This window comes from Magnolia sinica, chromosome 15 (genome assembly GCF_029962835.1).
Source record: "Magnolia sinica isolate HGM2019 chromosome 15, MsV1, whole genome shotgun sequence".
Classification (NCBI taxonomy): domain Eukaryota; kingdom Viridiplantae; phylum Streptophyta; class Magnoliopsida; order Magnoliales; family Magnoliaceae; genus Magnolia; species Magnolia sinica.
The window spans coordinates 32,832,777-32,904,865 of NC_080587.1; positions in this window are offsets into that span (position 1 = coordinate 32,832,777).

The window sequence follows — 72,089 nt, forward strand, 5'->3', positions numbered from 1 at the left end:
ACCAAAGCATAACGCGACTACGTAAATTTGAGTCGGTTTGCGAAAATTCTAAGGCGGTGCAAAAGATAGTGTTTCACAACTATAAATAGGAGTCCCTAGGACGTCCCAAACCATCTTCTAGGGTTTAAGGAGTGGAGCCAAAGGGTGAAGAAGCCTCCTAAGATTTTTTCTTCCTCTTCCTTAGTTTGTATTCATATTTTCTTTAAGATTTTTTTGTTTAATTATGTCTATGGTTAACTAAACCTCTTAGATAGGGCTAAGAGGTGAAGGTTGTAGCGTGTTGGGATGTTTATCTTACTTTGATTCTTGTTTATATTAAACTTCATTGAATTTTAATTTGATTTTAAGAAATATTTTCAGTTTTCTATGATTTATTATGACTCAAATTACAATAAATGCTGCGATAGCTTTGGATATCTTCTTTTCCTATTTTGAGATTGTAAGATTGGTAAATCCTATTGTTCACATCATCTCCTGGGCATGGTAGGGTGATTGAATCCCTTCTAATCATCACAATTTTCTTCCATTGAGAATTAGGTCAATGAAAAGTTCAGATTGTGCTTGAATTTCTTATCTTCCCACTGGATAGGATAAGGCTTCGATTCCAATCGTGTTCCTTGAATCAAGTAAGGTAGCATCTTCATAGCTACAAGTGGATCCTTGGTACATTAGTTCCCACCTTTAAATTCATGAGTTTTAATCAACATTACTCACTATCACTCTCAATTATTCATATTTCAATTTACATCTTAATCTAGTTCTACTTTTGGTTATTTTCAGAATACGTACGAGTTTAGTCCATGTGAATTCGACCTCGGTCTTACTGAGTTACTACTACATCACAACCCTACACTTGGGGTTGTGAACAAGTACCAACAAGTTCCTGATAACTAGGTACTTTGATTATAACATGGTAGATGATAAATCATTACCACCTCAAATCCAAGAATTGCAGTTAATAGTGAATAAAATCAAGACCATTAAAATTGATCTTCCTAAGTCATTTCAAGTCAGAGCTATTATCACAAAGTTGCCCCTGATGTAGAAAGACTATAAAAAGAATTTGCTGCATAAGATTGAGGACTGCACACTAGAACAAATCCAGAAACATCTACGAATTGAGGAAGAATCCCACAACCGTGATAAAAAGAATGAAAATGGGAATTCCTCGTCCAAAGTACACCCAATAGAGAATACTAATTACAAGAATCCCGAGAAGGACGATTCCTTGAAACCCAATAAGGGAAATTCAAGAAAACTCAGAAGAATAACGGAAAGTTCAACGGTTCTTGCCATGTCTGTGGAAAAACTGGGCACTATGCTTAAGTTTGCTTATATCGCAAATTAAAAAAAGAAGCTAGTGCAGTAGAATGCGATATAGTGGCAATGATCACTGAAGTGAACACATCCAAGGAAAAGTTTCCTGTTGGTGGTACGATACCACTACTACCGTATATGTCTACTACGATAGATCACCTTCAAAACATATGAGGAATTGACCATTGGTTAAGAAATCTAAATGGGTAATGAAGTCCGATCGAAGGTTGTCGGCAAAGGAGCCGTTGAATTGGTATTTACTTTTAAGAAGAAAGTGATTCTAACAAATGTACTGTATGTCCCAGACATGAGGTGAAACCTAATTTTAGGGGATCTTTTGGGTAAACCTGGAATAAAGGTTGTGTACGAGTTAGGAAAACTAATTTTGTCCAAGAATGGAAACTTTGTTGGAAAGGAATATGCTTGTAATGGTATGATTAAGTTCTCATTGAATGAAAATGACACTTCTGCGTATATGGTTGAATCTGTTGGATTATAGCATGATAGACTAACCCATATATGATATAGTGCCTTAAAATTCATGGCTAAGAATGGCTTAATCTCATATACAGATAATGAGAATGATAAATGTCAAGTATGCATACAATCCAAAATGACAAAGAAACCTTTTCCTAGTGTCAAGAGATCATCTCAAGTATTGGATCTTGTACACAGTGATATTTATGAGTTAAACGGCATTCTTACTCGTGAAGGAAGAAGGTATTTTATAACCTTTATTGATGATTTCTCTAAATATGTATATGTATACCTATTACAAAGCAAAGACAAAGCACTAAATATGTTTATAGTATATAAAGCAGAAGTAGAAAATCAATTAAATAAGAAAATAAAAATTCTCCATAGTGACAAAGGGGGAGAATACTTTTCAAATGAATTCACTAACTTCTATGAAGAACATGGATTAATACACTAATGTACTGCACAATATACACCGCAACAGAATGGTATAGCGGAAAGAATAGGACACTAGTAGAGATGGTCAACTCAATGCTTATACAAGCAAAGTTGCCACTCAGTCTATGGGGTGAGGCACTGCTTACAGTATGTCACACATTAAATAGAATTCCCTCTAAGAAATATAAAACATCACCATATGAAACATGGAAAGGTAAAAAACCTAACCTATGATATCTTAAAATGTGGGGGTGTCTTTCATATTGTAGAACTCCTGATCTAAAAATAACCAAGTTAGGACCTAAAGCTATTAAGTACGCCTTTATAGGGTATGCACAAAATAGTAAAGCTTATAGACTCATATATCTAGAGTCTTACATCCATTTGAGAACTCACTATCCTTAGAGTCCAGGGATAATGAAATTCATACTCCTAATAGAAAACCAGCGAGTATAACTCCATAAGTAGTGGAAGCTCCAAGCGAACCTCATAGGTGTCAAAGGGTAAGAGTAGAGAAGAGTCTAGACGATGATCATATAGACTCTAATCTTATCTTTTTCCATCTTATAGAAAGAGATAGAGAAAATGTTATACGAAAAATTCCTATAGTAATGACTATAGAAGATGACCCTAAAACATATAGTGAGGCTATGTCTTCTAGTGACTCAGCTTTATGAAAAGAAACCATTAATGATGAAATGGAATCTATAGTGTCAAATCAAATATAGGAACTAGTTAACTTACATCTAGGTTCTAGACCTATAGGTTGTAAGTGGGTATTTAGGAAGAAATATCACACTGATAGGACTATCCAAACCTTTAAAGCTAGGCTAGTAGCTAAGAGTTTTAGACAAAAAGAAGGAATAGATTATTTTGATACATATTCTCCTGTAGCTAAGATAACATTCATTAGGATTTTATTTGCACTAGCTTTCATACATCATCTTCACATCCACCAAATGGATGTAAAGACTACATTCTTGAATGGTGACCTTAATGAGGAGGTATACATAGGACAACCGGAAGGATTCATTCTACCAGAAAATGAAAATAAAGTTTGTAGATTAATTAAATCTTTATATGGATTAAAAAAAGTACCAAAACAGTGGCATGAGAAGTTTGATTCAAAATTATTATCTCATGGTTTCATGCATAATTTAGCTGATAAATGCATATATTCTAAAGTTAATGGTAGCTGTATAATTATTATTTGTCTATATGTTGATGACATGTTAATAATTAGTAATAAAATAGAAGTGTAACTGAAACAAAGAGGTTTCTATCTTCCATATTCAAAATGAAGGATCTTGGACATGTAGATACCATCCTAAGTATCAAAATTAAAAATCATAGTGGGGGTTATGCTTTGTGTCAATCTCATTACATTGAGAAGATACTAAATAAGTTTAACCATCTAAATATAAAAGAAGCAAAAATCCCATTTGATCTAAGTATCAAGTTGAAAAAGAATAATGGAAAGTCGTTGCATAACTAGAATATGCAAGTGTTATAGGTAGTCTTATGTATGTTATGCAATGCACTAGACTAGATATTGCATATGTTGTGAGTACACTTAGTAGGTTTACTAGTAATCCCAGTATAGAACAATGGAATGCTATCGATAAAGTTCTTCATTACGTAAAAGCAACCAAAGACTTAGGAATATTTTATTTAGAGCTTCCTGCCATATTGGAAGGATATATCGATGCGAGCTAGATATTGAGTCCATGAGACAAAAAGTCTACTACAGGGTAAGTATTCTGTCACGCCCCAGACTCGGTAACCGGACTCACAAGGAACCCGATGGCCAGTTCTGGCCGCAACAGCCTCCGTAGTACCCCATTCTCGGCTCCTGAGGTAAGTTTCGATCCTAGGATCCTGCAAGGAGGATTTTCATAATAGTATAATCACTTCCAATGCGAGCATACCCAAGATCACAGCAAGTATATCTGAGAATAACAAAGGCACACATCACAAAATCTACTAAAAATTTGAACTTTTACAATCATCCTTACAATCATCCAAAAGGTCCAAAAGGACATACATGAGAATAAAAGGAAAAGAGAGAGAAATCAGCAACACTGGAGTCCTCACTACTGAACTCTACTCCACGCTCTGCTGCTATGACGCCTACCTAGAGTCTCGTGCATGCATCAATCGTGCATAAGCTTATAGAAGCTTAGAGGGTGGTGTAAGTGTGTGACAATGGTGTACAGAAGAATAGCGGGAGGTATAAGGAGAGAAGCATGATCAATGAACATATCACTAATCTTACCAAGGCTTCACATTAATGCGATTTAATAAGTAATGGGTGCCATACCAAGGCAATGTATGAAGGGGGGGCTTGTACAACCAATGCTAATGGGATGCAAGTAATGTCAGTGCACATATCCAAACCATAAGTCAAGTACATTTTCAATCATAAGAAAATCACCGGGGTCCATTACACTGCTGAATGACTGCCGCTCTACAGACCCCGCACAGTCAAACGAGCATAAGAGACCTCACTACCCGCCTGTGAACAATCAATCACCAACAAGGCCTGAAGGTAGCGGACTCATTTACGAGCTAGTCAGACTCAGCCTAGCAATGCCTCCTCACACCAGGCAGGTAAGGCCACACCCCTATCCAACCGACTACACGACAGTGGGAGTCGCGACCTAACAGTATAAGGCCCTCGTGCGCTCATGTATTCCACCCGGTCACGGCGTTGGAGCAGATCCTTGGTACCATGGAAGTTTTGAAAATTTCACCCATGGGCATCCTATGCACCCGATATGCTCAACTAATATTTTCAGTGTCCACACATACGGCCATCCACGAATACCCCTGTGGAGGCAAGGCCCTGATGTAGTAAGGGCGGATATCCACAAGATATGCAATGCCAGATGCATGAATCACACAATCACACATGCATCAATTCCAAGTATCCATCTCTTGAGAAGATAGCGACATGTCCTACACAATGACACAGCCATGGCCAATCATACCTCAACCAATCATGCATATGATGTGTATGGGAGTGGGCCATAAAGATGAATAGGGGTGCCGATGAGGTGAAGATGAACTCTCTACTTAACAATGAAGGGTCTAAGTACTTAACCAATTTCTCATAAGGAATACAACCTCGAGTGGGGGCCCATATACCTGGGGTAGCCCACGAGACTAAGGACCTAAACTAAGGATCACGAGACTAATGGTATAGGCCTAAATAGATGAAACGGGCCTAGTAAGGGTATATGGTGGGCCTTTAACCACCTATAGAAGCCCATGGGCCTACCTTAGGGCCATCAATGTGGACATCCAACCACAATTGGTCCCCAAGAGTTAGCCCATCTCTAATTGATTATGGATCAAGACCCAAGGCCCACGCAACATCAGAAATAAGAAACGGGCAGCCATAATCATATCATAAATACTCATGTTGGGCTTCAGAAAGGCGGCCCAAGGCCTATCTACAACATGGGTCCAAGGAAAACACACATAGCCCAACCCATATATACTACTATGGGCCCATAGGGGAAAGGTTAGGGCCCAACATAAAGGCCACTAATCCCATATATTGTGGTGGCCTAGTGGGCAACCCATTGCTCAAACCACATGGGCAAATGTCATGCTCTTAGTCAAGTAAGTTGGGCCTACAACCCGGCCCAAGTATTAAACTTGATTTAGTGGGCAACCAAGGGCCCATCTACTTGTGTAATCCGGCCCACTAACCCAACACAATATTATGGTAAAAATGGCCCATGAGTTCAATGGGCCTATCTGAAAAGTCCCAGCCTAATTGGGCCTAAAGAGTTCAACAACTAGCTACATTCACAGACCCAAATTAAAATTCAACTGAGGTGGGCCTCAAAAGTACATTTATTAAGCCCAACATTTAAGGAACCAAAGGTATAAATTATTCCCTCTAAGATCTTCACAATGTGGTGGGCCTCACTCCTTAAAATTTCAGCCCAAAGGCCAAGCATAATTATAACATGTTGCTGTCTTAAATTTGGGCACTCCATTGGAGTGGGTCCAGGGCCTCTAAAACTCTGAAAATTGAGGGCCAAGGTCCCTCATCATGCATACAATGAGAGATAACCCAAAAAGGTGGCCCACCATCAGAGGAAATATTTTTGAATTATGGTTTTATTAAGCATATTGCTGGACTGTACAGCAGAAAATCTGGCAGTCCAACTATCTTTGCCCATTCTTTTGGACACCCAAATGAGGTCCGTTGGAGCTGAAATTTTACAGAGTGATACTAACATAGGTGGGACACACCCCCACAAAATTTCAAAATTTTTGGACATCTGTAAATATTTTAATTCATTTAAAGAAATCCATCTGTCCTGAAAATCGGACTGATCGGGACACCATGTTATAATGGGCCAATCCAGCCATCACTATGGTGTGTACAGGTGCCCATTGGCCTCAAAATTTTGTACGTGGGTCCTACCATGGGTGATCCACCTTTATGTAAATTTTTATAATTTTTTCACACCCAAAACTATTTTAATAAATTTTTGAATTCTAACCTGTCTAGGGTGGATTGCTGCTGGAACAGTGCAGAAAATCCAGACTATCCACCTCACTTGGACCACACATTTGGGACCTCTATGAATGTCAGATTGGGCTGAAATTTGGGAGACATCAAGATGAGATCCCCACCTTTTAAAAAAGTATATTTGGTGGTTATGAATAGTCCCCCAAACAGTCCCAAAATCTGGTCCAAAATCAACCAGAAACTATCCAGAAAATTCTGGACAGCAACATGTACTTGGATAAAATTAATTATATAAGCTAAATAAAAAGGGGAATACTCCAAGAACTAGGTGCTATGGCCCTCCCTAGTGGGCCCCACAAATATCCAAAACAAATCCCAAGGTTACCACACTTGCATGCATCAATAATGGTTAGCAAATGGGACACCCAACCATAGTGTAGGTGGGTATGGATGTCCCACCCTAGCTGGACTTTTCTAAACTGTCCAGGCCCACCAAGTGGACCACACACATCATCATCAATCATAGGAAAGGTAGAATAAGAGAAATAAAAATATTCTGGCCATTGGGAGAAGGCTCCGTCACTATTGAGCCTTCCCCAACACAATCACACCCATACATTGCATTTCCATCTATATTTCACCATGGATCTTCATCATGCATAATCTACACTTGAGATGAATGGATGAGATACCATCTCAACCATGATGCAAGGGTCTAGATGACCCATCAAGTTATGGAATGTGGAGAACCCTCCATGATGGGGTCAATCAAGAGGAAACCCCATGCATGGGACATGCATACATAAGATGGACCATTTGGCCACATCCAAGGAATTGTGTAGGATCTCCACCATTGATTGGTGGGTCCTATACTTTCCGAATGAAAGAAGAAGAAAATCTACACTATGGAAGGGATATTACATGGAATAAAGAAGCACCCACCTAAATATCTTCACCAAAACTTGGATCACCAAGCTCCAAATGCTCCAAGGAACTAAGATAGATGGATGAGATGGGTTTTTAATGGATGGATTAAGAGGAAAAAGGAGGAGAAGGGGCTAGAGAATTTGGAATTTTTGGGAGGAATATTACTAGGGAAGAAGAGAAGAGAGAGAGAAATGAGAGGGAAAGAGAGAAAAATCTCTTTTAAGCTAAGTAATCATGAGTTTCTTACCTAGGATAGAGAAGAAAAATCATGGTAATAGGGAGTTAGAAACAATGTTGTAGGGTTAGTAGACTTTTTAGGTTAATGGGTGGTGTTTTAGAGATGGGTGGTGTAGGGATAGGGCCTAAGTAGTGTATGTGTGTAGTATGTGTTGGAAATAGTGTAGTGTGTGTTGAAAATAGTTCCAAGAGATGGGACCTACCTAGAAATCCATGCACACCACCCCTAGGTGGGCCGCATGATCATGATCAAGGGCTTAGAAAATGAAATGGACCCAACTTACGATCTACACATCGGATGGATGCACAAGATGCGCCGTTGGAACCGCGGCGACAATGCGGTCACAATGGTATAGGTCTCAACTCGATCCGAGTCGGGTCTTCATGACTGGGCTCACGGATGACCGCAAACACTATCCAAGGGTCACGGGTCGCCGAGATTCGACCGGTAGGATCGCGGGATCAAGATGGACGGAATGCATACTCTCACACACACATGCACACATGCGAACTCAGGTCGGGTCTCACATATTCACCCTAGGAGGTGCAACTATATCTTGGGGATCCAAGAAATAGACCTGCATAACCTATGGAGTCTGAATTTATAACCCTAGCTGCAATGGGCAAAGAGGCTAAGTGGCTAATGGATTTTTTATTAGAAATCTCTTTGTGTAAAGCCTATACCGACTGTGTCACTACATGGTGATAGTGAAACCACATTAGCTAAAGCTTATAATGACACTTAGAATGATAAGTCTAAACATATTAGTCTACTACATGATTATGTGAGACAATTGATTCGAGATAGAATCATTGTCATTTCCTATGTGAAATCAAGTAATAACTTAGCTAACCCTTTTAATAAACCTCTAATAAGAGAGGTAGTAAAGGCAACATCTAGAGGGATGGGGTTGAAACTCTTTAACAAAAGTTCTACCAATGATAGTAATCCAACGTAAAATTAGAAAATCTCTAATTCCGGGTTCAATGGGTAAAAATAAATTACCGATATGAGGAAAGTTTTCAACACTAAAATTATATATGACCTCATCCATAATAGGTAAGTGATGAGCGTTACAAAAGAGGGTTAAGTCTTAAAACTCTTAATAAGATCAAGTCAAAAGGATAAGTGTCTTAATAGTTATGAAGACACTGGAAGAATTTCACCTATGTGGATGTACAGATGGTGTCGTCTCGCATGAGAGTTGGAGTTTCTCTTACGATCGTTCATGAAATAGGATGAGTACATGGCCATTAAATGTGCTGAGCAAGATTGTGGAAACTCTAACATACATAGAAGTGAATATGTGTGTAGTTTCTCCAGCTCTGTTATTTAGGAATTGAAATTGCCCTAGTTTGTCAAATTACGTGAGCGTTGAATCAGTCTTTAAGTGAGCCTCGAGATAAATATTACAAGATCAAGACCTCAACAAGAAAGAAACTCGAGTGCTCTAAACAGGTAAATGAAGCCTCACTTATCAAACCAAACCCTTGAGGTATATGACCCCATTTTACTTAGTCTTACTTCCGATTCATTGAAAATCATCTTTAGTAAGCTTAAGCGTTGAACACTTAGAATGTAGAGGAGTAAACATGAACTATACAGGAAAAAATCGATTGCATCGAGAAATAGGCCCGTTATGTCCAACAATAAAATGACCATATGCTGAGAAATATCGATTATATCGAATAGTGTTCGATGATATCTAAATTCAAATTTCGATAGAATCTAACCATATTCGATGACATCGATGTAACACCCTATGTTTCCCAAGTACGAACTGGGCCTAATTAATTCACATAACCTAACTAACCACCTCAGATTTAGAATAACCTTCATCAAAAGATCGATCATCTGATCATAAAGTGACAAGAACTAATACAGCTATGACCGTCCCAAAGGAGCTAGTGAATAGCTAACTAACCAACCACTATTACTTAGGGTCCCGCATGACCATTGAATAGCAATTTTAAACCAATCCAACCATGGGATTATTAGGAATCAACTATATAGGTTCAAAGATCGCATAGTGCAGCCCACCCGAGCCTTAAATATGGCTAACCTTCGACCAAGGGCCTTGATTGTGGCCATTAAAGAAGATGGTCTGAGTAGATCTCTCACAGACATCACTGTGGGCCCCACACTCATGGCGCACATGCACCTGAGATGTGCATCCGCCATGCACCGAACACGGTATTGGGTCAAACAACGTTTGACCCGATAGAAATTGTAAAAGAGAGAAACTCTGCTCTTGCCCGACCTTCCCACCAACCCAAATTCGAAATGGGCGATGCTCATCCACCCAAACTGAGGCCCACCATGTAACATCCCGAATTTTCACGACCAGAGTATGTACTCATGCCCGAGGAAACCAGGTGTTAATACTGTAAAGTGAGAAGGTCCCAAGGACTTGCCCTGAGATTTTCTCCTATCGACATCACGTTCAAATACACTTTAGATGGAAACCAGCCATAAGAATGATATTAACTGTCTTCCTTATCCCAAAAGAAAATAATCAAATTGTTCAAGGCTCTCATAAAATGAGCACAACATAAATTCCATGAATGGCAGAAACTCAAGTAAAACTAAATTCCTATCTTCTATATTATTCGTCGTGTTCTTCCTCAGGTTGGTGATCCTTAGGTTCTTCCATCTGTTCATCACCTGCATCATCTATACGGTTGGGAGAGGGTCAATGCCCTACTCATAGTGATGGTCATCCTTCAAGATTAACAATAATTCAAAAGATTCATAAAAAGAAAATGATGAAATGACACGTCTCGTACATGGGATATCAGCATGCGCAATCTGCCTACAAGAGGTGCAATGCTTAGTATAGTGTGTGTGACTCATCATACCTAGTGATCATCACGATGGGAAGTATATTTCATAGGACACCCGGCTCGACCCGCATCCCATAACTACGGATATTCGCCGGCATGGCCAACACTAACGTGGATTTATGCGAACATCTCAAGGCAACACAACACGCGGTTGGGGGATTTATGTAACACGATATGTTCATGGAGCGACTATTTGCGACATCCAATCCCAAAAGTTGATGTAACACATATACCGATTTACATACATCGATTTGTGCACCACGCCAGCCAACCCACGGAATTACGTGCCGACCAAGAGGGCCGCTACCCGTAATGCATTACGTCCATGATAAGATAGTCGAATCTCTTAGTCATGATACCTTACATCACTTGCACGTACAGAGATACATTGAATTATAAACATATAACTGAATTTGAATCATGAAGAATTTAAACTGAATCATGGAGGTTCTGGAATAACAAGACACATGCCCGTGCCGTAAAGGTAGACGGCATAAGGCCAATAAAAGTAAGAGAAGGGTAACAACGGTCAACTCAAATATAAAGAGGAGTGACAGAGTCATCTCAAATATAGAGACGAGTGGCAGAGCCAACTCAATAAAATGATGCGGCGGGGGCAAGGCTTGTATCCATGGCCTCACATAAATTCAGAGAAATTCACTTGTACTGGACATCATGTTATAATCCCAAAAGGGCCAATAGTTGTAATGATATTAATCAAATCAACTGATAGGATAACTCCCAGAGAAATATGTAATCATGAAAGACATGATAATCCATAACATCAAAAGCATGAAAGGCAAAATAATATACATGAAAGCATGAATAAATAGAGTATGAAGATTGAATTGAATTAAGGTAAGCCTAAAGGATAAAACCCTCACCTCTTCTCATCAGATCGCCCTTATGTGTTGTTGGAGCTCTATGTATACAATGTGGGATTGAATTCTAACATGATTGAAACCCATTCGCATGGTTAGATCACCATATTAGATGGCTCAGTAGTTTGGAATTTGGCCTAACATCTAAGTTTAGGGTTGGGTTACAAGGATGATAACTTAGATAAGAGCTTGGTATAAAGTCTTTTAATTAGCAGGTGAATTGCTTTAAATTGACAGTTTAGGCTTAGCCAAAAATAATCTGAAATTCTAAAAGGTTTAGCTGTTGAGTCGACTCGGTTCAATTTGTCGACTAGACAGCTTACACCTATGTAAACTTAGATTTGAAAGTAAATTGATCATTAGTTAGATCTTACAGGAAAGACCTGTGTGAAGGTCTTATACTCTTACTGTGATTGACTAGAATCATCGGAACTCCTTAAACTCGCTTCTGGGCGCGTCAGCCGTGCTGAGTCAGTCCGAGAGCAACCTCCCTCTTCTTCTTTTTCTTTCCTTTCCTTTCTCTTTCTTTCTTCTTTTCTTTCTCTCTTTCCTCTCTCTCCCTCTCTTTCCTCCTGGGCGTGCACTCCCCCTTTTATAGAGTGCAGCGCACCTTCCAGCACGTCCTGCGAAAGCTCGTAGTCAGATACGCGCTAGGATTCTCTTGCGCCGCAATTTCCGGAAGAGAGTTTGCGTCCCAGCCAAAATCGGCACTCATACCGCTTAAACGTCCCGATCAGCCCTCTTGCAAGTGGTCGGTCCCCTCCCTTCTCGGTTTTGAACGGCCATGATCGGGTCATAACTCCTTTACCCGTCTGTCCTACAATGCGGAGTAAAATCCGCCCTAACTCCTATCGACGCAGCTTGCGGAAGAGGATGCGACCTAATCGAATGTGGGAAACATTGGGATCTGATCGAAATCGTCCCAGGAAAATTATGGACGGTTCCGATCAGCTCTACGGACGATGATGGGTCCTCAGATCCATTCTAGCGGACAGCCTGCGAATCCCCCATCTACGACGCTTTCTTCCCCGCCTCTCCTACCCAAATCTGGCATCGAAAGTGGGGATAGGTTGGGTTTCCTTGCCTTACGCACCAGGTGAACGGTCTGGATCTTCCGATGGGGCCGTGATGGTGGGCCATAGCAGTCCTCAACCGGTCGTGGCCTGCCCGTTGCGCAGCGGCAGAAAGCAGAGGGAGAAACCCCTCCGTGCTCGAACAGGAGTCTGGTCGGTGCGTGTTGACCGACCCTCCTGACCCGGTGTACAGCGGTGTACCACAGTGATGTACACGCAACTCATCCGTGGGGTCCATTATGATTCCTGCATGAGCGATCCACGCCGTCCAATAGCTTGCTCATCCATTTTAAGGGGGGTGAGCCCACATTCGAAGCATGGCCTGAGATCAGGAGGCCCTAGATTTTATTATTAAAGGTTGATCTGCCCATTGGGTCAGTTTTACGATGAATTAAGGGCTATAATTTTATATGTACGGTTACATTATGGCATAAAAGGCACGGTATAAAATTTCATATCCAACTGATTGTGGGGACCATGTGATTCAAAATCACGGGTCTATTTTGTTGCTAGTTTAAGAGTTTTATGAAAGGGTGTCACTTCCAATGGTTAGATTTACGTCATGGTGTAGGTGTAAGGTAAGAATGGTGAGATTTGTATTGTACACATGCATGGATCATGCTACTCCCCTTGGTAGCGCTCGAGGACTTTCCGATGCTCGAGTATCGAAAGTTTGGGGCGTTACACACCATCATGGTCGGGACCGTCCATCTTGACCAGGCGACAGATTCAACCGAGGCCACGACGACCACGCGAGTCACGCAGTCATGCATGTGCCCTAGCAGTGACGCAACAGGAGTGTGCGGTGTCTCCTTCCAAAGAAGGAAACCAAGTGGCTGCCACGTTAGCAATCTGAGGTAGTAGTTGCCTGTAAATCCCAGCCATTCATAAGGAACGCATCTCTGCGTTTCGTTCAATGCCAAAAAAGGATGAACATCAATTAGGAGGGGAGAATGGCATGGGAGACATTTTCATTTCGGGAAATCCCACTGGCGCAATCTGGGCCTCCCACTGCACCACGTGGAATAATCCTCGCCTTCCCCTATAGGGCAACAACAACTCCCTCAAAGAAACCTTCTCATCTCGCGAGACATTGTTGGAGGTGGAAAAACTCACGAGATGGATGAAAATGTGATGATTGGAGGGAAAAGTGGGCCCCGTGGCGATCAACAATCCCATCTAACTAGTCCAAACTGACCAAATCACCTGGTTAGACCGTTGATAAAAATTGGCCAGTAACAGCCACATCTTCCCCGTTAAACCAAGAAACCCGTTAGAATCGTGTGGGCCCCACATGTTGATCCAGAATGCTTTTCCAGTGGTCTACGACGAGAGGAATCCATCCCTTAAAATAAATTTCCCCCATGTAACCAAGGAGAGGGAGTGGCGGTGTATACACGGTCAGTTATCTCGACCGTTGGATGAACGATGTGAGCGTCCCTCACGACTACAAATGAAGGGCGCCCATCTCGGGATTCTCACCAAGGAGTTCAGAGAGAAAACAAGAGAGAAAAGATGAAGGGACAGAGCGAACGAGTGCAAGTGTAGGTGTGAACTCAGTGCCGCACTGAGTCGACCCGGTCAGTTCAGATCAAGTTGGGTCAGTGCAGACCAGCAACATCTTTGTTAGGAGAAGGAGAAAGTGGGAGAGAAAGAGAGAGAGCCTTAGGAAGGTGAGAGGCAGGCCCGACTAACAACTGGGTCCCAGGCTGAGTCGTGCTAAGGGAAGGTTTCACCAGTGGAAGATATGGGGCATCTTAGCGAGTCGAGACTTGTTTAGCTAAGTCCAGACCTGTGTGTGAACCACCTTCTCAGCCCAGACCCACGCTCAGACTGGCCTAACCGAACTGGTGGCCTTCATGCTGCCCACCGTCACCACTGCCAAGCCAAGATTGGGTCAGTTGGGTTAGCCAACCATTAAACCATACCAAATGCATTGAGTTGGAACGCACCAGAGATAACTCCACCCACCTCTGGACCTTTAAAGGGCATAAAAAGAGGAAGCAGGGAAGGAAAGAAAGGAATAAATGGTAGGGAAGAGAACGTGGTGACTACCGAGTCGGATCGAGCTGACTCAGCCCGCAACCCATCCGTGTTCAAAGCAGGGGCAACCTTGCTGCGTTCCGACCTTCCTGACCAGGTTCGGGTCCTCTCTACTAGAGCCAGGCCTCATCGTGGTAGGAAACCTTGGATCAGCAAGGTGGAACCGGGTTGAGTCAACTCGGTTTTCATCCAACCCACTCACCTTCACTCCTCCAGATTACGCTGATCTAATCTGTAAGACCCATATCCTAGCCCTTACCGTTCCGTATACTCATACGGTCCTCCCGGTCGAATTTCGGCAACCCGCGACTAGTAACCAACGTTTGCACGCGATCCTAAGCCGAGTCCTGCAGATCTGAGTTGACTCGACCTGAGACTTGTGCCAGTGCGATCGCGCCGTCGCCGTGGTTCCAATACCGCGACTCGCGCATTGATCTGATACCCGGGCCAGGAGATGTGGGCCTACGTTCATTTTGAGGAAAATACTGCGTGCTACAAACCCCAAGAGAATCCATAACATCAATCACCTCACGTGTCAAAAGTACACCCATCACTCAACCCATTACTCTCCCCATTCTCAAGTACAAAAGTAACCCTAAAAAGTCAACTTTCCCATCACCTCACCATCCCTCTCTCCCATCACTTCTCTCACATCACTCTCCCTCATTCTCTAGCAAATTCCCATCCTCCATTAGAGCTCCAACGTCCAAGCTCCTCTCTCCCAAATCTAGGTGTGGCCCACTCCCTACCACCCAATCCCATCCTCCAAAATCGGTTGAAATCGTACCTTTGGAGCTCTATCATGCATTAGCGGAAGAAGGAAGGGGAGATCAAAGGTGGGCGTTCTTAAGTACTTGATTTTATTTTAAGGGCCCACTTGTGGTGGGACCCATCTTGATGTATGTTCTGTATGTAAAGAGGGGACCATAATGTTGGGGCCCCTCCCATAACTGATCTCTCTCTCTCTCTCTCTCTCTCTCTCTCTCTCTCTCTTCCTTTTTTGAGATGATGTGGCCCACCTGATCGGTAAATCCATGCCATCCAGCTGTCCATCTGGACGTGCTGGGTAGGGCCGACCATGATGTATGGGTTTTATCAACACCATCCATCTGACGGTGGACCCCATCTATGATGTATATGTCTCATCCATACCCGCTGGACAGTAAAAATCATCTGACCGCCCACCTACATGGACCCCACCTTGATCATGAAGCATATGTTATATCTACACGTTCATCTACTGGACGAGCAACATACAGTTGTTGACCATGAAGTGTGTTCCATCCATGCTGACCACCGCATGATGTGTGTGTTTCATACCTACACCGTGGAGGCCGACATGATTTATGAGTTTAATCCAGACCGTCCATCCACCAGCCTTACCGTGGCTGGATTGACGTCAGTAAAGTTCTGTGGGCCATCATGTTTTATGTGAAATCCAGGCCGTCCATCAGTAACGTCTAGGGCTGGACATTGATGTTTATAATATAATATAATAAAATATACATATATACATATACATGTGTATATATATATATATATATATCTGACTTCTGACAGTGTTAATATAATATAATATATAATATTATATATATATATATATGCATTGATGGCCCCACGTGGGACCCACCTGATGCATAACATCGTGAGGTGTGTGATATACCACATCGTCCATCCATTGGCAGGGTGGGCCCACCTTAATGTACGTGGTCTTTATCCACACCGTCCATGGGTGGGACGATGGGGTTTCACCGTGATGTACGTGACATCCACTCCAGCCGTCCATTCATGTGGGCCCGTTGTGATGTACCAGTGGCACTCACCTGCCACATGTGAGGAGGCCACCTTGAAGTATGTGTTCATCCTAACCGTCCAGGCGGTGGGACCCACTGCTGTGAAGACGACAGTAGGTTCTGTGGGTCCCACATGATGCATGTGTTACATTCAAACCATCCATCCTTTCAGTCCATGTGGGACCCACCCCACACGTGTTGCACGTGTGGAGGTGGGCCCACCAGATGAGGTATGTGTTTTATTCAATTTCTCCATCTAGACGGTGGTTGGGTGGGACCCTCTCTGATGTATGTGTTTTATACATATGTCGTCCACGTGTCTGCCAGCATGGACACCACCATGATGTATTTGTTTCATCCACACCGTCCAGATTGTGCTTGACGATGTTGGACGTGTTTGGACAGTGTTGTCCAATGTTTGGACAGTGCTGATTTGCATAGATAATGTTTGGATGGTGCTGATTTACATGGGAAATATTTGGATGGTGCTGATTTATCTAGACAATGTTTGGACAGTGCTAATCATCATTAGTGGGCCATGTGCCCCATGGAATGATAGTGCACAGTGATGCACATGTTGCACCTGCAACTATTGAAATGATTTTAGATGTAATCTAAGCTCCCACTTAAGGCCCACCTTAATGTATTTTGTGGCCCATTCGTCGGGCCCACTTTGATGTATCTTATAGCCCACTTGATGTATTTGTGGCCCTTCAATGAGGCCCACCTTGATGTATTTGCAGCCCATTCATAAGGCTCAATGTGATGTATATTTAAGGCCCACTTGTGACGTATTTGAGGCCCATTTATAGGGCCTGCCTATTGTGTATTTGAAGCCCATGGGTCGTAGCCCATTGTGATGTATTCGAGGCCCATGGGCGAGGCCCATTGTGATGTATCGAGGCCCATGGGACAAGGCTTGATGTGATGAATTTATGGCTCATGTGTCGAGGCCCATGATGATATATTTTCGGCCCATGGATGCGGCCCATTGAGATGTATTTCTGGCCCATGTGATGCGGCCCATAGTGATGTGTATGTAGCCCTTGTATGAGGCCTATTACGATGTATATTAGGCCTTTGTATGAGGCCATGGGCCCACTTTATGTTTGGCTCTATGTGGGCCACTGCTTGGGAGCAATGTTGGTTAAATGGCCACATTGATGGCCAATGATAGTTAAATGTCCTCATTGTGACCTTCCCATGGGCCTTGTTAAGCCTATTCTCATCATTCTCTTAGTGAGTTAACCCAAATAGGTGGGCCCCATTTGCCATAGACCGATGGTTTCATGCTATTGGATTTGATATAACCACGGCCGAGGGCCGATCTTTATATTATGGTTAATCGGCTGCTCAACTATGGACCCCGTCTTATTTATATGATGATTATCGGTGCCGATTATCAATTCAGATTGTCGCCGTTGATTGCCGATTCCGATTGACATGACCGATTTATCGATTCCAATTATCGATCAATTCCGATTGTCAAGACCGATTGCCGATTCCGATTGACGTGACCGATTTGCTGATTCTGATATTCAATCGATTTCGATTGTCGTGACCGATTGCCGATTCCGATTGATGTGACCGATTTACCGATTCTAATTATTGATCGATTCCGATTGTCATGACCGATTGCCGATTTCGATTGACGTGACCGATTTGCCGATTCTGATTATCGATCGATTTCGATTGTCGTGACCTATTGCCGATTCTGATTGATGTGACCGATTTACCGATTCTGATAATCGATCGATTCCGATTGTCGTGACCGATTGCCGATTCCGATTGACGTCACCGATTTTTCGATTCTGATTATCGATCGATTCCGATTATTGTGACCGATTGTCGATTCCGATTAATGTGACCGATTTGCTGATTCTGATTATCGATCGATTCCGATTGTCGCGGCTGATTGCCGATTTTGATTGACGTGATCAATTTACCGATTCTGATTATCGATCAATTCCGATTGTCATAACCAATTCTCGATTCCGATTGACGTGACCGATTTGCCAATTTTGATTATCGATTGATTCCGATTGTCATGACCGATTGCCGATTCCAATTGACGTGACCGATTTACCGATTCTGATTAACGTGACCGATTTACCGATTATGATTATCGATCTATTCCGATTGTCGTGGCCGATTCCCAATTTTGATTGTTGTGACCGATTCGTTGATTCTAATTATCAATCAATTCTGATTGTCGAGGCCGATTGTATAGGCCGATTCTGATTGACGAGGCCGAGTATCAAAGCCGATTCCGATTGTCGAGGCCGAGTATCGAGGCCGATTCCAAGTGTTGATTCCAATTATCGAGACCTATATGATGTATATGCGACCCGTAGTTAAGGCCTACTGTGATCTATTCATGGCCCATGGGCAAGGCCCATTGTGGTGTATTCATGGCCTATGGGCAAGGCCATTGTGATATGTATTAGGCCCATAATGCATGACGCATTTGATGTATCTTAGACCCATGTGTAGGGCCCACATGTCATGTATTTGAGACCCATGAGAAGGACCCACCTGTTGTGTATATGTGGTCCTTGAGTAAGGCCCATGATGTTGTATATTAGGTCCTTGTGTGAGGCCATGGGTCCACTATATGTTAGGCTTTATGTGGGTTATTCTTTGAGGGCAATGCTGGTTAAATGGCCACATTGTCGAGATCGATTGTCAATGCCGGTTATTGATACCGAGTATGAGTATTTGACAGCATAGCATCATGATACATGTCCATATACATCATCTGCATGTTTGTTATAAGATGTGGTTGACCATTACATATATCATTGGACAAGTTTTATGAGACTCCCTGATAGGCAGAGGTTATCTCACATGAGCGCACGGTATGCGCAGAATTGATACATGACTGGATTGTATGACTCATGTATCATGCATTATGATTACTGTACATCCTAGCGACATCAGGGTCGTAGCCTCCACAGGCATATCGTGGATGGCCAGACGGGACACCGAAAATTTGTTCTAGCATCAGGCTGCTATAGATGGCCTTGGGTGAAAATCCTTAAACCCTCTTAGTACCAAGACGCCCTGTCACGCCCCAAACTCGAAAACCGGGCTCACAAAATTCTCGATCGCCGAATCAGGTGCCGACAGCCTCCTAGTACCCCATTCTCAGCTCCCAGCGCGCATGCGCCAGATTCCGATCTTGGGATCTACAAGGAGGATTTTCCAATGTGCATTTGTCTCATAAGAAGCATAACCACAAGCATACCCAAATCACAAGAACAACATCATCATCATATATCCACTAATATAAACATTTGAATACAATGCTGAAAGGGGAAAATATGTATGTCAAAAATCAAAGCTCTAGAAGTCCATTGCACGCTCCAAGCTCAACGTTGTGGCAACCTAACGCCACCTGCACGCATCTATCATGCATAAGCTTATAGAAAGCTTAGTGGGTGGTGAAAGTGTGTGTAAGGTAGGTGCCAAGTATATAATAAAGTCCATAAATCATACATCATCGGAATAAGTGGAAATACTGACAAGATCATGAATCATACAATATCAGAGTAATGCGAAAATATACGGTAAGTCCATGAATGCTATCAGCTGTACCAAAGCTGTGTGATGCAAGGCATGAATGCTATCAGCCATACCAAGGCCATGCGATACGAAATATAAAAGACAATAACAGATGCTGAGGATACAATGCAATATGCAAATCTTGACGCGCCATGAATACCATCAACCTCATCTAGGCTATAAGTGCAAAAATATAGTAACCCAAAATGCTAAGTACTGCGGATGCAATGTGATATGCTGTGCGAATGAAATGACCATACTGTAATGTGAAGTCGGGATGATAGTACGAAGTATCACAGGCTATGGGGTCCATTACAAGGGACTTCTATCCAAACCAGTCTCATACGTAAATTTGGATAGTCAGACACAATGTGGTAAACTCCTGATCTCAGGTTAGTCGCGCGCCTAACCGAAATCCTGGCCATGTGATAGTACACATAACAAATAGTTATGCACCACTAGCTAGAGTGGATAGTGAATGAATGAATGGATGGATATGCAATTCCTGCTCAATAAGTCCACTATACGGTTCCTCTTTGGAAAATCACTGGGGTCTATTACACTTCAAACTAGATTGCCGCCCCATCGCGCGCAACAAGGCGAGTGGAAGAGACCTCACTATTCGCCTGCCAATATCGGGCCTAGCTCGTCGATAGCGAACCCATTCCTCGAGCTGGTCAGACTCAGCCTAGCATTGCCCCCTCCTCTCAGGCAAGTAAGGCTGCACCCCCTTCCAACCGACCACGACACAGTGGGAGACGCGGCCTAACGGTATACGTCTCTCATGCGCTCATGCATCCACTCGATCTATACGTTGGAGCAACCTCTGGAACCAAGAGGGTTTAGGGACTTTCACCCAGGGATATCTATAACACCCCCTGTAGAACAGATTTTCGGTGTCCCATCTGGCCATCCACAAAATACCTGTAGATGCTACGACCCTGATGTCGCTAGGGCGTACAGTAATCACAACACACAATGCAAGATGCATGAGTCATACAATCCAATCATGCATCAATCCTGCACATACCGTGTACTCATGTGAGATAATCTCCGCCTATCAGGGAGTCTCATAACAACATGCCCAATGTCGTATGCAATGGTCAACCACATCTCATAACAAACATGCAGATGATGCGTATGGGCATGTATCGTGATGCTATGCTATCACATACTCATAATCGGTATCAATAACTAGCACCGACAATCGGCATCAACAATCGGTCTCGACAATGTGGACATTTAACCAACATCGCCCCCGAAGAATGACCCTCATAGATCCTAACATATAGTGGGCCCATGACCTCACACAAGGGCTAAATATACAACACCATGGGCCTCACTCAAGAGCTTAATACACCTCACGATGGGCCTAACATACATCCAAATGGGCCTCAACTATGAGTCGCATATACACCATATAGGTCCTGACAATCAGCCTTGACCATTGAAATCGACCTCGATAATTGAAATCGACACTCGGCCTCGACAATTGGAGTTAGCCTCGATACTTAGCCTCGACAATCGAGATTGATCGATAATCAGAATCAACAAATCGGTCATGACAATCGAATCAATCGATAATCAGATTCGGCAAATCGGTCACAACAATCGGATCGATCGATAATAAGAATCGGCAAATCGGTCACGACAATCGGATCGATCAATAATTAGAATCGGCAAATCGGCCATGTCAATCAGGATTGATCGATAATCAGAATCGGCAAATAGGTCAGGACAATTGGATCGATCGATAATCAGAATCGGTAAATCGGTCACAATAATTGAATCGATCGATAATCAGAGTCGGCAAATCGGTCACGACAATCGGATCGATCGATAATCAGAATCGGCAAATCGGTCATGACAATCGGATCGATCAATAATCAGAATCGACCAATTGGTCACGACAATTGGATCGATCGATAATCAGAATCGGCAAATCGGTCACAACAATCGGGTCGATCGATAATCAGAGTCGGCAAATAGGTCACGATAATCGGATCGATCGATAATCAGAGTCGACAAATCGATCACGATAATCGGATCAATCGATAATTAGAATCGACAAATCGGTCACGACAATCGGATCGATCGATAATCAGAATCGGCAAATCGGTCACAACAATCGGATCGATCGATAATCAGAGTCAGCAAATCGGTCACGATAATCGGATCGATCGATAATTAGAGTCGGCAAATCGATCACGACAATCGGATCGATCGATAATCAGAATCAGCAAATCAATCACGACAATCGGATCGATCGATAATCAGAATCGCCAAATCGGTCACGACAATCAGATCGATCGATAATCAGAATCGGCAAATCGGTCATGACAATTTGGATCGATCGATAATCAGAATCGGCAAATCGGTCACAACAATCGGATCGATCGATAATCAGAGTCGACAAATCGGTCACGACAATCGGATAATTGATAATCAGAATTAGCAAATTGGTCACGACAATCGGATCAATCGATAATCAAAATCGGCAAATCGGTCACCACAATCGGATCGATCGATAATCATAATCGGCAAATCGGTCACAACAATCGGATCGATCGATAATCAAAGTCGGCAAATCAGTCACGACAATTGAATCGATCAATAATCAGAATCGGCAAATCAGTCATGACAATTCGGATCGATCGATAATCAGAATCGGCAAATCGGTCACGGTGATCAGATCGATCGATAATTAGAATCGACAAATAGGTCACGACAATCAGATCAATCGATAATCAGGATTGACAAATCGGTCACAACAATCGGATCGATCGATAATAAGAATCGACAAATCGGTCACGACAATCGGATCGATCGATAATTAGAATCGGCAAATCGGCCATGTTAATCGGGATCGATCGATAATCAGAATCGGCAAATCGGTCATGACAATTGGATCGATCGATAATTAGAATCGGCAAATCGGGATCGATAAGAATGGGCTTAACAAGGCCTAAGGGAAGATTACAATGAAGACATCTAGCCATCATTGCCCATCAATGTGGCCATTTAACCAACATTGCTCCTAATGAGTGGGCCACATAGAGCCAGATATAGTATATAGTGGGCCCATGTCCCCACATAAGGGCCATATACACATCAAGTGGGCCGCATCGCATGGGCCTCGAATACATCACAATGGGCCTCTCTCATGGACCTCGAATACATCACATTGGGCCTCACCTATGGGCCTCAAATACACAACTGGTGGGCCATGCACTTGGGTCTTAAATACATAACATGTGGGCCCTACACATGGGTCTCAAATGCACTAAATGGGCCACGTATTTGGGCCTAAACATATCACAATAGGTAGACCCTACACATGGACCTAAAATACATAACATTAGCCTCATTGCACGGGCCTCAAATACATAAGAACGGGCCGCATCATATGTAACACATACATCATGGTAGGCCCACCGTCCCATGCTGGACGGTGCGGCAGATACATCGCCAAGGTGAGCCCCACGTCCAAGGATGGACGATGTGGATACAATAAATACATCAAGGTCAAGCCCACCGTCCAGATTCGTTAGACAGTGTGAATGAAACATTACTTCATGGTGGGCCCCGCAGGGATGCATGGTGGATGTAACACATATACTACGTGAGGTCCACAACACGCTGGACAGCGTGGACACCATACATACTTCACGATCAAATCCACATGATTCGTTGACGTCAATACCTCCGCTATATAGCTGGGCCAGCAGATGTACGACGTGGATATAAAACACTTTCATCAAGGCGTGGCCACGTCAAAATGGATGGGCGGTGGATATACAATACATCATGTGGGCCCAAAGGACTGCTGACGTGCATCAGCAGCCGGTTAGCTGGTGTGGGTCCACGTCCCATGGAGGGTTAAGATCTAACACATAAATCACAGTATGGCCGGTAAGGGTCGCACGTACAATGGATGGACGGAGGAGATACGAGGACATACAGCATTATATATATATATATATATATATATATAGATATCACAGTAGGTGGGTCCCCACGTGGGGCCACCACATGTATGTATATCTAGTATAATAAAATACAATATAATTTTTTTTTAATTATTATTTTTCTTCTTTTAAAAGCAAACTTCCAGCGTCCAGACATTGGACGCTGGACAGATGGCATATGCATCATGCATCCTGAGGGGTCCCGGACAGATGGCATATGCATCATGCATCCTGAGGGTCCCACCATCCTGGGCAATGGACGGTGTGAATATATAATAGATATACCAAGCTGGGTGGACGGTTGGGATACAACACGTACCACGTGATCAGGACCCCCCACCGCTGACGACATGCAGTGGTACCCACCGTCCAGACCTGCTGGACAGTGTGGGATGAAACTCATAAATCGCGGTGGTCCCACACCCAATGGGCCACACGTTTGGGTCAAGCTGATATATATTTTCCCTTCTACCAGGTCTGTCCAAGCGGACAGACAGATGGCCCACCGCTGGAATAGGGTGGATAAGATCATGGTGGGCCACACATCAAAAGGGAGAGAGAGAGAGAGAGAGATGGAGGAAAAGAGAGAGGAATCGGATGGTGGTGGAGGGACCTCGCCACTATGGGCCCTCCATTCTTACAACACAAACATCAAGATGGGTCCCACCACAAGTGGGCCCTGAAATCACAAAATCAAGCAATAAAGTTACCCACAAACCATGAAGATTCACCCACCGTTGCAAATCTTCTAGCCTCTTTGGTCTCCCCGAGCTCCAAGGGATGCGATTCAATGGTCGAGATTATCTTTGGAGGGTGAGGATGGGAGGTAAGAAGGTGGGACACACAAGCATCTCCATGGAAGTCATGGACGTTGGATGCTCTCATGGTGCTTGGGAGAGAAATGAGAGAGAGAGAGAGAGGATGTAAGAAAGAGAGGGATGGGTGAGTGATGGGGTGAGTGATGGGTGTACTTGAAAAGGGATGGGTGGAGAGAGGGAGAGTTGACTTTGGGTTGCCTTTTGGGTAATGTGACATGCACTTGATTGATTTGACATATTGTATAGATTCTCTCGGTATTATAATGTGCGGCGTTTTTCTCGAACTGAACGCGGGCCCACATCTCCTGGACCGGGTATCGCCTTGGCGCGTAATATGCGGTGTCGGAACCACGGCGACGGTGCGATCGTAAGGGTATAAGTTTCGAGTCGATCCGACTCTAATATACGGGACACGACTCACGATTGCGCGCAAACACCGATAACAAATCGCGGGTCGCCAGAATTCGACCGGGAGGACCGCGGAGGCTTACGGAACGGTACGGTTTATATACGGGTCTTACACGCCCCAACATCGAGACTGAGTGGATATTAAAAAGGCTAAGCTATATGTCCTAGAGGGGGGTGAATAAGACTATACCAAATTTAAGCTTTAATAGCGGAATAGAAGAATATGATAGCGAATTAAAAGAAATCAATTCACAATGCTAAAAACGAAATGCAACCTCAATAATCAAGAATTAAGAGGTTGATACAAATGTTGTTCTAAGGATAACCTTACACCATAAAAACCAAGGGTTTATAGCAGGACAACCTTATTTCTAGAACGTTCTTTGTATCAAGAACTCAAACAAAAAAAGAAGGAATAAATAACAATGAATTGAAATAAATTGCAAGAATTTAAATCTAAATTATTATAACATTCCCCACTGTACTTGAAATGTAAATATTACAATATTCATATCCACACAAACATTCCACAATTCTGAATGATAAAAGATAGGAAAAATTAAACGAACATTCAAACCACAAGACGCAAGAAATTATATTGGTTCACCTGTGTGTACACCAACTGTTAAACAACAGCCACATATCTACTCTACTCCTAATATCCTCACACAGGGGATATTAGCGTTCACTATCAAAATAGGTTTCACAGGTTCACTTAAAACCTCTACAATTGTATCTTTTTAACTTGGGCTTACACAATCCAAAAACCTCACTTTCTGAGTTTTCTGGCTCTCCTCAGATAACCAACACAATGAGATTTTTTTGGCTTAACCTCAAACAAAACCAAAATAATGGAATTTACAATAAATGTAAAATACCTAGATTTCTCCTTTGTAGTAGCCTAGAAGAACCAATCGGAGTAGAAGTTTAAATGTAGAAGTTCAATATCCAATACTCACTTTGAAATGGTTCTAGGTTCTAATTGATTTTAAATTGAACTAGTTGGGCTAGCTATATTTGATTTTAATTCCAAGAAGAAAGAATACAACAATTCCTCTTTAAATTTAGATTGGAATATAGAAACAAAATCAAATTAAATAAGCTAACAAAAGAGAATTTTAAATATGCACAATGTAGCTTTAAATAAACACAAACTTATCTCATAGTGATGCCTTAATTTTCCTTGAATTGAATTATCAAACTTTGAAATTCATCGTCTATTTATAGATGCAAAAATCACATCTACGATTGGTCTTGGGAACCCTTTGACTGGTCGTAGATGAAGCGGATTTTTGAATTTTTAAGCGGGATTGAATCAGACAGTTACACGACCGGTCGTAGGGTGTCTATGACTGGTCGTAAGACCTCTACGACTTGTCATAGAATACCCACGACTAGTCGTAGGACTCAAAGATTGGTTGTTGTAGTTTGAGTCGAAGAACTAGGACTGATCGAATGACTAGTCGACACTATTCACACAACCAGTTGAACAGAGTCCAGGACTGGTCGTAGATGAACAGAAAATTCTGAACAATTGCAACAAACTTAAGACTGGTCCTGAATTTTCTAGGACTGGTCGAGCTATTGCTAGGACTGGTCGAACAAGGTCTAGGACTAGTCTTAGAACAGACCAAATACTTATAAAGTGATTCAATTTGAATTATGTATTCAAAATGACCTACCCTAAGGTCAGTCTATGGTCTTTCATACCCGAAACATGAAGTATGAATATTGAAATACAAGTTCTTTAGATGATAGATGACCATGGAAGATTGTGAAGCTTGAGATCTCTATTCTTGATGTAACATTGGGCTTGAGATCTCTAGGGCTTATATTACACTTAATCTTAAGTTGTACTTCATGTAGCTTGAATTTCACTTGACTTGGGTCTTGAACAAGATCACTTCTTTGTAGCTTGTGCTTGCATTTCTTAAAATGGATTGAAGTAGTTCTTCGTTCATGAGTTGAAGCAAAGTGTTTAGAGCGGTGATGCAATGTCTTGATCATATATACCAATAAGCTACACAAGACATAGATTGATGTTTTGGCACCACAAAATTTGACAACCAAAGGAGCATAAAATCATGGCACTTACAATCTCCCCCTTTGTCAAATTTGTGACAAAACACATACTAATAAAAATAAGAGCAGCACAACATGCTCAATAAAGAATCATGCACCAGTTTGGTTAAAGAATCATGCACCAGTTGTATAAGAGAATCAGTTACAGCCTGGTTAAAGAATCATGCACCAGTTGTCATTAACTAGTATAAATTTTTCCTTACTTATTTACTCCCCCTGAGTAGCACACATATAAAAAAATTTAATATTACTACCCTTCAATATATATTCCATTCCAATCAATACTTGAAATCTTCTCCCCCTTTTTGTCACAATATGACAAAGGAAGAAATCAAAAGGATAATTAGAAGGAGAGTAAGAAATGTATGAACTAGTCAAGATATAAGTAAGTTAAAAAGTCCACACAACATAAGCTAGTTCAAACAAAAAATTAAGGTTCACACAACACCAAAAGTAAAAAATAATAAAGTTAATACAGACCACTATAATCACTTGATCAGATCCTGAAGAGGGAGTAGGAATAGAATGATCAAGTTGATGAAGGCCCTTGTTTATACGCCTAAAATACTTGTGCATATATTTAAACCTTAAATTATTGGCAATATTCATATTTTCTACCTTCTCTTCCAGAGCACGTAAGCGTGCATCAAACTCAGATGGCGCATGTAACGCCTTGAAATTCAGGGGTCGAGCATAACTCAGCTCCCGAGTTCCAAATCATCACTTATGCAACATATTTAATGATGGATGTATGTTGTCTGTATTAGTGCATAAAACATGGAATAGATTAAGGCAAAGTGCAGATATAATTTAGGGATAAGTAAAGAAAGCAAGCGGAAGACTTAAAGAAATATATGTGTACATGTGTGAATTCCTGAAATACATACACATACCAGGTCAGAATGTAAGTGCTGATATCAAAATTACAAGTATCAAATTACATCATTTAATTCCCAAAAGAAATCTCAGCATCCCGCGCATCAGAACAAGGCTCACTAGAACCCGTCTGAAAACTGCATAAAAGAGAAGGCAGTCTCATCATCCTCAATCTCCGGCTCTGCCTCAAAGGTTGCATCAACATCTGCAACATCAGAAACTAACACAGAGTCTGGTGGGTGTTTAACACCGCCCCAGAACGTGGGAGCGAGTGATCAACTTAGTGGAACAATAAAGCAAAGGTTAACATGTTATCAGTTCAATCAAGCAGTAATGATAAAGCAGAACAATTAAACATGTCCTAAGTACTCTTATTAATGCAAGGATGTATGCAGAATGATGCGTGCCCTCGCGCATACACTCTCAGCGTCTTCATCTAACGTTACGCATGACATCGCCTCAAAGTGCGCCACATCTACAAAGCACATGCAAATGCGGTGCATGAACATGATTACCAGGTTGTTATTAGTCCTTTTCATATAGCAGGATTGGGAAGTTAAGGTACCTTCCTCATATCACCATCCAAACAGTAATCCATACTAGGGTCGTCAGTCCTAGGCATCTCATACGATCATATGGTTCCAGGTCGTTGCAAAGGGCTCGTCACCAATCAATACATGCCTATCATACCATCGTTACTACACTAAGGCTCGTCACCTCAATGCGGTATCCAGGTATACTCGAGGTCACTACAAAGGGCTCGTCACCAATCAATGTAGGCCGACAGCACGAATATAGTGTCACATACCACCATAATCGGCTCACGAGTTTGGTTGCTCACTGGTCACTACGGGGAGGCTCGTCACCCTAGCGTAGGCCGACAGCTCAACCACGGTGTCCCATACCACCATGTCCGGCTCATGAGTCTTAGCGAATCAAGGTACCATGGTTAACAGGATTTCATTGGTAAGTTCGGTACCCTAGATTCAAATAGTAGCGTCCATACATGGTGAACATACATTGGACAATCGGGTTACTTGACGAACTCGACTAGCACGAGCACATGTTGAGTTGAACGACATAGAGTGCGCAAACACTCCGCGTGGCTAAACCACTGCCTTCAACTCTAATACGACTCGGGTTCGTCTAATCACGTCCTACGTGGCGAAAGCAATCTCAGCCACGAACTTAAGGCCGATTACGGATTTCCTAGACTATTCATAGTCCCAAACACATTACACTACAATAGATATTCGTATTGAATGTAAAACAGTAATGGAACAACAACTTCAACCATGTAACATCTGAGTACTTGAAGAATATCAACTTAACATTAATGTAAGCATAAATAATGCTTAACTTAAACAACAAGGAATGTAACCTGCATGAAGGAAATCATACACACTAGTGGGAGAGTTGAGAATCGCTTCTCAACGCCCATACTAGGTTGATATATCACACTTTAGATCATTCAGACATTTCTACAAACACTTAGAATACATAAAGCAACATATATGACGAATGTTGAAATACACGCATTTGGACAATTCCTTTTACCAAGGAGTTGTCACACATACATCTAGCATGCATACACGGCGAATAATCATGGCAATCACATGTTCATATTTTATACGCATACGGTACTTTATACATACACATAGAATACACAAATCTCAATATAACACATGCATATCAGGAACGCAAAATAAACATAACATTTGGCATGTGAAATCTCATCCATAGCAAGAATAAACCATTCACTGGCATTGAAAGCCTTGAAAACCATAACCTATACGATTAAAGTCCGCACCTTAATCCAGAAAAGAACACCGAACTGATTTCAAACGATATGTCTTCGTCAACGGCGACAGAATAACCTAAGACAAGAATAAAAATGAGCTACAACAACACAAAGACTATTCTAACCTCTAACACAGATTAGGGTTAGGTTAACTTACCCAAAGATGAACTCAGAATCGCCGGAATAACGATTCAAAAGTGAAGGTTAAAGGATGAAGAAGAACAGGAAAGAATCTAAGATGATTTACCAACTTCTCTCTCACTTTCTCTCTCTTTTCCTTTCTCTTTCTTAGCTAGGGTTAGGAAATTCGTATGGAAAAGAGTGCTAGGATTTTAAGGTCTATAAATAGGCCTAACATTGATGAAAATAACCCCAGGGCCAAGGTATACTTACGGTATAACCAAAACCGGCCTCTCACGATCCAAAGGAATACTTCCGGTGGGCCTAATACCACGAAAGGTCGGACTTAAGCTCACTGACCATGGATCTAGGTCAAGTTGAGTTTTCGTACCAACCGGATCTTTAAATCAGCCGTGGCGGACCACACTCAATTCAACGGTCACAGAATCTCGATCAGGTCCACAAGCACAAGGACATGCCTGGGCCACCTTCCCTGATCAAAGGGTGAAATTGGGTCAGAATCCAACGGTCAGATTGCTTAAAATCATCGCGCAAGCGACACGACTCAGATTTCATAAAATCTCATTAAATTTCCAACCGTTCTCACACTCTTCACTCCGGACTCAATCAAATTGACCCAGAACATCATCTAGACTTGATTTTTGAGGTGATGACCAAGTCCAACATGGTGACCGCAACAGCCTAAGATCATCGCTATTGGACTTTCGACGCGCGGTCCAGGTCCGATCCAGAACTTCTAAAAATTCTCAAGAACAACTGGATTTAGCAATGGATCCCAGATTTCAGAGTAACATAGCGCTAACTATTCTACATGTTTTGAGTCATGCAGATCAAATTTAAAGTGATTGATGCAAATTTCACAAGCAATCTAGTATAGCGCTAATAACCCCAAAAACAACTACTAAGGAAAATAGAGGTAGTGCTCGGGTCTTGGCACAAAATTTCCCGGGTCATTACAATCTACCCCCCTTAAAGAAAATTTCGTCCTCGAAATTCATACCTTCTCATATTCCTCAAGGATCTGAGGGTAGCTCTTTCTAACCTCAGCTTTAAATTCCCAAGTAACCTCTTCCTCACTATGATGCGTCCATAATACCTTCACAAGAGGGATGACCTTGCTACGCAATACCTGCTCCTTCCTGTCGAGAATACGCGTCGGTAGCAGTCTATAAGTGGCATACTCACTCAACTGCACCTGCTCGCAACTGATAATATGCGAAGGATCAGGAACGTACTTCTTCAGCATAGAAACATGAAATACGTTATGCATGCCGCAAGAGGTGTGGGCAAAGCAAGGCGGTATGTTACTGCTCCTACTCGATCCAGAACTTGAAATGGACCAATAAATCTTGGCGTAAGCTTCCCCTTTTTGCCGAACCGCAGAACTCCCTTCATAGGAGAGACCTTGAGGAGGACATGGTCTCCAACCTCAAACTCAAGCAGTCGCTGCCTCGTATCAGCGTAACTCTTCTGCCTACTCTGGGCTGTCAGTAGTCGACGTCGAATGATGTCAATTTTCTCTGAAGTCGCCTGCACCAATTCCGGGCCAACCAAACTATGCTCACCAACTTCTGCCCAGCAATGCGGTGCTCTGCACGGGCGACCATACAACGCCTCATAGGGAGCCATGCCAATACTCACCTAGAAACTGTTATTATATGCGAACTCTGCATACTGAAGACAATCATCCCAACTGTCCTTGAAATCCAAAACACAAGCTCGCAACATATCTTCCAGGACCTGATTCACGCGTTCCGTCTGCCCATCTGTTTGCGGATGAAACGCGGTGCTGAACTTCAGTTTCACACCCATCGCTTCCTAGATACGAGTCCAGAAGATAGATGTGAAATGCGTGTCTCTATCAGACACAATCTCTAAGGGAACTCCATGCAGACGTACAATCTCCTTGATATACAGCCTAGCCAATTCGTCTACAGAGTTTGTGACTCTGATCGGTAAGAAGTGAGCCGACTTCGTCAATCGGTCAACGATCACCCAAATAGAGTCATATCCCTTCCTCGTTCTCGGCAACCTAAAAATAAAGTCCATAGAGATGAAGTCCCACTTCCATTCTGCTATGGGCATGGGCTGAAGTAACCCAGGAGGTCGGCATGCTCTGCCTTGACCTGCTGGCACATGAGACAACGAGAAACAAACTCAGCAATCTGGACCTTCATATTGTCCCACCAATAAGATTTTCTCATATCCTGATACATCTTCGTGCTACCTGGATGCATCGCAAGCTTAAAACTATGGGCTAACTCGAGAACCTCCCGTCTCAAGTCAGGGATGTCAGAACCGGCCACGAAATCGTAGGCCCCCATCAGAACTAACACTCCAGTCAGAGTTCTCATCTATACCAACCCGCTTCCTCATCTTCACCAAAAGCTCATCATCTGCCTGAGCTGCAACGATCTTCTCATCGATAAGGGGTTGTAGACGAATGTGTACGATAACCTCATACGGCTCTTCCACCGTAAGCTTCTGCTCAAAGTCTCGCATAAACTCCAACATATCTCACTCTGCTATCATCAGCGGAGCCGCAAACTCAATAGCCTTCTTGTGACTCAACGCATCTACCATAAGGTTCACCTTACCCGGATGGTAAGAAACATCGAACTTAAAGTCCTTCAATGTTTTCATCCATCGGCGTTGCCTCATATTCAAGTCACGGTGCGTGAAAATATACTTAAGGCTCTTATGGTCGCAAAAGAGCTCGAACTCCTCTCCATAGAGGTAATGTCTCCAGAGCTTTAATGCGAAAATGACAGCTGCTAACTCTAGGTCGTGCGTAGGGTAATTCTCTTCGTGCTTCCTCAACTGCCGCGAAGCATAAGCAATCACCCTGTCCTTCCACATAAGGACACAACCCAGACCAACGCGAGAGGCGTCAGTATATATAATATACTTAACACCTTGCTCTGGCAATACTAGCACAAGGGCGGACGTCAACTTGTCCTTCAGCTCTTGAAAAGTTAACTCCCCCCTCTCATTCCAAGCAAACTTCAAATCTTTCCGTGTCAACTGCGACAACGGTCTGGCAATCTTCAAGAAGTCTTGAATGAAGCGTTGATAATAGCCTGGAAGACCCAGAAAGCTCCTTACCTCAGTAACTGAACCAAGCTGCTTCCAGTCCTGCACTGTAGCTACCTTAGCAAGATTGACGGCTATCCCTTCCTTGGACACCACATGTCCCAAGAACTTGACTTCCTCTTTCCAGAAATCACACTTCTTGAACTGCGCAAAAAGATGATTCTTCCTAAGAGTATCCAAAACCGCTCTTAAGTGCTCCTCGTGTTCTTCCTGGCTCACAGAATATATCAAGATGTCATCGATAAAAACAATGACGAATTGAAACAAGAATGGCTGAAACACCTTATTCATCAGATCCATGAACATGGCCGGTGCGTTCGTCAGACCGAACGACATCACAAGGAACTCATAGTGACCGAAGTTAGTCCTGAAAGCAGTCTTTTGTACGTCTTCATCCTTGACACGCAACTGATGATACCCTGACTGCAGATCAACCTTTGAAAAGTACCGTGCCCCCTTCAATTGATCAGACAGATCATCAATCCTAGGCAAAGGGTATTTATTCTTCACAGTTACCAAATTCAACCTGCGATAATCAATACATAATCACAAGGAACCATCCTTCTTCTTCACAAACAAGACAGGTGCTCCCCAAGGAGACACACTAGGCCGAATAAAACCCAAATTTAACAAACTATCTATCTGCTTCCTCAACTCCTTCATTTCACTTGGAGGCATACGATAGGTGAGCAATGAAATGGGCACCGCACCAGGCATGAGATCGATAGCAAAATCAATCTCGCGCTGAGGAGGTAATCCAGGAATCGCCTCAAACACATCTTCAAACTCCCGAACTACCGGCATGCTGACTAACGCCGATTCAGCCATACTCTCCAACAGAGAAGTATAATAATCAAGACGAAGAGGGTAACTGACCTGAACTAGGAAAGTAACAGTCTCGCCCTCAGGTCCATGGATCATCACTGATCTTACTTCACAATCAATCTCTGCTCACATCTTCGTGAGCCAATCCATACCCATAATAACATCGTAATGATAAAGGGGTGCGACAAAGAAATCAACACGGATCGATCCACTTCCTAGATCGACCAAACAACCCATACAACGCTTGCCCAAAGCAGAGGAAGTCCCCGTAGCGGTAGTAAGCGTCACTCCTTGCATAAAAACAGTTCTCAAACCCAAACGCCTAACTGCCGCATACGATAAAAGAGAGGTAGTGGACCCTGTATCCACCAACATAGAAATGGGAATACCTTCAATGTGCGATGTAACCTCAAAGGATCTCGGCACCAAGTCAGACATAGGCGCTTCAGCTGAGAGCGCATGAACTCGAGCCTGCTGCTGAGGATTCGGCGAAGGAACCATGGGTCGCTGAGGTGGCCTGAAGCTAGGTACAGCAGGTCTGAAGGATGGATGAGCTGGCGCTGAACGAAGAGGTGGAGGAGAAATAACCTGAGGCATTGGATGGCTAATCCTCTGCGGTGGAGTAAAACCACTGGCCCGCATATGCGAAAAGCAAAAACGATCCAAATGCCCCATCTTCCCACAATATGAACAGCGAAGATCAGCTCGCATCTGCTGAGCGGGCGGCGCTGAACGCCTAGGAGGAGAATCTGCCCGCGGCCTCTTGCCGAGAAAAGGTGCACCCTGAAAATTGGGTCGCGGCCTAGGAACTATCGGTGCTCGCATACGGGACGACCTATCCCCGTCCTATTTTGCTCGCAAGGACATGCTTACCAACTCTACATAAGAAGAAATGCTAGTACAGCAAATCTTCGATCGGATCTCAGGCCTCAATCTCTCAGAAAAATGCCGCATCCTCATCGGCTGATCGCACAGAATCAAAGGAACATACCGACCTAGCTCAGTGAACCGGTTCTCATACTCCGTCACCGACAGCCCTCCCTGACAGAGGCGAAGGAACTCACTCTCCTTCTCATGTCGGTACGTAACCGGGAAATACTTCTAGTGGAAGCGTGCCTCAAACGCCTGCCATGACCACTCATAGCCTTCCTCGACAGTGCGAAGAATACTGTCCACCATAGACTAGCCTCCTTCTCAAACATGAAGGAGGCAAGCTCGACCTGCTCAACCTCAGAGCAGTGCAGCGGTCTCAGCATCTTAGAGATGCGATCGATCCAATACTCGGCCTCCTCGGGTCTATAAGAACCCGTAAAAGTAGGAGGTCGTAAGCGCTGGAATCTTTCAAAAATGCCGCTGGCACTGACGCTCCTAGATGGAGGCATAGGTGAAGAAGGAGGATCGCCCCCACTGACTGAACAAAGATATCAGCCATGGAAGAGAGGAACTGCTGCTGCTGCTGCTGCTGCTGAATCTGCTGCTGCTGCATTAACAGCATCATCTGCTTAAACCTATCAGTATGCGGAGCAGACGGAGATGCACGGCTCGGCTCAGGAACCGAAGGCGTGACTGGAGGAGCCATAGGTGTCGGCCCAACACCAGCATGAGATGGGGCCGCCTGTGGATCCGTATGACTATCGCTCAAGGGAGGAACCCCATCAAGCAACTCAACCAAGGAGAGACGAGCCGAAGTCTTCGAACCCTTAAGAGGCATACCCTACATTCAACAGAGGATGTAACTTATAAGATTGTACGTCCACATAATTCATCCACATAGCATTCACAACACAACTCCAAAGATAAACAACATGCATTCCATTTAACAAAATTGTCGAAATACAGTAGTGCAGCATTACATGAATCACGACTAGAAAAGTATGTGAACCACAGCATCTAACACTTCAAGCAACAACAAACAACTACAAACAACTCCAACTACAAAGCCAACAATGGCTACACACAGAAAGAAACAACAAACAAAGTAAATGACGACTACAACGACAGCTACTCGTCGGAATCAGGAGATAGAGGCGGGGCACCCTTATCCTGCAACCAACACAGGATAGACTTCAGAATTCGAGTCACCTTCTTAAACTTATGCTTCACAAGGCCTCGAAGATCCATAATATCCTGGTGTAGAACAGCCTACCCTTCTTCAAGCCGAGCAATACAGGCATCCCTGGCAGTCTGATCTGCGCTCTGCTCTGGTGCCACAGGAGGAGAGCTCTCACTCATATCTTGTGCCTCTACCTCTTCCTCGTCCTGCTCTGTTTCTTCCTCAATCTCAACACCAACTTCAGCATAACTCTCATCCTCATCACTCTCTGACTCATCCTCACTCTCTGAGGCCTGTCGACGAGGACCAATCTTCATCTGCTTAAGGGTTATCAAATTAATATGACGAACAGGAACCGGCTTCTCTGCTCCAAGCCTATAGCCAAACTCATGTGTAAGCTTACAAATGAGTCGACCAAAAGGAAGCGATTCGGTCCTCCTAGTCGAACGAGCGATAAGGATAATCTGACGTAAGATGTACGTCGGCACACACAACTTCGCTTCTTGCCCCACCTGATATAGAAAATCTACCATCAGGCGCGTACACTCGCTGCGGTTGCTCCACCTTTGATATACATTGAACGTACACATATGATGAAGCAAGCGGAAGTCGTCCGTCATGTTGGTAGCCAGAAGACTCCTATTAGGCTGCCATTCGACCAGACGACCACACAGGAATCGGGTGTGATGATCCCTCTCGCGCATACTGTTCAAATTCTTCTCACTGGCATACACCTCACCAAGTGGCACATTTAGGAGTCTGGATATCAAAGCGACGTTAACCGTGGCCTCCCAACCGCTACCACAAGGAATCTTGAACTACAAAGGCTCCAGCGAAGGATCACAAATATTGGCATAAAAAGTTCGAACAGTACTAGCATTCGCGGGATACTCACCCTTAAATAAGGGACACCAACCAGCCCCTTCCAGGCGCTCCAACAACAGAAACTCGCCAAACAGTCGTGGATCAACATGAGCCTCAAAAAGGACTCTACGGCCTTCATAGACTCTATGCGATAGCTCCGCCAACAAGGTCCTACCAATGGGAGCTTGAGGATCAAGGTCCCGCTTGGTCTGAAATTCACGAGCGGTCGTTGTGCTCGTGGCGGCACCTCTCGGTCTCCGTGCACGGGTTAGGCGACTAGGCTCGGCTTCATCCACGGGCGCTCTCTTCTTCCCCATCAAAGAAAGAAGGGAGGAAATGGAAAAGATGGCCGTGATAAACTCAAAAAGGGCTATGAGAAATGAGAGAAAGAGAGAAATAGGAAGAATGGAAAACTTCCATACACTTGGGATCCCAAAAGAGGATTTGAGAGCCCAAAAGAGAAGAAAAAGAAAGGTAAACAGCAATGGGGGTGAGGGTTTTGAGATGGGTGGATAGGGTTTGCACGAAAATGGAAGAAGAAGAAGATTTGGAAGAGATTTAAAAGGGTTTGGAGAAGAACTTGAAAGAAAAAAGAACTAGGGAGGGAGGATTATGAAGGAAGTAGGGTATAGAAGAGGTTTAAATCAACAAACCATGGAAGGGTGGGCCACACTAGGCCAAACATCCGTCGGCCCGAGCCGGCCCGCCTGGCCTGGCCCGTTGATCGGCGATTGGCGAGGCCTCGCCGAGCCGGCGATGGCATCGCCAGTCTCTGGACCATCCGGCGATGCCTCGCCATTTAGGCGAGGTCCTCCTGGTCCCTTATGCTTAAAATGATGTGGGTCCCCCCTGGGCCCCACTGAAAATGCCCCGATCGGCCCCTTTGCTAGATTCGACGCCTATCAGGCCATTCGGGTAGGAATCTGATACAAATGAAGATTTCTTGAAGATTTAAGGGTTAAGATGGGATGATAGACCATCTAGACTCATTAATAGATGGTCTAGGAAAGGTTTCGGGTCACTGTGTGTGATCAGGAGAGAGCACAGACTCGATCTCGGCGATCGTTTTTAGGAAACTTTCGCCGATAAAAGCAATGGAACACAAACACACAATCTACGATAAAATCGTACCCAAATACACTAAAGTGGCGACAACGTGCGGTGTGTGACCATAACCCAGGTCTGTTTTAATCCAGATCAGGCTCTGATACCAACTTGTAACGCCCTGAAATTCGGGGATCGAGCATAACTTAGCTCCCGAGTTCCAAAACATCACTTATGCCACATATTTAATGATAGATGTATGTTGTCTGTATTAGTGCATAAAACATGGAATAGATTAAGCCAAAGTGCATATATAATTCAGGGATAAGTGAAGAAAGCAAGCGGAAAACTTAAAGAAATATATGTGTACATGTGTGAATCCCTGAAATACATACACATACCAGGTCGTAATGTAAGTGCTGTTATCAAAATTACAAGTACCAAATTACATCATTTAATTCCTAAAAGAAATCCTAGCATCCCGCGCATCAGAACAAGGCCCACTAGAACCCGTCTGAAAATTGCATAAAAGAGAAGGCAGCCTCATCATCCTCAATCTCTAGCTCTGCCTCAAAGGTTGCATCAACATCTGCAACATCTGCAACTAAGACAGAGTCTGGTGAGTGTTTAACACCGTCCCAGAACGTGGGAGTGAGTGATCAACTCAGTGGAATAATAAAGTAAAGGTTAACATGTTATCAGTCCAATCAAGCAGTAATGATAAAGCAGAACAATTAAACATGTCCTAAGTACTCTTATTAATGAAAGGATGTATGCAGAATGATGCGTGCCCTCGCGTGTACACCCTCAGTGTCTTCATCTTACATTACGCATGACATCGCCTCAAAGTGCGCCACATCTACAAAGCACATGCAAATGCGGTGCATGAACATGATTACCAGGTTGTTATTAGTCCTTTTCATACAGTAGGATTGGGAAGCTAAGGTACCTTCCTCATATCACCATCCAAACAGTAATCCATACTAGGGTCATCAGTCCTAGGCATCTCATACGATCATATGGTTCCAGGTCATTGCAAAGGGCTCATCACCAATCAATGCATGCCTATCATACCATCGTTACTACACTAAGGCTCGTCTCCTCAATGCGGTATCCAGGTATGCTCGAAGTCACTACAAAGGGCTCGTCACCAATCAATGTAGGCCGACAGCACAAATATAGTCTCCCATACCACCATAATCGGCTCACGAGTTTGGTTGCTCACTGGTCACTACGGGGAGGCTCGTCACCCCAGCGTAGGCCGACAGCTCGACCACGGTGTCCCATACCACCATGTCCGGCTCATGAGTCTTAGTGGATCAAGGTACCATGGTTAAAAGGATTTCATTAGTAAGTTCGGTACCCTAGATTCAAACAGTAGCGTCCATACATGGTGAACATACATCGGACAATCGGGTTACTTGACAAACTCGACTAGCACGAGCGCACGTTGAGTTGAACGACATAGAGTGCGCAAACACTCCGCGTGGCTAAACCACTGCCGTCAACTCTAATATGACTCGGGTTCGTCTAATCACGTCCTACGTGGCGAAAGCAATCTCAGCCACGAACTTAAGGCCGATTACCGATTTTCTGGACTATTCATAGTCCCAAACACATTACAATACAATAGATATTCGTATTGAATGTAGAACAGTAATGGAACAACAACTTCAACCATGTAACATATGAGTACTTGAAGAATATCAACTTAACATGAATGTAAGCATAAGTAATGCTTAACTTAAACAACAAGGAATGTAACCTACATGAAGGAAATCATACACACTAGTAGGAGAGTTGAGAATCGCTTCTCAACGCCCATACTAGGTTGATATATCACACTTTAGATCATTCAGACATTTCTACAAACACTTAGAATACATAAAGCAACATACATGAGGTATGTTGAAATACACACATTTGGACAATTCCTTTTACCAAGGAGTTGTCACACATACATCTAGCATGCATATACGACGAATAATCATGGCAATCACATGTTCATATTTTATACGCATACGGTACTTTATACATACACATAGAATACACAACTCTCAATATAACACATGCATATCAAGAACGCAAAATAAACATAACATTTGGCATGTGAAATCTCATCCACAACAAGAATAAACCATTCACTGGCATTGAAAGCCTTGAAAACCATAACCTATACGATTAAAGTCCGTACCTTAATCCAGAAAAGAACACCGAATTGATTTCAGACGATATGTCTTCATCAACGGCGACAGAATAACCTAAGACAAGAATAGAAATGAGCTACAACAACACAAAGACTATTCTAAGCTGTAACACAGATTAGGGTTAGGTTAACTTACCCAAAGATGAACTCAGAATCGCCGGAATAACGATTCAAAAGTGAAGGTTAAAGGATGAAGAAGAACAAGAAAGAATCTAAGATGATTCACCAACTTCTCTCTCACTTTCTCTCTCTTTTCCTTTCTCTTTCTTAGCTAGGGTTAGGAAATTCGTATGGAAAAGAGAGCTAGGGTTTTAAGGTCTATAAATAGGCCTAACATTGATGAAAATAACCCCAGGGCCAAGGTATACTTAGGGTATAACCAAAACCAGCCTCTCACGATCCAACGGAGCACTTCCGGTGGGCCTAATACCACACGGTGGGCCTAATACCACGAAATGTCGGACTTAAGCTCACTGACCATGGATCTAGGTCAAGCTGAGTTTTCATACCGACCGGATCTTCAGATCAACCGTGGCGGACCACACTCAATTCAACGGTCACAGAATCTCGATCAGGTCCACAAGCACAAGGACATGCCTGGGCCACCTTCCCTGATCAGATGGTGAAATTGGGTTAGAATCCAACGGTTAGATTGCTTAAAATCATCGCGCAAGCGACACGACTCAGATTTCATAAAATCTCATTAAATTTCCAACCGTTCTCACACTCTTCACTCCGAACTCAATCAAATCGACCCAGAACATCATCGTGACTTGATTTTTGAGGTGATGACCAAGTCCAACATGGTGACCGCAACAGCCTAAGATCATCGCTATCGGAATTTCGACGCGCGGTCCAGGTCTGATCCAGAACTTCTAAAAATTCTCAAGAACAACTAGATTTAGCGATGGATCCCAGATTTCAAAGTAACATAGCGCTAACTATTCTACAAGTTTTGAGTCATGCAGATCAAATTTAAAGTGATTGATGCAAATTTCACAAGCAATAGAGTATAGCGCTAATTACCCCAAAAACAACTACTAAGGAAAATAGAGGTAGTACTCAGGTCTTGGCACAAAATTTCCAGGGTCATTACAGTGCATAATCAGGATCATTTTCAGAGTCAGATTCTATCTCATTAAAAATATCATCCATGTTAATGTCATCAGGAGAAAGATCACCGGCATCTTCTTCATTCCCAGCTTCAACTCCACTTCCACCAACATCCACTTAGCCAGGAGCCAATCCCAATTTCATCTTGTTTATATTAGAATTGTTGAAAATGAGATGATGGATAGAGCCTCTCCAATAGGCATAGCCACTAGCATATGATTAGCTAAAATAGTCATAAGATATGCAAATGGAACATCACTATGACCTGGATGGAGACGAAACAAAATAATGGAAAGACATATCAAGGAAGGTAGAAAAACTTTAGTACCAAAAATGACAGAATGCAAGACCTGAACCATAAAAGATGTTAGCTCTATTTTATTACCAAAACGCGGATACAGATTTGAGATAAATATTCTATGGAGCACCCTATATCTGGGTAACAAATACCTTGTGGGGAGCACATTCCCTTTATGAGTCTATTGCACATTCAAATTACAAAAATCTCTCGTTAGCATACGTTTCTCTGATTCAGAGGGTTATGAATAGGAATACCCTCATCATTAACAGGAATATCCATTAGACCAGATATCAAATGACGATCTACATCAAATGGCCCTTCTCTAGTATCAATCTTAAAAGATAAATTCTCAGAAGAAAAGTCAGAAAGACATGCAAACATGGCCTGTGCAATAGATTGAAATGCAGGCCCACCCCAATGTAAGATGTTATCCCATCTAACAGCTTGGAGTAGAGGTAGGATACCAAAATGAGCAATATGATTAAGATCAACAGGACGTTCAATAATGACATTGCGCATACGCAAATCCCGCACACATGAGGGATCATCTTCAGGAGACCGAGTTAAATTCGACCTAGAAGAGGAAGCACCACGTATTGTTTTCTTTTTTCCTCTAGAGTCCATTTACAACAAGAAAATTAAGGAAACAAGAAGATGCAAAGGATGTAGAGTGTGGTTTTTTTAGATCAGATTTTTTACAAGGAAACCCCAAAATTACAATGAAAGATCAAATAGATTACTCCAAGAGAGAAAATGAAGTGGTATAGACTAGAATCTACAAGAAAAACACAAATGACGCACTAACCTTAAAGATCTAGGTCGATGGCTTTGACTGGTCGGGTGTCGGTTCATTTGAGAGGGAATAGGTAATGAGGAAGATGAGATATTTTTTCAAATTTTAAAAGACCCAACACGCTCTACAACCGATCTTGAGCTGTCCTCGACCGGTCGTACCACGACCGGTCGAGCACATCCACAACTGGTTGTGTACAAGAAAAAAAACATGCATTTTTCATGAAAATTTGAAATTTAAACACATAAATTATCAAATATATATACACTATGATACATACATGCATGAATAATCAATTTTGAATGTACATACCAAGATCAAATTTTAATTTATTACACCTGCTTTTGTCGAGCGGTTTAGTGAAAATGTCAGCAAGTTGAGTCTTATTCGGGATGTATTCCAAAGATATTATCTTTTCTTCCACTAATTCACAAATATAATGATACCTGATGTCAATGTGCTTGGTACGTGAATGTTGGATTGGATTTTTTGAAATATTTATCGCACTAAAATTATCACAATATAATATCATTGATTCCTGTGCAATTCCATAATCGCTTAACATACGTTTCATCGAAACAAGCTGAGTACATGCATTTCTTGCTGTAATGTATTTAGCCTCAGCAGTTGAGAGCGATATAGAACTTTGTTTCTTGCTAAACCAAGAAACTAAACAATTTCCAATATAAAAACAACCACCACTAGTTGATTTCCTATCATCGATATTACCAGCCTAATCAGCATCAGAGTATCCAGCCAATTGAACACTAATATCATATGGATACCAGAGACCCAATTTAGTAATACTTGCGACATATCTCATAATCCGCTTAACCGCAGTTAGATGTGACTCTTTAGGGTTAGACTGATATCTAGCGCAAATACCAGCACTTAAAGCAATATCAGGTTTACTAGCAGTTAAATAAAGTAGACTACCAATCATACTTTTATACAGTTTAGGATCCACGTCTTTACCTGTAGAATCCTTTGAGAGTCTTAAAGTTGTACTCATAAGAGTATCAAAATTCTTACTATTCTCAAATCTGAACCTTTTATCAAGTTCAAGGCATACATGGTTTGAGAAATAAAAATACCATCAGGTTGTTGTTTTACTTGCAACCCTAGAAAATAATTTAATTCCCCAACCATGCTCATTTCGAACTTAGATTTCATTAAATCTGCAACTCAATAGTCATGTTAGTACATGTTGATCCATAAATAATATCATCAACATAGATTTGAACCATTAAGATATCATCAATATGTTTCTTAACAAAGAGCGTCTTATCGACGCTACCCATTTCTTGAAGCACTCTATTTTTCCTCTCCACAATTCCATTTTGTTGTGGTATTTTGGGAGCAAAGAATTCATGCGATATTCCCTGATCACTACAGAATTTCTCAAAACTACTATTCTCAAATTCAGATCCATGATCACTACGGATTTTACTGACTTGAGAACCTTTTTCAGTTTGAATCCGTTTGAGCACTATTTTTACTTCATCAAGGGTTTCTAATTTATCCCTTAAGAAGGTTACCCAAGTAAATCTGGTATAATCATCCACAATCACCAGAATGTATTTTTTCCCACCTCGACTCTCCGTTTTGGTTGGTCCTATAAGATCCATATGGAGAAGCTCGAGGGGTCTCGATGTGGCATTAGAGTTCATCTTTTATGAGAGCTCCTTATTTGTTTGCCAATCTGGCATTCACCACATGTTTTATCTACTTTCTGTATTTTAGGTAGACTTCTTATTAGTTCTCTTTTGCTCAGTCTATACAAATTACGGTAGTGTACATGTCCAAAATGTTTATGCCACAAATCAGTCTCATCGGTGTGGACCATGTAACACGTTTGACTAGATGAGCTGGATTCACTAACAATATAGCAGTTTTCAGAAGTTCTGCGACCAATTAATATTACTGAACCCTTATTATTTAGAATTTCACAACCTTGGTTAGAAAATCTTACACTATGATTGTTATCACATATTTGAGATATGCTTAACAGGTTGTATTTTAGTCCATCAACATATAAAACATTCTTAAATAAGGGAAGGTTATAGAGTTGAACCGTACCTTAGCAAATAATCTTGTAGTTGCTACCATCACCAATGTGACTGACCCATCAGTCGTATCACTAAGATCCATGAATAAAGCCTTGTCGCATGTCATATGCCTCAAGCACCCACTATCAAGGTACCACTTTGAATGGCTTGTAGCTTTAAAAGCAGTGTGGGTAACTAAGCAAGTAACCTTAGGAACCCATTTCATAACTATTTTGGGTTTACGAGTATAGTTGGTCTTCTTGTATTTGTAATTGATATATGAGTGACCCACTGAGTTAGATTTTAAGATCTCTTTAAGCAAATCAACTATTTTTTCAGCTAAAGGGTTTTGGTTTTGAGTTTTATAGTTGACATAATTGCTTTTAAGTTTTTAAAAAGTTTTAGCATTTTTAGAAAAATTTTGATTAATACTTTTTCCTTTTGAGTTAGAGGTTTCTCCTTTCACAAACTTAGGAGGAGTATTCTTCTGTTTAGAAGGTATATTCTTATCATAGCCCAACCCCGATCTGTCGCCACATTTTCTAGATCCGGATAGAAGTTTTTCAAACTTTGGATCTCCTTAGGCATACCTCCATGTATCCTTTAAACTCAAAAGTGAAGAGTTTTCAAGCTTAAGTTTATCATTTTCAGATTTAAGTTTTTCAATCAAGGAGGTTTTGAATTCTAAATCGCATTTTTCAAAACAATCTGAAATATGGGATTTTTCTAAAACAAGAGACTCAAAATTTTCTTTAAGCTTTGAAAATTTTTCTTTTTTTAGTTTAAGTTTGACAGCAATTTTACAACTTTCCTTGTATAAGGCACTGTAGGCATCTTGAAGATCATCTTCATTTTCACGGTCACTATTCAGATTTTCTTCACTTGTTGAATCATCATTATCTAAAAAAGTGAATTTGGCTAGAGTCATAAGGGCTTTAACTTCCTTGCCCGACTCGTTTTCAGAATCTTCTGATTCAGAAGTAGCTTCAGAATTAGAGGATTCATCCCAAGTAGCCAACATGCTCTTCTTTTTGGGTTTGTCCCTTTTAGGACACTTGTTTGCCAAATGCCCATATTCTTAGTAGTTGTAATAGTGACTATCTTTTAAAGATTTCCAGGTTTTAGTTTTAGATCTTTTCTTAACATTTGATTTTTAAAAATCAACCCTCTTTTTACTTTTGAAGATCTTGTAAAACTTTTTTGCTAAAAGTGCCATTTGTCTTCAGAATTTTCTAAATTAGAATTTTCATGAGAAATATATTTAGAAGATTTAAGAGCGATAGATTTACCTTTAGGAGCTTTAAAGTTTAACTTATAGGTTTGTAAAGACCCAACTAGTTCTTCTACCTCATATTATCTATATCACGAAGTTCCTGGATCGCGGTTACCTTAGAGTTGAACCGTTCAGGAAGTGAGCGTAGTATCTTTGCACACACTTTACTTCTGGGATTTTATCGCCAAGACCCCACATAGAGTTTACAATGTCATTCAATCTTGTATAAAAGTCCATAAACATTTCATTTTCTTCCATATGAATTTCCTCAAATTTGGTTGTGAGGAGTTGGACTTTAGATTTCTTGACAATTAATATACCCTCGTGTGTTATTTCTAAAATATCCCAAGCTTACTTTGCAGTATCACAGGATATAATTCTTTTGAACTCATCCGGTGATAGTGCGCATGTGATTGCATTTAGTGCTTTTACATTGGCACTAATCTCATTTTTCTGAAGAGTGGTCCATGAGAAATACGGTGTTACTCTCATCGATTTTGAACCATCGATACTAGTCACTTTAGTGGTAAGTGGGATCCATTCAGTCATTGTGGCTTGCCATACACTCTCATCCATTGATTTGAGGAAAATCCTCATCCTGGCTTTCCAATAGGCATAATTGGAGCCATCAAACGGTGGAGGCCTAGTGACTGAAAGGCTATTAAAATTTGACATCTTATACATAACTTAGATCATTAGCTCAGGAAATGAATCCAAGAATAAAGAATTAAAAATGAGCTATTAGGCTTCGATACCACTTGAAAAGGCCAAGCTATATGTCCTAGAGGGGGGGTGAATAGGACTATGCCAAATTTAACCTTTAACAGCGGAATAAAAGAATATGAAAGCCAATTAAAAGAAATCAATTCACAATGCTGAAAATAAAAAACAACCTCAATAATCAAGAATTGAGAGGTTGATACAAATGTTGTTCTAAGGACAATCTTACACAATAAAAACCAAGGGTTTATGGCAGGACAACCTTATTTCTAGAACGTTCTTTGTATCAAGAACTTAAACAGAAAAAGAATGAATAAATAGAAATGAATTGAAATAAATTGTAAGAATTTAAATCTAAATTATTTCAACATTCCCCATTGTACTTGAAATGTAAATATTACAATATTCACATCCACATAAACATTCCACAATTCTGAATGATAAAAGATTGGAAAAATTAAACAAACAGTCAAACCACAAGACACAAGAAATTATAGTGGTTCGCCTGTGTGTACACCAACTGTTAAACAACAGCCACATAGCTACTCCACTCCTAATATCCTCACATAGGGGATATCAGTGTTCACTATCAAAATAGGTTTCATAGGTTCACCTAAAACCTTCACAATTGTGTCTTTTTTTTAACTTGGGCTTACATAATCCAAAACCCCACTTTTTGAGTTTTCTGGCTCTCCTCAGATAACTAACACAATGAGATTTTTCTGGCTTAACCTCAAACAAAACCAAAATAATGAAATTTACAATAAATGTAAAATACCTGGATTTCTCCTTTGTAGCAGCGCAGAAGACCCAATCGAAGTAGAAGTTCAAATGTAGAAGTTCAATGTCTAGTACTCACTTTAAAATGGTTCTAGGTTCTAATTGATTTTAAATTAAACCAGTTGGGCTAGCTATATTTAATTTTGATTCCAAGAAGGAATACAATAATTCCTCTTTTCAATTTAGACTGGAATATAGAAACAAAATCAAATTAAATAAGCTAACAAAAGAGAGTTTTAAATATGCACAATGTAGCTTAAAATAAACACAAACTTATCTCAGAGTGATGCCTTGATTTTTCTTGAATTGAATTATCAAACTCTGAAATTCGTCGTCTATTTATAGATGCAAAAATCATGTCTACGACTGGTCTTAGGAACTCTTCGATTGATCGAATTTTTAAATTTTTAAGAGGGATTGAATCAGACAGTTACACGACCGGTCGTAGGGTGTCTACGACTGGTCGTAGAATACCCACGACTAGTCGTAGGACTCAAAGATTGGTTGCTGTAGTTTGAGTCGAAGAACTAGGACTGGTCGAATGATTAGTCGACACTGTTCACACGACCGGTCGAACAGAGTTCAGCACTGGTCGTAGATGAACAAAAAATTCTGAACAATTGCAATAAACTTAGGACTGGTCCTAGATTTTCTAGGACTGGTCGAGCCAGTGCTAGGACTAATCGAACAAGGTCCAGGACTAGTCTTAAAACAGGCCAAATACTTATAAAGTGATCAATTTGAATTATGTATTCAAAATGACCTACCCTAAGGTCAATCTATGGTCTTTCATACCTGGAACATGAGTATGGACATTGAAATACCATTTCTTCAGATGATAGATGACCTTGGAAGATTGTGAAGCTTGAGATCCTCTAGGGCTTATATTACACTTAATCTTGAGTTGTACTTCCTGTAGCTTGAATTTCACTTGACTTGGGTCTTGAACAAGATCACTTCTTTGTAGCTTGTACTTGCATTTCTTGAAATGGATTGAAGTAGTTCTTTGTTCTTGACTGAAGCAAAGTGTTTAGAGTGGTGATACAATGTCTTGATCATATATACCAATGAGCTACACAAGACATAGATTGATGTTTTGGCACCACAATATTTGACAACCAAAGGAGTATAAAACCATAGCACTTACAGATACATGAGCGCCCGAGTGCCGAATACCAGGACGCCGTGTCTCTCACTGTGTCGTGGTCGGTTGGGAGGGGATGTGGCCTTACCCGCCCGAGGGTAAGGGGCATAACTAGGCTGAGTTTGACCAGCTCATAAATGGGTCTGCTATCGATGTGCTGGATAGATATTGGCAGACTATTGGCCAAGCGGATAGTGAGGTTTCTTACGCTCACTTGGACTGTGCTGTTGGGAGAGGGGCAGTGCCATTTAGAGTGTACTAAACCCCGGTGATGATCCCAAAGATGAACAATACTGATATGTGGACTTATTGAGTAAGAGTTGCATACCCATTCATTCATTCATTCACTATCCACTTGGGTTGGTGATGCGCAGCTATTTGTTATGTGTACCTTCGTAATGGCTAGGATTTCGGTTGGGACGCGCGACTAACCTGAGATCAGGAGTTTACCGCATTGAATCTGACTATCCAAATTTAGGTATGGGACTAGTTTGGATAGAAGTCCCTTGTGATGGACCCCATAGCCTATGATATTACGTACTATCATCCCGACTTCACACTTCAACATGGTCATTCCATTCGCACCATATATTGCATTACATTCGCAGCATATGACATTTTGGGTTACTATGTTTCTGCATTTATTTAGTCTAGATATAGTTGACAGTGTTTGTGAACTCATCAGAAATTGTATATTATATTGCATTCTCGGCATCTGATATTTGGTTCTTTATAACTCCTTATTTGCATAGTTGATCTACATTGCATACTCTAATATTGTTTGACTCATGGACTTGTCAGTATTTCTGTTTTACTATGATATCGTATGATTCATGATCTTACCGGTATTTTCAATATTGTATGATTATGGCGTTGTGTTAAATACTTGGCACTTACCTTGTGCACACACTTATACCACCCTCTAAGCTTTCTATAAGCTTATGCACGATAGATACGTGCGGGTAATTTTAGGTTGCAGCAGCGTGGAGCTTGGAGCATGTAGCCATCTTCTGGAGCTTGATTTTTGATATATGTATTTCCCTTTCAGCACTGTATTCAAATGTTTATATTAGTGGATATATGATGGTAATGTTGCCTTTATGATTTGGGTATACTTGTGGTTATGCTTCATATGAGACAAATGTACGTTGAAAAATCCTCCTTGTAGGATCCTAGGATCGGAACCTTCCGTATGGATACTAGGAGCCAAGAATAGGGTACTACGGAGGCTATCAGCACCGGATTTGGCGATTGGGATTCCTGTCTGTCCGGTTTCTGAGTTTGGGGCGTGACATAATCAGGCTCAAAGAATGCCCCATGAAGTGCTGGGAAAACCACATTAATTAGAGGAATCTCCAGACGCAGTTAAGTCTGGGATGATCTCGGGCTAGTGTCAAAGTTGTAGTGAGCTGAGTTGACTCAGTAACTCGGTCCCCATCTTGGTAGTGGCAAACTTGTGTTGTTAGCTCTAAAAAATCTGACTTAATCTTTGTCATCAAAGTAATACTATCACAGGGTGTCTAACTAACGTAACCAGTTTGTACATCCTTGACTTGAAGAAAGGTTACTAAAATTCCCCCTCATTTAAAAGTAAGTAGAATATAACTCTAACATATGATCTTTACTCTTACCTTACTCTAAGCTCATTCTCCCTATTAGAAGACAAGGGCAAGGTGCCAAGAGGTTGGGATTCCTCTACCTCTACACTACTCACTTCTATAATCAGGAAGCTCCACTAGCAAGGTGATGACTTTTCCCCTTAAGCTTTCCATCTCCAAGTCAGTTTAAGGATAGTTCCATTTAATTCATAATTACTAGTTTAGAACCTAATCACTCATATTAGATGGTTTATATTGATCAATGATCTACAAACCATGTTCAAATAGAATAAACATTAAACTCTACATGCTAAGTCCCCATTTTAATTGATGGCTCATAAATTATGTTCACATGCGATGATTGTGAGACTCTACATTTTGAGTTTCACTTTAATTGATAGCTTATACTTTGATTTCATAATCTTTAATGGTAGTTTGAAATTTTATTATCAACACATAACTTGTATGTTGTATCCACACACCTCCACATGTCAATGATTTGTTTACAAGACGCTATAAAAATTAAATCACTACATTAAATAGTGGAATCTCCACTTTTGTATGTGAGTCCACACTTTGGGTGTAACGAGACAGATGGTGGTAAGAATAGACCCTCGACTCAAAGGTTATTTTAGTGGTGAATTATTAATGCGGGTTTACCATCCAAAGTATGATCTCGCCTACATGGCCTTGGAATGAATTATTTATCACTCTGATTTAACGTTACCTTACCATCTCGATTTTGTATTTTTGTCATATATCCTTTTACTACACTGATTGATTTCAACCCAAGATTTGGCATTTGCCCTTGCGGCTTGGATGGTTCATTCCCATCCAACCATGTGATGGTAATTTCCCCTTGTATTAGGTTGATTGGCCACTTGTTGATGGGTTCTATTAAACACCCTAAGGTGGAAGACCTCATGAGCTGGGGATGGTGGGCATGAGACACTATGCCTAAGCTGTCAACCTACGCTGGGTGTTGAACCCCCCGTAGTGACCTTTGAGTTTTATCAAACAGGCTGGTTACAAATGGAATGATAACAGTTGGGCTAATCATACATTCATAGCATACGGGCGATGATAGGTGGCTAATTCTGGATGCTGTAGCATATACCCTTAGTTGTGGTATTGTTTCACTAGCTCTTAGACCATCGAATATCGACCCACTTTCGATGAGTTTGACACTATGCATGTACTATATACTTTTGTTGGTGACCAATCATATGAATGGATTTCGCCCAAAAGCCAACTAGATGAGGATCCCCATTTAATGTGTACTTATACATCCATGCATTAAATAAGGCTGCATTTTGTATTGTTTTGTATGCCTTGTTATGTTTTTAAACTATACTTGTCTAAGGCGGTGGTGTGTAATCTTGGAGGGAATTCACATTGAGTTGGTCACTAATTCATCAAATGTTCAACCGTACAGAGAATGCAGGTTTAGGTGGGGACAACTATGACGTAGGCCCCGATGTCGTGGCAGCAGGATTAGAGGAGGGATACTACGAGGAAGAGCCACATCAGGAGGCGACGGAATACTATGGACTCAATCAGTAGTTGCAGTATTTCTTTTCTAGTTTGTCTTGGTATATTTGAACTTAGGAACTTTGTACTTAAGGTCCCCAACTGAGTGGACCAGAATCTTGATATTTGGTTATGTGATGTTATCTACGCTTGGTTTATGCTATCACACTCTGATTTTGAAATTTTATCAATTACCTAATTAATTAACACTTGGGTTTTTAAGAAACAAGTTCTACACTCTGGTTCTGAAAACCAGGGCATGACAATCGACTTAGGGCACTCCCTCTACCCAGAAAACATTATCAAAGTGTTCATCAATGTAATAAAGTCACCTTCAATCACATCGAGAGTAAGTTCTCGATAGAATTGAAGGCTAATCGATTACATCGAAAATCAGGGACATTTTGTCCAGCAAACCATCAACGAATATGCATCTCTTCGATTACATCAAATATCATTCGATGTCATCAAACTTCAAAATTCGATAGCATCAAATGATGATCGATAGCATCGAATATCAAGATAAAATCTTTCAACAACCAAAGGTAATTTTTTGAAAGAGAATCCAATGGGATTGAACTACCTCTCAATTATATTGGAGTGCACGTCGATAGAATCGAAGGGTGCTCGATAAAATCGAGCAGAATCTATAATATACAAAAATGAATATATGTGTGTAGGAAATCGATGTAATCGAAGTAGGCTCGATAAAATCAAAATTCAAATTTTGATAGAATCAAAGACTACTCGATAGCATTGACAATGACAGATTTCTACCCGTCTTTTTACCGTTGGGATTCTTCTTTTATAAATACCATAGGTTGCTTCTTAGCAAAATGAGCTAGAAATTAAGAGAGTTGGAAATAATTGCTTCAAAGAGTTTATACTATCTTCCTCATTCCCTCTTTCCCATTAGAGTTCATCATTTCATCCTTGGCATAAGCATTAACTCAACATCTTCATTGCTTGGATTGAATTATGAACTTTAGCATTCAATAAGTTTCCAACAGCACTCATCATAGGCATATCTTTGTGTTAGAACTCTTAAATGCATGCTCATGGGAACCTTCTCTACGTGTTTAAATCATATCATCTAAATAAAGAACAAAAAACCCTAAACCTCATAACCTCGGAGCATTAATCAAAACATCAGAAGCAATTGCGATTCAAGGGAACGGAAAACTCTTCATCAACATTGAAGATCTTCAGATTGTGCGAGAAAAGGGGCTCACTCACTTATCTATAAGTAGAAGGAGTCTATCGAGTCTAAAGCCCTTTCCTTGTGTAGGATTGGGATTTAAAGTTTGAGTGATAAACTCGCTAAGACCTCTTTGTAAGCCTCCGACGGGAGAATACGTGGTCCTTGTGTAGGGCGAGTTGTCCTGGTGAAAGATGTGTTGCCTTGTGTAGGCATAGGTTGCCTTGTGTAGGCACTTAGTTGTATCCTTGTGTAGGACCCGTCGCCTTGTGTAGGCACTTAAGGCAACCTTATGTAGGTCCCTTAGTTAACCTTGTGTAGGTTGTGAAGGTTGATAGTGTAAGTGCTATGGTTTTATGCTCCTTTGGTTGTCAAATTCTGTGGTGCCAAAACCTCAATCTATGTCTTGCGTAGTTCATTGTTATAAATGTTTAAGACATTGCATCATCGCTCTAAGAACTTTACTTCAAGTCAAGAATGAAGAACTACTTCAAACTACTTCAAGAAATGCAAGTACAAGGTACTATAGTAGAATGCAAGTACAAGCTACAACAGTAGAAGTGATCTTGTTCCAGAGTCAAGTCAGTGTACAACAAAAGATGAATTGTTATTCAAGCTATAGAAGATCTTATGTTCAGTGCTACATCAAGTTCATAGATCTCAAGCTTCACAATCTTCAAAGGTCATCTATCATCTGAATATATGAAGTCTCGATGTTCATACCTCACTTTCAAGGTATGATTGACCTTAGATTGACCTTAGAGTGGGTCATTATGAATACATAATTCAATTGAACCATTTTACATGGAATTGTACTGTTCTAAGACTAGTCCTGAACCTTGTTAAACTAGTCCTAGCACTGCCTCGACCAGTCCAAGAAATTCCAAGACCAGTCCTAAGTTGGTTGCAATTTTTTGAAATTTTCTGTTCGTCCATGACCAATCCTGGACTCTGTTTGACCGGTCGTGTGAACAATGTCGACTCGTCCTATGACCAGTCTTGGTTCTACGATTCAAACTACAACAACCAATCTTTAAGTCCTACGACCAGTCATAGAATGGTTTTATCCGATCGCGCTCAAAAATTCAAAAATTTGTTTCTCCTACGACCAGTCATAGTGTCCTTAGGACCAGTCATAACCGAGTTTCTGCAACTATAAATAAAGCACGAATTTCAGAGATTGATAACTCAATCCAAGTAAAATCAAGGGATCACTTTAAGATAAGTTTGTGTTCATTTTAAGCTACTTTATGCATAATTTATATTCTCTTTTGTTAGCTTTATTAATTTGATTTTGTTTCTACATTTCAATCTTAATTGAAAAGAGGAATTGTGATATTCCTTCTTCTTGGAATCACAATCAAATATATTTAGCCCAACTGGTTTAATTAAAATCAATTAGAACCTAGAACCATTTTAAAGTGAGTATTGGACTTTGAACTTCAACATTCGATCTTCTACTCCGATTGGTTCTTCCGGGCTACAACAAAAGGAGAAATCTAAGTATTTTACATTTATGTAAATTTTCATTTTGGTTTTATTTGAGATTAAGCCAGAAAAATCTCATTGCGTTAGTTATCTGAGGAGAGCCAGAAAACTCAGAAGTGAGGGTTTTTGAATTGTGTAAGCCCTTTTCTTAAAAGACACAACTATGAAGGTTTTGGGTGAACCTGTGAAAAACTATTTTGATAGTGAACGTTAATATCCCCTGTGTGAGGATATTAGGAGTGGAGTAGCAATCTGTGTGGCTATTTTTTAACAGTTGGTGTACATACAGGCGAACCACTATAACTCTTTGTGTTTTGTGGATGTGTGATTTATATTTTCTATCTTTGATCATTCAGATTTGTGGGATATATATGTGAATGTGAATGTTATAATATTTACATTTCAAGCATTGTGGGGAATGTTGTAATAGTTTAAAATTTATTTCTTGCTATTTCATTGGTTTCCTTTCTGTTTGAGTTTTTGATATTCAATTTGTTCTAGAAATAAGGTTGTCCTATCATAAACCTTTGATTTTTAGGGTGTAAGGTTATCCTTAGAACAACATTGATATCAATCTCTCTTTTTGAGGTTGCTTTACATTCCAATATAGTGCTTTATTAATAGTGCTATCTTTTATTCATTTATATTCCGCTGTTATTGTTTAAATTTAGCATTGTCTTATTCCCCCCCCCCCCCCCCCCCCCCTCTCTAGGACATATAGCTTGGCCATTTCACATAGTTAACCTGATTTAAAACCAATAGATAGTGAAATCTGGTACATTCTAGGAGAGAATGCGTCCACTGTGAGTGGAGTAGGCAAGTAGCCGAACCACTATATATGATTGTGTTTGGGATGACTTTTGTGCACTTATCTAATTATGCTTGTGTCTATCAAATAATTATTATGATGCATGATTTAGTAAATGCATAAGTACAAATAGTAATCACATCCCACACACTATCTTTATAAGTTTGTCTCTTTACATGAAAATCTTGTATAAGCATAGGTGTTTGGACCCTCTATTGGCTTAAAAGCCATAAAGTTACTTTGTCTTATTTGTTTTGATTAAAATTATGCATTGTTTGTTGTCATAAAAAAATAATTTTCAAAAAGTTCTATTCACCTCCCCTCTACGACATTTAGGCTACTTCCATACTTTTACGATAGTGGTTCTACTGCAATTTCAATAGCTGGTTTAATGCAGCGACTAGCAGTAATTTCAATAGAGCTTTGAGATATTTACACTAAGAAAAGATTCAAATCAAAAGATATCTTTTTTTATGCATATAAGTTGTTTTTATTCTGGCAGATATTTTTTCTAAAAATATATATTTTCAATCAAGTGGGGGATTGTTGTAAAATGTTGGTTGTATATATATATATATATTAGTATAAAAAGTTTTTACAAAAAACCATTTTTTTTGGTGTTTTGGGAATAATCCCACATTAGAAAAGAGGAATGGAAAAAATGGGTATATACGAGATATGTGAAGTACCTTAATGTTTATTTGCTTGGTCTGTGGTGAATCGAGCTTGGTGTTCCAATACGATGCACTCGCGCTTGTGCTCGGGCACGGGCACGGTCTCAGTCACGGTCACGATCAGGGACTCGTTGCGAGGGCATGTGAGGCAGTGTAGCTGCAGAGGCACCAGTGGCGCACTTTGCACTTCGCACGTGTGCATCGTGTCGCTCCTTTGTGAACTGGTGTGAGTCGCGGTGCGACAGAGAGAAAGGTCAGGTGGTTGGGATGAGTCTAGTGGTCTGAATGAGGCTTGTGTGACTTATATAGAGGCTGAAAAAACTATCCGTTGGAGTGAGGTGTAACTCCACATGCATATTAAGTCTGACCATATAGAAACTGTTGCATGTGGCTAGCCCAACAACTATAAACGCCAGCCAATGAGTCTAAATGGTCAGTATGCAACAATTGTTACACCACATGCACAACGGTCAAAAACTGCCAATAATGGCTAGTTTCTCACCAATAACTAGAAATAGTCATGGATTAATGGCCCTGGACCAAAACTGTCGACCATCCTAACCTATATAAATAGTGCCTGCATGGGTTTGCAAACTATCACCAATACATTCGAATCATTCTCATACGAACCACAAAGAAGAATAATAACCAAGTGTGCTCCAGCAAGTTAGCAATGGTTCATCGGAACCTTGGCCTAAAGAATTGTAATGTCTTGAAAAAATCCGTACAAAGACCCGAGTACCACCTTAAGCAAAAATCGCTAAGGACCGAATCCTTTGGAAATTATACGAAAATTAATTAAGTACTAAACTAAATTAATCAGTGAATTAGCTCGAATCACTTTCTATATGAACTGCAAGACCCAAAACTAGTAGAATCGCTAACTCTACACTACCTAAAAACTTAGGGTCAATCTCAAAACCTAGTTGCTCTTGGGAGCACATTGGAACTCCGTATCGGACTTGGACCATGCGTCAAAAGTCCAATTACTGCGAAACTATACGATTATGATCGCCTTACTAGACTTGACAACCATCTCGGAAATCAAGTCTAAATATTATCCAAAAACGCACAACTTGAGCCTGGAGCGAAGTGTGTGAGAAACATGAATATCTTTAGAAAATAGACTCAAACTTAAGTGAATTGGGCCGTTCACTTGTAGGCCAAATTTAAGGTTTCAAACCATCAGATTCTGACCCAACTACACCCTTGGATCAGGAAAATTTTCCTGTATATGTCAATGTACTTGTGGCCCTGATTGAGTGACGATAACCGTTGAACTGAAACTGGTCCTCCGCGGTCGATCCACTAATCCGCTCGGACCAAAATCTTAACCTGACATGGATCCATTATCAGGGAACTTTCTCTGGACCATATGCAGAAAATGGGCCTCCAGATGAGCTCCGTTTAGCCCGAAACAGCCGCCCTTTGGATATATCCTAAGTATACCATGGCCCTGGGGCCATTGGCATCAGTTCTGGGCCTATATAAGGGCCTTAACCCATTCCTCTCTCATTCCATACGAATTCTCTAAACCCTAGGAGAGAGAAGAGAGAAAAGAGAAGGAAAGAGTGAGGTGAAGTGAGAGAAAGTGAGAAAGAGTTGCTGGGATTCATTCCCACCACTCCACGTGCCAAATCATCCTGCCTATGTCGACATACTAGCGATTTCAACTCCGTTTAGGTATCCAAATAGAGTAAATGGTGAAATAGCTAACCTATTTCATGCTATAGGTTGTCGTTGTGTCGTAGACAAAGATGTAATGTTCAAACTGAATACGATATGAGTTTACCGATGAAAAGTGCGGACTATAAATGTTTAGGTTATGGTTTTCAAGGCTTTCAATGTCAATTAATGATTTATGACTGACTTGATTGCTATCACATATGCTTAGATTCGATGTTTTCCGCATATCACATATATATATATATGAACTATGTTGAAAATAATGTATTCCATGTGTTTGTTTAAATGTTTATATGAATATGAAATTATTATTTGTGCTTGCCATGATTGTTGTTTGGGAATACATGATTGATTGTACGGTGGCAACTCCCTTATGAAAGGATTTACCATAATATACGTTTTAACTAATTTATTACATGTATGTGATATGTGTAGTCTAAGTGTTTGATAAAATGCCTAAATAAGAAAATGCTTGTTGAAATGTATTTAATAAGGGTGTTGAGATATGATTCTTAATTCCCTTATCTATAGTTACAGTTTCCTTTATGTAACTTATCTTACTCCTACGTGATTTATGAATGAAATGCCTATGTATAATAACATGTGCACTATGTGTTTGTTGAAATGCTCAAATGAGATTTATATTTAGATTGGTGGACACATGCTGTCTCTGACTATCACATGTGAATGCTATTGTTTTGGAGTGTGATTGGGGCTACGATGTAGTCTAGGCAATCGGTAACGACTTCCGATCGAGTGGTTGAATCAGTTTAGCCACCACGGACACGTTCGATGAATCCGAGTCGTATGGTAATTATCGATAGTGGTTAGGTCACAAGGAGTACTTACGCGCTCCATGTCGATTAATTCAACGTATGCTCGTACTAGTCGATCTTGTCAAGTAACCCGATTGGCCAAATGTATGTTCATCATGTATGAACGCTACTACTTGAATCTAAGGTACAACTTACCAGTGCAAAGCCCGTTTAACCTTGGTACCACGATCCGCTAAGACTCATGAGTAGGGCATGGTGGTGTATAGGACACCGTGGTAGAGTTGTCGGCCTATGGTGGGGTAACGAGCCTCCCTGTAGTGACTAGTAAGCAACCCAAACTCATGAGCCGAATATGGTGGTGTATAGGATACTGTATTCGAGCTATCGACCTATGATCAGGTGACGAGCCTCTCGTAGTGACCTCGAGTATACACTAGGACTACGCTAAGGTGACGAGCCTTCGCGTAGTAACCTCGAGTATAAACTAGGCCTGCGCTGAGGTAACGAGCCTCTCCATAGTGACTTAGAACTGCCTATCGTAAGTGATTAACTAGGATTGACAACCCTAGATGGATCATTGTTTGGGTCAATGATATAAAGGGAGGTACCTTAACTTCCCAAACATGCTATATGAATAGGTCTAATTAAGAACTTGGCTAATCACATACAGGCAGCGCATTGCATGTGCCTTTGGCATTGGAGTTGAGCACAGCGGGAGTGTTGTATGCGCGACCGTGAGATGATGTCATAGAGGGAGTGTAGGCGAAGGCATACATCATTATCGCATCCCATCCTTGCATTAACAAGAGTACTTAGGGCACAATTATTGTACTGCTTTATCATTACTGCTTGATTGAATTGATAACATGTTAACCTTTGCCTTATAGCTCCACTGAGTTGATCACTCACTCTCACTCTGGGACGCTGTTTTAAAACACCAACCAGACTCTGTTGTAGTTTCAGATGACGGCAAGGCTTATAAGACGGAGCAGGCCTTCTTTGACGATGAGGAGTTCTCCTACCTGCAACTCTCTTGTGGATCTATGTAACCTAGAGTTGCGTCACTGTGGCTATAGGGATATGGATTAGATGACATTACACTTTATCATTTTGTATATTTTGGAACCATATATGTAATTATTTAACCTGGTATCACGTTCATACTCTGGGGACCTACAACCACTTATATGCTTTATATACTTATCACAGTCTTCCGCTTACGTAATCCAATTATCTCTGGAGTATGATATGTTGTTTTGGTATAATCACATTCATGTTTAATGCACTAATACGAACAACATTTAATCAACAGTATCTATGTTGCATAAGTGATGCGTTGGAACTCGGGAGTTGGGCATCTGCTCGACCCTCAATTTTCAGAGCGTTACACGAATAAACTAGTGTTGTGGTCTAAAACCACTTTTCTCTTTCTGATTCTGGGATTTTTCTTTTTATAATTTTCTGCCAGAAATTTATGTGCGAAGTTCCATTTGTGGATTCTCGTATTTGCTGAACGCAGATCCACACCCAGGTTTGTCGTATCATAGAAGTAGTTTGCTTGGAACCTTTTAACATACTCAATCTATTTGAGAATGGGAAAATAACACTTTAAGGATAACGTTCTCATACGTGCTTCAGCCTGTCCTAATATTTTTTTGTTTATCCATTTACAGAAAATATAATTTACGTACTATTTTTCAATAATTACAATAAATATTTTACAATATTTTACTTCTGAAAAAATAATTATCAATGTTGATGCAGTTTTGCCAAGTTATAGCCGAGCTATCGTTGAGCTGTAGCCGAGCTATGTTGCCGATCCAGGGTCAAGTTTCGGCCGATCTATTGCCGACCTATGGGCTTGGTCGACTCCTAGCCATATGAGTGTTCTTACAATTGCGCTCTCTTTAAGGGTCCTTACAGCTACGTTGACCTCCTTGAAGGTCAGCCTGTTCTTATACGTAGAAGCCCCTACTGGCTCAGATTTCAAGGGCCCGTGTTGTTTTGTAAAGTTAGGCCATTGCATAAGTCGACCTATGCGACTTAGCTATTTTTACACCCAACAATAAGCCACCCTTACTCTTCAAGCTAATCCTCAAGAAGGTTAATGAGTAAGTTAGACCAAATTTAGGTCAGAGTTTAGGTCGGCTTATATAGTCATTAATGCCAGGTATGGTGGCTAGTATGGTGTGCAAGGTGTGTCATTAATGGACACGACATGTCATTTTGAGGTTTGAGGTCACGTGGGGTGTCAGGTCGCCATTTTGGTGACAGATGAATGGGGACATGACACGTGGCTCTATACTCGATAGTGGGGTCGAGAAGCACATGGGGTCGCGCCACGTGTCCGTCGGGGGGAAGTGGAAGGGATGTCGTACGACCTTCATTGATGGCTGTATTCAAAAGATGCCACATGGCCACCCTATATAAGGGAAGCCGTAGCATAAGGTTGCCCATTTGTAATTTTCATCTTCTTCCCGGTCATCCTCTTCCCAGTTGCCACAAAGGGATTCTAACACCTGTGGTCATCGGCGTTCCGGGTGGACTCCCTTCTCCAGTGAGCTTCTAATCACCCATTTCCCCCTCCTTTCTTATTCCTTTTAAAGACCGCAATGTCGAATTTTGCTAGCTCACGGGAGGGGGTTTCTGGCGGTGATAGTGGATCCGGTAACCTTCAGGTTATGTCGAATCCATCGTCGTCGTTGAGGATTATGGAGAATGTTGATTTCCCCGCGTCCCGGGCCACAAAACCATCTCCGGCAGAAAGGCCGCTGGACGCAGGGCCTAGTTCCGTTGTCGGGGATGACCCTGAAGGGTTTGACGAGGACGGGATGGGGGGCCCAGTGCCTTCTGCTCTCACTATCGATGACCTAGATCAGAAAAGGCTCGGGTACCACATCCCTGAGTCAGTGATGATGTGGCTTCCCTTGCCGGATGAACTCCTGAACCAACCTCCAGAGGGATTGGTCGCTATTTTCTAGGTCGCCCTTTAGTGTGGCTGTAACGCACCGAAAATCGGGGGTCGAGCAAAGCTCAACTCGCGAGGTCCGGTGCATCACTTATGCAAAATGGATGATGATGTTTAGATTTCATCCATATGAATGAGTTAAACATGAGTGGGACTATACTAAAACAGCATATCATACTCCAGAGATAATGTAAGTAAGCAGTGGAAGTTTGAAGCACAAGTATTTAAATATGAAAGTAGTTCACAAACTCCGGAGTATAAGTATGTAACCGGGCTGAATATATATACATGTATCATTTTAGAATAGACAAAATATCAAAATGTAAAGCGTCCAACTAATCCATAAGTCCCTGTAATCCCGTCGAATCAGCACGAGGTCTACTTAGACCCACCTGAGGGTTGAACGTAGGAGAATTCTTCCTCCAGGTCTACAAAGTCCAACCCCATCGCATAGACTTCATCATCACCTGCATTTAAAGTAGAGTCTGGGTGGTGTTTTAAAACACCGTCCCAAGTGGGAATGAGTAGTTAATTTAGTGGAACTATAAAGCAAAGGTTAACATGTTATCAATTTAGTCAAGCAGTAATGATAAAGCAATATAGCAATAATTTCCTAAGTACTCTTATTAATGCAAGAATGGTATGTTGTAATGATGCATGCCCTCACCTTCACTCCCTCAGCGACTTCATCTCACATCGCGCATGGCAAACTCCCTAAACGTGTGCTTCCTCGCCAAAGCACATGCAATGCAGTGCATGGTCGTGTTAGTCAAGTAATTTATTAAACTTATTCATACAGAAGATTCGAGAAGCTAAGATACCTCCCTTTATATCATTTACCCAAACAAATGATCCATCTAAGTTCGTCAATCCTAGTTAATCACATACGATAGGTAAGTTGTGGGGTCATCACTCCTGGTTAAAAGCAGTGGATAGGCAAGTTCATGAATTTATACTTGAGGTCACTCCACCAATGCCCTACCAACTGGAGTGCTATTTTCGAAGGGGGTCCGGATTAGACGGCTCACCCCAACCCACGCTGGGACCATAGCCAGGCTACGTCGATGTAGGCCGACAACTCGAATACAGTGTCCCATACCACCGTATTCGGCTCACGAGTTTGGGTTGCTCACTGGTCACTACGGGGAGGCTCGTTACCCCAGCATAGACCGACAGCTCGACCATGGTGTCCCATACCACCATGCCCGGCTCATGAGTCTTAGCGGATCATGGTATCATGGTTGAAACGGGCTTTTACATTGGTAACTGGTACCTTAGATTCAAGCAGTAACGTCCATACATGGTAAACACACAATAGGCCAATCGATTTATTAGACAAGTTCGACTAGTACGAGCGTACGCTGAATTAATCGACATGGAGCACATAAGCACTCCACGTGGCCTAACCACTGTCGACAATCATCGTACGAGTCAAATTCACAGAATGCATCAAATGTGGTGAGACTAATTCGACCACTCAAACAGGAATTGTTACCGATTGCCTGGACTACGTAGTAGTCCCAATCATACTCAAATGCAGCATGTGGAGACATGTGATAATCATATAGGCATTTAACAAACAATCTAAGTACAACACTCATGTGAGCATTTTATCAACATATTGAACATACTACCAAACATTTCAATTCATCCATAAATTATATAGTTGAAATTAAGATTACCTGAAGGAAATTATGCATATAGATAAGGCAATTGAGAATTCTATCTCAATACCCTTATTAAATACAATTCATCAAACAATATCTCATTAAGACATTTTTATCAAACACATAGAACTTATTATTATACATAAATCATGTAGTTGAAATTAAGACTACATGAAGGAAATTATACATATATATAAGGTAGTTGAGAATCCTATCTCAACGCCCTTAATAAATACAATTCATCGGACAATTTCTCATTTAGACATTTTATCAAACACTTAGACTGCACATTACCACATATATGAACTAAATTAGTTATAGCATATATTATGGCAAATCCTTTCACAAAGGAGTTGTCATACATACAACAATCATGTATTCTAAGTTAATAGTCATGGCAAGCACAAATCATGATTTCATATTCATTCGAAAATTTTAATAAACACATGGAATGCATCATATATTCACATAGTTCACACACATGTATAAATTATCGAATACATTGTAACTAAGATCATATGACAGCAATCAAGTCAGACATAAATCATTAGCTGACATTAAAAGCCTTGAAAACCATAACCTAAATGTTTATAGTCCGCATCTTTCGTCGAAAAACTCGTTTCGAACTCGGTTCGAATCCTACGCTTCCATCTACAGAACAACGGCTACCTAAATCACGAAATAGGTTAGTTATTTCGTCGATTTCTCTATTTGGATTGCTAAAACAAGATTAGGGTTAAGATTTCTTACCAAAATCGTAGCTGGAAGAGGGTTGGATAGTGAAAGAAAACGGCGATCTAGCACGTAGAGTCTGTAGGAGGATTCCTGCAACGATCTCCAAGACTCTCCCTTCTCTCCTCACTCTTTTCCCCTCTTTTCTCTCTTCTCTCTCCTAGGGTTTGGAGAAAATCGTATGGAATAGAAATGGGGTGGCTTAAGGGCATTATATAGGCCCAGAACTGATGCAAATGGCCCCAGGGCCATGGTATACCTGGTTTGTATCCAAAGGGCGCCTATTTCAGGTAAACGGGGCTCGTCCGGAGGTCCATTACTCACATACGGTACAGGATAAGTTCCCTGACCATGGATCTAGCCAGGTTACGATTTCGATGCGATCAGATTAGTGGATCGACCGTGGAGGACCCGTATCAGATCAACGGTCATTATCACTCGATTAGGGCTACAAGTATACGGATAACAGTAGGAAAATTTTCCTGATCCATGGGTGAAGTTTGGTTAGAATCTGATGGTCTGAAGTCTTCAATTTCACTCGCAAGCGAATGGTGTAATTTGCTTAGGGCATGTTTGGATTCGCATATAGTATTGTACAGGGAAGTAAAACTGTCTTGTCAACGTATTAGTGGTCCTGCAGCAGTAATGTGTCTACAAATTGTAAACCGCTCATAATGTTTAGATAAGAGTGCACTTATAATTTGAGAAAACCATTGTTTCCGAAATCATTGTTTGGGAATGGAGTGTTCATCTCTTGGCAGCATCCTACATCATCAAACGGGTATACTCTCCCCGAATCGATCCAATATGCATGTATTTTGCACCTTGTACGGCACGCCATGATATATGTATTGAATAATCACTCCGTCTATCAGTTTTTCCAGCTCGTTGTAGGGCAGGGTCTAAAAAATGAAGCAGATCCAAATCTCAAGTGGACCACACCATAAGAATCACTAGTCACCGAATCCCACCATTTAAAACCTCTTGTGGGCCATAGGAATTTGTAACGTTGGACGTTAAAAACTTCTTATGGTCTGTGTGACCTCATCATTAGGCTAGATGACAAATAAACATTACGATGGGCCCTAGAAATTTTTAATGGTGGACATTAAATGAAAACTCTTTCCTATGGTGTGGTCCACTTGAGAATTATATCTTCTTAATTTTTGAAACTGTGTTCTAAAATGATCTAGAAAAACTGATGGACGAAGTGGATATACAAAAAACAATACATCATAGTGGGCCCCATGGTCAGGGACTCACCAACTAAGTTGTTATGACTCACTAAATCCCCCTTTTTAAATTCAAACGTCTTCTCCTTCATAAACATATCAATGGTTGTCCATACATCATCCGAACCCTTCATCATACATCACCAACAGCTACGAATCCCCGAAATCTCCATCTTCTACTTAATGGCTCTGATTGTGGGGCCCGCTTGGATGCCTACACCAAGGTCTGATCCCTCCAAAATGGCAAGTAGCTCCACACATACATGCTCTCCTCTGGCCTCCTCAACAGCACGACCCAACACCACTTACGATCCAAACTCGCTGCTATGTATGTGATCTGTGGGGCCATCGATCATGCCCGTCGAATATTCGATGAAATTTCAAAGATCAAGATAAGCACGTTCTTCTAGAATACCATGATTAGAGGTTATGCTCAAAATGGTCGATCAGAGGATGCAGGACGATCCTATGTAAAGCATTAACCAGATTAGGTGGTGGAGGTCTCTGGAATCGGACACGGCAGGACGATCTTAACCGTGGAGGGTTGTTGAAGCTTGAGATAACCAGCGTAAAGAGAAGAGAGTAGCGATCTCTTGTGGTCCTCTGAATATGAAATGGAAATGAGGTTTTTTTTTTCAAACTTGCGTCTGCTATGGCGGTGCAGTGCAATGAAAGCACTACACTGCGGCCTGTACTGTACAGCGATAAATGAGCGGCCTGTAATGTACACCGATAAATGAGACGCATGGTTTCGATAAAGGGCGGCATGGTACTCGGCCTGCCAGCGTACCACGTGGCGATGTTTGGATAGAGTAGTTGTGAATTGTATATTTTATTAAATTTTACACTACTATACTATATGGGCCCGGCATCCAAACACGCCCTTAAGTTCTAGTTCACTTTCTAAAGATATTCACGTTTCTCACACACTTCGCTCAAGGCTCAAGTTGTGCATTTCTGGATACTATTTGGGCTCAATTCCTACGATGCTTGTCAAGCCCAATAAGGCAGTCATAACCTTATAGTTTCACAGTCATCAGACTTTCGATGTGCGGTCCAGGTCCGATCGGAGTTTCGATGTGCTCCCGAGAGCAACTGGGTTTTGAGATTTCTCCGAAGTTTTCAAGTAATGTTGAGTTAGCAATTTTAATGATTTTAGGTCTTATCATTTTTATAGATAGTGGTTCAAGTTAAATCCAACAATTATTTAGTTTAGTACTTAACCAAATTCCGCCCTAATTATGATAGAATAAGGTCCTAGGGTAGTTATATGTCCCTTTTTGGTAGTTTTAGTTAGTATATTATTTTAATTATTTTTTTAGTAGTTCATCATCAAGTTTACTTTATCTTCACCAAATTTCATTAAATTCTATATTCTAGAAAAATTCTAAAAATTTTGGAAGTAGCAGATGTCTGAACTAATAATTTTTGAATAGTTGTCACATCAACCTAGATTTAATTATGTTAAAATTTTTATTATATTTTTTACTTATTTTTATATGAAACTAGATTATCAAGCTTCAATTTGGATTTCGAATCACCTAAATCGGAGTTATATTAAAGGAGATATGACTTTTTGAAGTCGGTCGAAAAGTGCAGAAAATCACAGCGAGGGTCCACCGAAATCCGGTACACGGCGGCGCGCCGCGGTCAAGGTGGTGGCATCGCGCTGTGCTGTACCATCTGGTGGTGGTTCTACCACCTGATATTTGAAATGGGTGTATTTTTCAAACCAGAATGAGTTATTTGACATGCAATATATGGTTTTAGGGTAGGACAAGCTGCTTTATCCAAATAACCTATTTATTTCATGAGATTCCAAAATTTTAATGGTCAAAAACCCATTTTATTTATATATTTACTATTTGTAGTAAATTTTAGTTTAAGTATTGTCCTTCATCATTTAAACTTTAAGATTTGTGTCTAATATGAAAGTACTTAGAAAATGTTAAAGAATAAGGTGGTGAAAGGTGAGATTTTTAAAGGAAATGGGTTGAAAGGGGATTTGAGGATTTAGGATTGAGTTTTGAGAAGTCAGTAAGGGGTTATGATCAACCCATTGCCCAAAGACGTCTAACTCCAAGTTGGCAAAAATTCAGGACGTTACAGTTGCCTACGACTTCCTCTGTAGCGAGTGGTGAGGAGATTGCTTGCTCGGCTGAACTTGGCCCCAGGATAAATGATCCCTAATGGTTGGAGGGTGTTGATCAGTTGCATTGTTTTGTGGGTCAAGCTAGAACAGCCAGAGCTAATGGTGGAGGAATTCCTCCACTTATACCAAGTCAAGCCAAACCATAGTCAGCCCGGATGGCATTATTTGTCGACCTAGCGAGGATCTGAGGGGAGCCTCATTACCAACCCACCATCGTCCAACAAGAACTGAAGGGACAGATGGTTCTGGATGTCCAGGTGTTGGGAGGTAGCCAATCTACCTTCATATCAGCATCGGGTCCCTACCGCATTCTCTGACCCGGTATACATTTTTCGAATAGCCATTCTTAGTCCAGTTCAAATTGGTTAGTTTTTTATCGTGCTAAAGTTGATATGTTTGTTTCTCTGTACAGTCGTTCCCAAGTAAGTTCCTCTGGTCGACGACGGAGCTCTTGCTCGGATCAAGGTGGCGAGAGGGCTCCCTTGGGACAAAAGGTCTTAGAGGGTTCTACTTTAACTTAAGCTAATCGTTCAATCAGGCTTGGACTTTGCCCTTACTGGTAAGCCATTGGGTAAGACCTACTTCCAAGCTATAGTACTTGGGTATTTTTCATGGATTTCGCTGATATTTCGCATGTTGAACGCAGAGATGCCTAAAGCTCGTCCCATGCTCCAACCTCCTTTTAAACTCCACGCCCCTCATGCCAGGGATGAGATGGTGGCACCGAAGAAGAAGAAGATCAAGGCCTCTTCCAAGAACAAGGGGAAGGTCGGCTCCTACTGCCCTATCATGATTAAGGTAGATGGAGAGGGAATGGAGGTGAAGGCCTCCTCAGGCGCTGCTGAGCCAGCAGGGACAACCGTTCCGGAAGAGGCTGCTCCTGTCGAAGTGCAAGGGGCTGCTGCACTTCCAGCGAAGGCTCGGTCTTTGGGCGCTGAGGGGACAGCTCGCCCATGGGGTCTCCACCAGACGGTCGAGGAGATCCTCCCTTGGGCAGATTGCCACATGTCGAAGGTGGAGTTTGGCAATTTGTTCAACTCCCCTATGGACTCATCTTTGGCCCATGTGACGATGGGTCTTCTTAAGGTAAGATACCCTTTAGAGCTATGCCGTGTTTTTTTTTTAAATGCTCGCGCCTAACTCTTTCTCTCTTTTTATTGCAGTTCGCCCCGTGTGTGTTAAAGGCACGCACCGAATTTGCTCGGATGCGCGAACTAATGGGCGAGGCCGAACAGAAGGTAGCCCAGTTGAAGGCTCGAGCTGATGCTTTGGAGGCCAAGCTAAGGGCTACGAGGATGGGCCTTGAAGTGGCTACTACGGAGAAGGCCAAGGTGGCAGCGAGGCTAGAGGAGGTCTAGGGCTGGTATGTGGAGTGTCAGGCTAAGCTCATGGAGACCTCGTGCAAGCTTGAAGAGCTAAAGTTCAAGACCAAGACTATTCTTTCTCGGGCTCGGAAGGATGCGGTGGAGGAGTTCAAGGCCTCCTAGGCGTATTTGGACGATATGGATTACCTCTTTCATCAAGGTTACGCTGAATGCATCAAGGCTATGAAAGAGTCCTTCCCCGAGCTTGATCTATCTAGTTTTGACGAGGCCAAGTCGGGCTCCGATGGGTCCGGCCATAAGACGACTTCCGAGCAGGCCCCTGAGGCCAAGGCTTGAGGGTTGGTTTTTGTAGAGTAGTATTTCTTTCATCCTGCAATACCTTTCCCTTTTTCTACTTCAAGCACTTCAAGAGCTGTCCGCTTATGCCTTTTTAAGCTTCAAGCACTTCAGATATTTGTAGATCAATGTACATGTGTTTATGGGTTACTGATGTAATCATGCCCTTTGGGCCTTATTAATGAAACACTCCTTGTTGAAAGATTTCTCTCGAATTCTGAGTTTCTAAGTAAAGTAGATCGTTTTTTACTTTGCATGAATAAGCCGAAGCAAATCCAAGTTATAACTCAGGTATTGATCGGGCGTCAACTAGTGTTTTATAAAAATCCGTCCAAGCCAGATAGCTCGGACGTAGCTCGGGCATTGATCATATCAAGGTCATTAATTAATCAGGTGATGTGCTGTGACTTTATTAATATTATCTCATAATCAAGCGATATATAATGAGTGTTGTACCGACCAATTTATGGATAATAGATCTTTAGATGCTCGACATTCCATGGGGGCAGGAGAAGCTTGCCAATCAGGTCTTTTAGTCGATATGAACCAGGTCGTCCCATGCTTGAGATCACGTAAGGTCCCTCCCAATTCGGATCCAAGGTCCCTACTCCTATCTCATTGGTGTTCTGGAATGTTTTCTGAAGCACTAAATCTCCAACTCAAAACCTTCTGACCTTGACCCGTGCATTGTAGAAGCGTGATACCTGTTGTTGGCGAATGATGGTTCGAGCCCAAGCTTGCTCCCTTCGTTCTTCGAGAAGATCGAGACTGAGGGCCATAAGCTTGGTATTGGCTTGTTCATCGAATATTTAGTGTCATACGTAGGTCGATCTCCACGGGAGTGACTACCTCTACTCCGTATGTTAAAGAGAAAGGGGTCTCCCCGGTAACTGTTCGGGCAGTAGTTCGATATGCCTAGAGGACTTTAGGGAGTTCTTCAACCCATGCTCCTTTAGCACTCTCGAGCTTGGTCCGGAAATGATGCTTGATGATCTTGTTGACCGCTTCAACCTATCCATTCTCTTATGGATGTCATGGATATGAGTAGACGTTGCGAATTTTGAGGTTCTTACACATCTCCTGATACTGTTTGTTATTGAACTACTTACTGTTATCCAAGATGATGGTCCGAGGAATCCTGAACCAACATATGATATTCTTCTAAACAAAGTCGGTGATTCTTTGCTCAGTTATCTTTGCTAGTGGTTCTACTTTTGCCCACTTAATGAAGTAGTTAACGACCCCTACGGCGAACTTAGTATGACCTTTACCAATGGGAAGTGGACCGATAATGTTGATCCCCCACTGAGTAAATGGCCATGTCCAGCCATAGGGGTGAGCACTTCAAGCGGCTGTTGAGGTATATTTGTGAATTGCTAACACTTATCACATTTCTGAATGAGCTTCCATGCATCATGTTGGATGGTCATTCAATAATAACCTTGGTGAATCGCCTTGTGTGCTAATGCTCATCCTTTAAAATAGTTACCGCAAATTCGTGATCTCCGTCAGGACGTATTCTGCCTCTTCTAGTAGGATGCATCTTAAGAAAGGAAGATAGAATCCTTTCTTGTAGAGTACACCATTGAGTATGGTATATCGGGCAGCCTTAATCTTCAGTCGTCGCACTTCTGTTCGATCCTCAGGTAGCTCGCCATTCTCAAGATATTTGATAATTGGGTTGTAACGCCCTAAAATTCGAGGGTCGAGCATAACTCATCTCCCGAGTTCCAAAACATCACTTATGCAACATATTTAATGATGAATGTATGTTGACTGTATTAGTACATAAAACATTGAATAGATTAAGCCAAAAACACAGATATGATTCAGGGATAAGTGAATAAAGCAAGCGGAAGACTTATAGTAAAATGTGTACAAGTGTAAATCCCTGAATTACATATACAAGCCAGATCGTATAAAAGTGTTATTTAACAAAATTATAAGTACCAAGTTACATCATTTCAATTCCCAAAAATAGTCCCAAAGATCCCACGCATCAGACCGAGGCTCGCTAGAACCCGTCTGAAAACTGCATATAGGAGAAGGCAGCCTCGTCGTCATCCAGCTCCCGCTCTGCCTCAGACGTCGCATCCACATCTGCAACATCAGGGCCTAAGACAGAGTCTGGTGGGTGTGTAACACCGCCCCAGAAACGTGGGAGTGAGTGATCAACTCAGTGGAACAATAAGGCACTGGTTAAAATGTTATCAGTTCAATCAAACAGTAATGATAAAGCAGGACAATTAAATAAATCCTAAGTACTCTTGTTAATGCAAGTATGAATGCGGTATGATGCGTGCCCTCACGCGTACACCCTCAGCGTCTTCATCTTACGCTACGCATGGCATCGCCTCAAAGTGCGCCACATCTACAAAGCACATGCAAATGCGGTGCATGGATATGATTACCAAGTTGTTATTAGTCCGTTTCACACAACAGGATTGGGAAGCTAAGATACCTTCCTCATATCACCATCCAAACAGTGATCCATACTACGGTCGTCAATCCTAGACATCTCATACGATCATATAGTTGAGGTCGTAGCAAAGGGCTCGTCACCAATCAATGCACGCCTTTCATGCCTTTACTACCACAGATCGGCTCGTCACCTCCTTGCGGTATCCAGGTATGCTCGAGGTCACTACAAAGGGCTCGTCACCAATCAATGTAGGCCGACAGCACGAATATAGTGTCCCATACCACCATAATCGGCTCACGAGTTTAGTTGCTCACTGGTCACTACAGGGAGGCTCGTCACCCCAGCGTAGGCTGACAGCTCGACCACGGTGTCCCATACCACCATGTCCGGCTCATGAGTCTTAGCGGATCAAGTACCATAGTTAATAGGATGTCACTGGTAAGTTCGGTACCCTAGATTCAAGCAGTAGCGTCCATACATGGTTAACATACATCGGACAATCAGGTTACTTGACGAACTCGACTAACACAAGCGCACGTTGAATTGAACGACATAAAGTGCGCAAACACTCCGCGTGGCCAAACCACTGCCGCCAACTCTAATACGGCTCGGGTTCGTTTAATACGTCCTACGTGGCGAAAGTAATCTCAACCACGAATATAGAGTCAATTACCGATTTCCTGGACTAAGGCATAGTCCCAAACACCTTACGCTACTACAGATATTCATATGGAATGTAAAACAGTAATGGAACAACAATTCCAATCATGGTACATACACATCTGAAGAATATCAACTTACATGAATGTAAACATAGGAGATGCTTGAATTTAAATAACTTGGAAAGTAACTGCATAAAGGAAATCATGCGCATCAATAGGAGTATTGAGAATCACTTCTCAACGCCCACAATTAGTGTAATCAGTTACACTTAGATCATTCATGCATTTCTACAAACACTTAGCATACATGGAACAACATACATGACGTATGTTGAAATACATGCACTTAGGCAATTCCTTTTACTAAGGAGTTGTCATACATGCATCTAGCATACATA